This window comes from Neopelma chrysocephalum, unplaced genomic scaffold, assembly GCF_003984885.1.
Source record: "Neopelma chrysocephalum unplaced genomic scaffold, ASM398488v2 Primary Assembly neopelma1_24, whole genome shotgun sequence".
NCBI classification, from domain to species: domain Eukaryota; kingdom Metazoa; phylum Chordata; class Aves; order Passeriformes; family Pipridae; genus Neopelma; species Neopelma chrysocephalum.
The window spans coordinates 6,454,434-6,516,163 of NW_020897693.1; the positions used below are offsets into that span (position 1 = coordinate 6,454,434).

Sequence of the window (61,730 nt, forward strand, 5' to 3'; positions counted from 1 at the left end):
ATGTACTTTTACAATCTCTGCATGATCTCACTGATCACATCATACCTTAGTTTATTTTCCAGTATCTAAATGCTTAGTGTTTTGAGTACTCCCTGTGTAGTACTTGTAGTACAACTGTTGTGTTCTCCTTAGGAGAATGAGTTGAGCTCTGTGAACTAACTCATGTCCATAAACAACTCCTGGCTGGCTCCAGCGTGGTATTCTTAAGCAAATGTTATTTTCGTTACTGATTCAGTTAAGCGCTGATATGATGCTTGCCTTGTTACATGGGCTCTTGTATATAAAAGATTATTTTGCCTGTTTATACTAAATATACACACACATTAACAAATAACCATAACAAATAACATAACTAGCATTAATTTCCAAAAGATTACAGAGCTAAAAGTCACTGGCCTTTCTAGGAACCCTTCCAAAAACCAGAAATTATCTGAAAACTAAGATTTGAATTGTCTGTTGAAGGTTATTAGAAACAAAACAAAGATTCTTTCTTTTTCAGAATAGAAAACAGTTTTCTGTTCAGGCACACAGAGAGTTTTAGTTAGTTGATTTGTTTATTGACCACCTGGGAACAGTTTCAGGCTATCTTCAATTTATCCAGTGGGTAAAATTAACACAACAATTAGAGAGAACAAACAAAGCTATCAATTCAAACTTGGATTTGGAATGTATTTATCTTGTGCTGCTATTTGACAAAATGATACCGAAAATTAACAAAAAGAGTGTCACAGTTTAACAACGTTTTGCACTATGTTTTTTCTTCTATTTTTTTTTAAATAGGATGGAATGTGGCATTTATTCTAGCTCTTAAAACAATGACCAAAAATCATATTGTGGATTAAAAAAAAAATCATGAGTACGCACAAAGAGTTTGTTCCTGCATAGCCAGTAATATTTATTCCACAATATTTATTATTGTGATTTATCATATAACTAGTTAATTGTCAAAAGTCTATTTCAGGAGGCTTTCCTCTTGAGCTCAGCCCACATGCAGACTACCTTTGGGATTTTCAGATGCTCAAGGGAGCTAAAACAATCAATATCCATACCAAATATACAGAAAATTAATTTAATAGCTTAGTAATTGAACTTGTAGCCAGTAATATTTTTTTCCTATTTTTTTCCTACTTTCCACAATGATTTTAACCTGAAGCTTATTTTCTCTTGGAGTAGTACAGAGTTGTTTTTTGTACAGCAAAGTGCTGTACCCGGCTTTTAGGTGTGGAAGCTTAACATGAAATTAAGTTGTCTATGACACTGTCACCTAGAAGCAGTAATTCCTGAGTGTCCTCAGTTGTGGCAGATGTTCATAGCCTCAGCCTTCAAACCAGCCAAAGATCCTCTGCTCTGGCTAAGTATTCTTTATACTGTCAGTATTCAGAAGGAATCAAGTAGCTTTTGTAAAAGGGCAAAAATAGAAGAGATAGCTGTACAACTCCCTCCAGTACTGAAACTTGGCAGTTTTCTTTGCTCTCTACAGCAAAAGAAAAATATATTTTGAATGTTAACTGTCTATAGATTTGTATAGAAAAGTTACAAATTTGTAACAAGAATAAATAAGATAAACTGAGTACCAAACCTTCAAATCAGTGTGCAGTATAAAACCCCCTTAACCTGGGCAAAATAATGCAGCATCAAGAGGGCTAAAACTATTTGCAAGTTTGGGTCACATTTAATTGGTGTTTTTAGCCAAAGAAAGGAGAGAAAATACAGGAGCAACTGCCCAGCACATAACACCGTGTCAGTTGTGTTATTACACAGAAAACAGGCTTTGCTGAGACTGGCCAGGCCACCAGGCTCTGAACAACAAGTAGTTTGTCCTTAAGATTCAGGGTCATAGAGTCTCTCAGGTGTTCAAACTAATGCCACAGGTCCTTCACACTGTGAATAACACAGAGGAATCACCTCCTGGACTGATCGTGCCCTAGTGTTTGTACTAGTATCTACTCTTACAACTATTAATTCCTTAAGGGGCTGAAATAATGGGTGAGTGCGAGCAGTGAATATTCAGGTTAGTTTTAATGTGTTACACAGTGCATTTACAAGGTGCCCTTTTTAAGAGTGAATGATAGAAACAAGGGCTTTGTACAGCTAAGCATCCCTCTAAACTTAGTGTGGTGGAAAATGGGTTGAAAATAACTGAGAGATTAATCTCCAGCAGCATTTAAAATAAAATACTACAGCTATCAGAAGTTCTGGCTCACCAGGGGTGTCCCAGTTGACTGGAAGTTAGCAAATGTGACACCCATCTACAAGAAGGTCAGGAAGGAAGATCCAGGGAACTACAGGCTTGTCAGCCTGATGTCAGTACCCAAGAAGGCCGTGGAGCAGATCATCCCTGAGTGCCATCATGTGGCACGTACAGGACCACCAGGGGATCACGCCCAGCCATCGTGGGTTTAGGAAAGGCAGATCCTGCTTGACCAACATCATCTCCTCTATGACAAGGTGACCCGCTTAGTGGACAAGGGAAAGGCTGTGTGTGGATGTTTTCTACCTGGACTTCAGTAAAGCCTTTGACACTATTTCCTATAGCATTCTCCTGGAGAAACTGGCTTCCCATTGAATGGACAGCAGAACTCTTCATCGTGTAAAAAAACCGCTGGATGGCTGAGCCCAAAGAGTGGTGGTGGATGAGTTATATCCAGGTGGCAGCTGGCCACTAGCGGTGTCCCCCAGGGCTGTTTTCCAGTCATGTTTAATTTCTTTATCAATGATCTGGATGAGGGGATCAAAGGCACTCTCACTAAGTTTGCAGACCCCACCAAGCTGAGGGGGGAGTGTTGATCAGTTGGAGGGCAGGAAGGCTCTGGAGAGGGATCTGCACAGACTGGGTTGATGGGCTGAGGCCAATTGGATGAGGTTCAACAAGGCCAAGTGTTGGGTCCTGCCCTTGGGTCTCAATAACCCTGTGCAATGCTACAGGCTGGGGGCAGAACGGCTGGAAAGCTGCTCAGCGGAAAAGGACCTGGGGCTGCTGGTTGACAGCAGCTGAACATGAACCGGCAGTGTGCCCAGGTGGCCAAGAATGCCAATGGTAACTTGTTCTGTATCAGGAATAGTGTGGCCAGCAGGACCAGGGCAGTGATTGTCCCCCTGTACTCAGCACTGGGGAGGCCACACCTCAAGTGCTGTGTCCAGTTCTGAGCCCCTCACGACAGGAAAGACATTGAGGTGCTGGGGTGAGTCCAGAGAAGGGCAACAGAGCTGGTGAAGGGTCTGGAGCATAAATCTGATGAGGAGCAGCTGAGGGAGCTGGGGGTGTTTAGCCTGGAAAAAAGCAGGATCAGGGGAAACCTCATTGCTTTCTACAAATGCCTAAAAGGAGATTGTAGCAAGGTAGGGGTCAGTCTCTTCTGCCAAGTAACAAGTTATAGGATGAGAGAAAACAGCTGCAAGTCATTCCAGGGGAGGTTCAGAATGGATATTAGGAAACATTTCTTCACTGAAAGGGTTGTCAGGCACTGGAACAGGCTGCCCAGGGAAGTGGTTGAGTATCCATCCCTAGGGTTTTTTAAAATCCATGTAGATGTGGCACACAGGGACATGATTCCGTGGTGGATTTAGCAGTGTTGGATTAATGGTTGGACTAGATGATGTGAGAAGTCTTTTCCAACAATTTTATGATTCCAATTTTATTCCTATGTAGGATTATTCTCTCTGTGAAAACAAGAATATTTAGAGGTGGACCCATGTTTAAGACATATCAGGAGTCTGATGCTGAGTGGCACTTATGTGCACTAGTATAAGTGGCAGCAAACAATCTAGGTACCCACCTCACTGCAGGATGTAGTATCTCTATAACTGCTTTCAGAAAAGTATGAGATATTGATTGGAACATTATGTGCCTAATATGAAAACTCATACTATAATTAAAAGTCTACACTGTTCTGGTAAAAAGCAGCAAACAACAACAAGTTGGAAAAGCTCCATTTCTTCCTGACAACGGTTACAAAGAGAACAATCCCTTTCTCCTTCAGAAGTAATTCTCCCCTTCAGCATATATTAAATTGTTCCTGCCTGGTGCTACCGCAAGGCTGAAGATAATGTTTTGTATTGTACATCTCTTCTTAAAAGAGAAACTATATTCTTTTGTTGTAGAAAATTTTTTGAAAGAAAAAAATCTATTTTCTCAAAGTTGAATGTTTTCTTTTCACAACAGCATATGTTCCAATGTTTCACTGTGTAGCAACAGATACAAAAACAATGCTGACTCGTGAGCACAGCAGCCAATTTGCAGTGTGCTAAATCTGTAAACACAACTGTGATTGATAGAGCTGATATCCCGCTGAAGATATAATGAGAATTGACAAGTAACATGAATGAACATTATGTTGGGTTTTATAGTTTTTAGAATAAATAGAGAGCCATATGAGACCAGCTTGTAAAACACAGTAGAGAGAAATGTCTTACTTTACAGAAACTAGTTTGTAGGGAGTTTTCAGAGTCCCCTTGGTTGGAGACTGATGTCTTAAAAAGGTCCCAGTACTTCTCAGCCCAAGTCCAAGGCTCCTCAGTAGGTACCTGGGCAGCCATGTGCAGACACAAACACTCCTGTCTGCCCACCTGATACTACAAGTGGATGTGTCAGAACCACCTGTGCAGGGTACAGTTCCCAGACTCTGATCTTCCCTCCTATGTGGAATTATTCCCAATTTTCTCTTTTTCCCATGGGTGTAGGTAGCTTGTCCCAGTGCGCTTTCCCCAGGCTATATTTGTCTCCTGTGATAAGGAGGCAATACGAGTGTGCGGAAACTTTCCGCACGTCTACATTTTGGCAGTCCCACGTGAGGCGGGATGTCAAGCGCTGAGGCTCAGCCATGGAAGTTTTTCACGTACAATCCTCTGCTGTCTGTTTTTCATCTGCAGTGTAACAGCAATGCAGTAGAGACAACAATAACGACCATATCCAGCTGGAGAGCACTGACAAGTGATGATTTTCTCATGTGTGCCAGGGATACATCCTCAACACGTGCTCAAAGTAACGAGGCAGAAAAAGTAAGATTGTTTTCCACAAATTCCCAATCCTGAAACTGTCCAGGGCTTCTTGAAGAAGCTGAACTTAAATGCCGAACAGACTGTTCTTTTCACCACATCATAAATGAGCACTGGCCATTCATTCCCCTATTTGCTCATAGTTTGGGCCATGAAGGCTCAAGATACTCTAAGATAAGGAATTGGTCATGCTAGACCTAGATAAAAAGTCTTCTCTCTTCCACTATTGGGAACAGTGACTACAGTGATCATTGCTCTGTGACTAACAGACCACATGAATATTAAAAAAAGAATAGTTGAATACTCAGGTGTTTTCTGCTTTCTAGGAAAATGGTGACATGCTTCATGTAAAAGTCACTTGGCACTGTCCTACAGTAAAAAAGAGTAAGCATTTTGTCCCTTTGTGTAATTTGTAAATCTAGCCACTTTTCTGCATCTATTTACTAAGTTATTTTAAACATCTGTTCATGTACACATGGGTTTAAATATACCATTAGAAAGGCAATACCAGGTGATTTTATCATTGAGAAGGTACTTAATTCACAATGTAATCCAACAGCACAACAGAAAAAAAGTTTCTGCATCTGTTTGTCTGGCTAGAGGTAGAGAAATGTGAATATTGTCACAGTTAAAAGCAAATAAACAAACACACACAGCTTTCCTGCAGCAGTACAATCTAGGGCAAATCATTACAACTTAATACAACTCAAATAACTTTTCCCTGTGAACAATCCAACCTCAAAATACGCCCATCCACTCTGTTTAATCCATTCTATGACGGTTAACAGAAATTCATTTCAATCACATTCTCTACTCTAAGAAGAGCAACATTATAAGTTATGTTGTACCCACCTGTAAACTCTTAAATCACAGATGAGAAATCTGTATGTTATTTGGAGACTAGACTTGTCTGTGCGTCCTTCTTTCAGTTTGGACTTTTTGTCTTGACCATTTGCACTATCTGTAGATCACAGTCTGCTTTGTGGACTGACTTCTTTATAACAGTGCTGATTTATTTAAAAATAGGCAATTTGCCCATACCCAAATGAACGAGATACATGATGAGGAAGCTGCCTTCCCCTATATGAAGAAAGCAACCTGGAGTTCGGAGCACAATGGACACACCTTAATCATCTCAGTTCCTTCTATTCTCTAAACAGCTACAATCTCTGTATGTATGGCTTTATGTCTGTGTTGTTCTGAACTGGAATTCTCTCACCCAGCTTGAAGAACTCTTCAGGTTTTGATTCCTGCTATGCACGTCTCTCCTTTGCACTAAGATGGAGCTGCCTGATTTTCACTAACGAAGTATGCACTTTCTTCTATCCTACTAGGTTGATACCTCAAATTCACAGATCTGCTTCACCACATTTTTTTATGAATAATCAAAATAGAAAAATGCATTTCTCCGCTTTCTTCCCCTCTGTCCTGTTTTGCCATTGGAATTGCTGCTAATCAAAATCTGTTCCTGGGTTTCTCTCCTCTGAAAATTCCACATTTTTATTCTGGGAGGGGGAGGAATGATAACAAAAAATAATATTCAAAAAATTATAATCTACTTAGTTTCAAAGGATAACCCCAAAAAGCTATTTCACCTTGTCAGGGAAACACTTATCATAAGACTTTAGTCAAAGCTCAATTTTGTGCCCAGTATTTCTAATTAAAAGTTTTGTATCTAGTGTTCTTTGCACTCTGTTAAGTGGCTCAAGCTGTTGCCAGCATGAGCATGGGGGTCTCAGTCCCCTGCTGGCTAAAGCAACCAGAATGCTTAGGGGAAAGGGAGAGAGAAGAAAACAAAACCTCAGAGAAAGTAATTTGAAACTCTCTTGGTTTTGAAGGAGTGTGTAGCTTTGCATAAAGAATAACCATTAGCAAGTTTGCCTCTCACTTCCTTATTGTTTAGAAAAGTCCTTGTCCTCAAAATGCTGCCTGATTTCTATCTTACTCAGTTTATGTTGGGAGGATCTCAGCCTCTTTCTCCCAAACTGTCCTCTAAGCACCATATAAACAAACTCTGTTATAGCTATTGAAGACTAATGAGTTTTACTCATGTTTGGAAGAGAAATGGTGAGAAAAGATAAGATGAGGACAAGCCAAGAAAATGGGCAGTGGGAGCTGGTGGGAGGAATAACCTTTAAAAATTATTTGATAAAATGAGGAGGAACTGAAATTCAGTATGAGTACTAGAACTTCAGCATTAACAACTTTCCATACTAAGCATCTCCAGGGCTAAGGCATCCTTTGCCTTCAGATTTTGACTTCAGGCCCCAATCCAGCAAAGTACTTAAGCCTGAGGAGTATTATTAAACTCAACCTATGTCAATGAGATTGGCTCATATGCTTAAATTTAAGCACATACTTAAGTGCTTTGCTGGACCAGAGCCTTGCTTGTTCTAGTCTATGGTTACCTCCTAAGTGGGAAATATCTATCAAGCACAATTCAGATGTGCAAGGGATACCCATTGCTTATCATGCAGGAGGTTTTGGGATACTGGATGAAGCAGCTATCTGCAAGACATCAGACTCCACGTTTTTCATGTAGACAAACAGTCTGAGTTCAACAACAGCTATTCAGATTTAAGTATCTAAGAGGTGCCAGTCTGCAACATATTTATTCGAAACTAATTCCTTAAAACTTCCTTCCAGTGGCTTTTACAGTGATAGTTTAGCACCTTCATTGACATTATGGTACACAACCAGTATCACAGTTCAGAGAACACTTCGTAATTGTAATCCATGACTCTCTGAAAGTTTCACATTTCAAAAACCTCCTTTCTAGAGAACAGAAATGTTATTGATTGCTTTTCCTATGTCTGTCTCCAGTTTCTCTTTCATCCTAGATACTTTCAATAAATACCAAAAATAGCCCAAGTTACCTTGTTGTAAATATAAATAGACCCTGAGCCTTACTGAAGTGTTGTACTATTATCTGTGTCCTTCAATCACACAGCAAATGCACATCTAGTAAAGGAGGGAGAAGTATTCCAGCATAGGCCCCTCGTATTCCAGCAGATGCAAACATTTTGCTGCCTTCCTTAAGAAGAAGGAAAGAAAACATCCTAGTCAGTCTCCATGAGAATAGTTTGCATGACTTGTGAGCAGCCCACCTGGAGCATCCTCAGATTTCTAGTCTGCAAGAAGGCAATTTTGAAATCTGTTCCAGAAATTTTGGACAGTCAGAAAAAAAAGACACCTCCTGAGAACAAGAACAATGCCAAAAAATAAAACTGGTAGATGGGAAGAAAAACACTGAAGGTCAAACTCAGTATAAGGATCAAACACTTATTAGCTTACCATAAATTGATTACAAGTAATTTTAGACTCATCTGATTTATAATCTTAAGGGTCAGCTCCTTACAGGTAAGACACTGGCTTTTCTACACTAGAGCTGGTTTGGATTGTGTAAAGGTGACTACTCACATCAACACAGATCCCAGGAGAACACGTTTGTGGTAAAAGATGGCTAAGAATTCCACAGCAGCTACCCCAATTCTGACCACACTTCATCAACGTCAACATACAGCTAAAGCATACAGAAAACATCTATCAGTCATTGCATATCAAGCTCCTTACAACCGGATACAAACCCATAATTTTCATCCTTTGACACAAGCCCATAATTTTCAATCTCGTTTTTAAGGTAAGGGGATTTCTAACAACTTATTTATATTCAGAGTTTATAACTCGTATTTGTGGAGTGCTGTGATTATTTGTACGTGTGTGCCCTTCAAAATAAATTTTGGAGCTTTGGATTTTAAAAAAACCTTACTGTTGTCTGTACATATATACACCCCTCTTTATGTATGTACACTTGTTTATGAATAGAGAATTTTTTGAAAACCGAGACCTCCCTGAAATATACACACAAGTTCTAAAAGATGCCATAATCATATGATAAATAATAAGCCCTCAAAATAGCAGAATGGCAGTAATAATTAGATCAAAGACTTCCCTATGCTAATATCCCTACGAGTAATAAACCACGTTATTTCCTATCCTGTAATGAGTGTCATGGTTCTGATCCATAGGGTCTCACATCTTTTGCCTGCATACAGGCACGCACAGGCTCACAGAGCAGATGTGAAAGTCACAAGTCTCTAATGCAATTCATGCTCCAGTTCAGCAACTATGAGGGTATGCTAAAGACAATGCTGTGACTAACATGGCCAAGAAATTCCTGAGAGAATAAGAATGACTGTTAACAGTTCTGAGAAACTCTTCCTCTGGGTTACTATCCCTTAGAGAGATATAATGGGGTTTAGTGGTCTTAACCAAACAAACAGCTCTGAGAAACAAGACATATTCCCTCTGAGATTATAGCGAATGAAAAACAAAAAACCATCTTATGTTAAAAGTAATTTGAAACATTTGTGATATTGTCAGTGAAGGACTTGGACTTCTTCCTGCTTTGTGCATCAGGTCAGAGTTTCCATACTCCCAAAGGGAACTAAGCATTGGTTGAAAAAGAGAAAGTCCCATTTACTGTTATCTTTTCACAGCTGGGTTCATTGAACAGGGGTGAGGCATGGGCACACACAGTGATTATTACAGCCACCAGAAGACAGTGCACTAGCAACTCAAATGGGCACTCCTGTTTAAATTATTTACATCTGAGACACTCTGCTCACCAAAGTAACTGAAAGGGAAGTTGCTTCAAGAATGTATTTTCTTGTAGCATTTTCCAACTCCTTGAGCTATCCGGCAAATGAAAGATACAATCCAGTCTCGGGGCACTGAAAGTCAGAAATAAAGTAAAAAACTACCTGACTAATGGCTTAGGATCATTTTAACATTTCAGAGGTGTCAGGTTCCTTTTTTTCTAATACCACCTCCTTACACTGCCTAACTAAACTTTGCAGTTCTTACACAGGCTAAACTCACTAAGTAACACTTTCTTGTTATACCTGAAGTAACGAGCAGTACCTATTTCCTCAACTGCCTCTCATGCATTTTAAGCTGTATCCAAGCAAATCATGTGAACAGGGTAGATGGGGAGAAGAAAGATAGTTCTGTGACTAAGAATCAATGCTAGAACTCAACTCCCGGTACTCCCACAGATTTCCCAGCTCAGTCTTCTGTGCTCCTTTTGTCTCTGAAAAAATAACAACAGTAGAAACATTTCTAATATCTAACCTGTAAGTTTTTTGTGTTATGTTTCTAGCAAAATCAAGCACTGGTTGCAGGCTGAAGTTCTTTAACATCAGAGCAGCCTTCAAGAGAACATTTGATAGCATCACTCATCTATCTGCATTGTCATACAGTCCAGATGGTTGCAGTATGTAGGCAACTGGGAACCAAAGCAGCAGTAGTAGTACATCCTGCTGCAATTTCCTTCTGGTGCTAATCTTGATGCATTTAGCATTTAAATTAGTTTGTTGGTTAGGAAGTCTACAGCTCTGGATAGATGAACCCAAAGAGACCTAGCAAACAAAATATACCATAGCAACTGTGTTCAGTAGCTTGCCAACTAGCAAATGACCAGATTTGCCCACAAAAATTCTATAAAAGATTACTGCAGCTCAGCCAAGCGAGAATTCCCTACTGTGCAGAGTGAATTTCGAGTTCCACAAGGGTGGCATTCTGTTGCAAAGGGATCTGTTACTAAAGAAAAACTCAGAAATCTGTGTACTTTCACAGATTAACTATTACTATGATGTACTAACCCAGAGACAAAGAGGAAACTAGACTTCTTCCATTTGGCAAATGCACTTTTATTTCTGAATTAGCTGTAAGAGTTAAAATATTACACATTCTAACATATGTACCCTGCCACACACATTAATTGGCATACTGGAACCATACTGCAAATAAAGAAAGTCAACATAAGTCATCATCTGCGTATGAGTATAGAGTTCTCAGGAACAAAGTTGTTATTTTTCTGTGTTACAGAAAGGAGGGTTTCCAAATCTTGAAAAGGCGAGACTTGAGGGGGAATTTGATATGCCCAAAGAACTATAAACTGTCTCTCTTTAGTACAGGTAAGAAAAATCTAAACACAATATGAAAAACAGAATACAAACCGGCAGATACAAGAAAGGAAGAAGACAATGACATTTTTAAGGAGATAGTTTGTTCATACAAATAAATTACTAAATCTACAACTGTAATCATACTTATTTAAAGCCAAGTTAGTAGAGTTATATGGTCTTGAGAAATTTACTCAAACCTAAGACACATAATTACCAAAAGCAGAATATTACACTTGGTGGCTTCCTGCATAGTTTAGTCACACATATAGCCTCACTGAGAACAAAGTACACAACTGCAGACTGTGAATCACACCCAAATTTTCCACCCATGACTATGTGAGGGAGGAATTTTTGACACCAATACAAATACTCAGTAGTATAAATGTGACTACACATAATTATTTTATCTGGACTACTTGCTAGCTATCTACTTTGCTGGTAGAGAAGATTCTTTATGCTGCATAAATATCACCAAAATTATTCCTCATAATGCTAGCACTCCTGGGTTTTTACATTCAAAAAAACTCACAACTGAGCAACAGAAATGGACATTAGGAGAGCTACAAGAATATGAGCGAGAACATAAGTTAACTGTATACATTCCCACTTTCCCAGGGAAAATCACTATGCAGGGAGTAAAAATATAATCCTTTTCGCACCCAAACTGGCCTGTGAAGGTGTATTCGAAAGTGTTGCATGTGGGAACAGACATCTGTGTTCTATCTTCATTTGTCATTTTGGTGTCTATTTCCAGGAAAACTGAAAGATAATTTTCAAAATTTGTCCCCCCAAAATAGCAAAAATAGATTGAATGCTCACAGACTGAACTATGCTCACCAGCAGTTATGTGGCAAAAAAAATTTTGCTGTATGTCTATATTTGAGTAATTTAAAATCTTTCTAATCTGAAGAATCTGAAGTCTCTAGTTCAATTTACAGGTCTGATTGCTCACATATCAGTCAATAAAGATGCATTTCATGTGGCTATTGATTTCCTATTAATATACAGAGCAGCAGGTATATCTTTCTGCAGAGGAAAGATTCCATTTTTCCAGTTGTAGTCTTCTTTAAAAAAATGTTCTGCAGAAAAAAAGAAAAAGATAGTGAAAAACATGCTGTTAGCTGTCACGCAACTTTCAGTCTTTCTGATAAGCACAATTTTGCAACTCGATCTCGAGTAACTTTGATTTGTATTGTAAGTAATAATTGAGAAGACCCACATGCAACAAGAAATCTTACCTTGGTGTTTCTGGAGATCTATGACTGTACTTAGAGTGATTATAGCACAGAGAAGCCATACACAGTAATATGAGTTTCTGACACAAGGATCATTTCAGAACAAACCCATTGTATAGTGACAAATTAAGAGATGCAAACTTCAGTGAAAACCAAACACTCATGAATACCTGTTTACAGGCACACTGTTGTAAAACACAAGTGGAAACTTGTTCTTTGGACAAGCCTTCACAAGGAAGTAATTTGTAGTTGTTTATATACTTATGAGCTCACAAAGCCACAGCAGTGGTCCACAGATAAGGAAAAAAATTAGGTTAATCCTACTTGTTTAGGCGGGGCCTATTTATTTAATAGTCTAGCAGATGATAAACCAATTCTGCAGAGGATCTCTAAGGGACTTTATGCAGTAGAAACTAAATATTTATATTTTAATAGCACAGGCATGGCAAAAGCCCAAAGAACACTCCAGCATGCCAGGAACAAAAGCAAGCATGGCAAGCAATGCACAGGCAGGCACATGCTCAAAAAAATAACGCAGCCTCACGATGGCCAGTCATGTTAACCCAGGTGTGGCTATTCACCATGAGGGACACTGCAGTGGCTACAGCTGCAGGAGATACCCTTGTCTGTACACGGGTGCACTGCCTTCAAAAACCTTTCTGTGTGTGTTGGGACTGACTGTTGATGAGGGAACAGTAGGGCTAAATATACAGGATATGAAAACAAAAATAACAGTGATGGTTATTTCCTTGCTTGTTATTTTATGTGCAGGTATTAAACACAATTATATGTCAATCTACAGCTGGTGTTAGCCAGTAAGAGTATATGGATTTACAGCAACTAATACTCCAATACTCTACACAGAAAAAGAGTCCAGATTAACAGTGACTACAAATCCTTACTCTGCCATTTTACTTGGTAGTGAGGATATCTTCAAATCTTTTCCCTCAGTCAAGCTAGAAAACACGGGTCTTCCTTTTCAAGCTGTGTGTCCAAAGTAAAGCAAGTTGTATTGACTTAAAATGTCTATCACACTAGAAGCTATGGATTCTTCTGTTTCACATCTATGCTGGCTATCTTTAAAAAAAGGCTTCTGTGAATGTCACAAATTGCCAAGACACCCAAATCATTTAGCTCTTTTAAAATTTTACACATAAGTTTTCTTAGACAAGGAGTAAATGCAATCTAATTAAAAAAAAACAAAACCAAACAACAGAATTAAACGTCTGGTTGTGATGAAGAATCCTTGTGGGCATTCGTTTCCCTACATTATGATTTATGGGAACACAGTGAATGATTTAGACTGAAGCTAAGTATAATTTCTAAAAAAAACCAAACCCCAAATTCTCAAACTTTAAACTGAAAGTATGAGTGCGTAGTCACGTACAACCAGTTCTGAGAATCACCATTTTGCAAAGTCTGGGAACCACTGCTGTAATGCATGACAGCTACTTATAACTATCAAATTAGCAACCATGTAAAGCAATAAGTTATGCAGTCCACAAGAAATAAATATTTGAAAAATGTCTGATAAAAAAGCAAACTGTATGGGCTACTGTTACTAGCCTTTTAATCCCCAGAGAAAAAAAGCTTATGCACTTACATTTCATCATCATATTCCTTTGGAGGTGATGCTGCAATGACTAAGTCAATCCAATCCTGAAAAAGAAACGCACAGGGAAACACATGCTGCTGAATATTGCTTTTAGAGATGGCTAGTGGACCACCACGGAATATCAGATAGAGAGTCAGCAATCTATCCCTGAAAAACCACAGGGAGAAGCAGAAGAGAAGACCATTTAAGATTGAGTAGTTTCATTTCTATCTTGAAATTAAAGGAAAATCTATTGTTCTTGCAACAAGATTAAAAAACAATATTCTAAGAATTATCTCGTATTTGGTCATCTGAGCAATTAATACAGTTCTTGCTGAGAAAACGCTCGCTAGCCGAAGCACAGTGTTACTTGTACATCGAGAAATCAAAGATAAGCTATTATTAGAAAATTTGAATCAGCTTGCAAGTAATTTTCAATATCAAAGAATGATTCTACAGATAAATGTAATATAACCACTCAGAATGTAATGTGTTTAAATACCAACCTTAATATGTGGCTAAATGCCATGGAATTTCACAGTAAATTACATGCCTGGTTTTCAGAGATGCTACACACCAGAGTATCTTCTGGAGATTTCATCTCACTTTGGTAGTACACGACACACCTGCTAGTTTTGATGCTTGCAACCTTATTTGTGTTGATGTGACAATGTCATAATAGAAGGGTATCTTTCATGAGCATTAGAGGTAAAACGAGGTAGTACTCCACGTTACTTACCCCACCCATGTTCCAAGCTTTTGCTAGAGTTGCCTGTGCTTCTGCCAGCTTGCTGTCAATTAATATCTTGCCATTTACAGCCAGTATTTCATCCCCTTTCACTATGCCTCCTGGTGAAAAGACCAATATGAAAAACATACACATAATACTGCCATATCTGTGCAGTAATGAGTATAACAAAAAGTGTTTTCACTAGATGTGAAGGTCTACAACAAAAATTAAAGAAAGTTTGCTACAGGTAAAAGCAAACGGAATTTTTAAGTGTGGCAAAGCCAAACTAATCTCTTATTGATAATAACCAGTAAAACTAGTTCAATAAGATTTTTCCCCAGTGGCAGTTTGCCTGTTTGGGTAATCCAGCTATACAATTTACAAACTATGACAGACTGTAGGCTGTTACTACTGTGCCCCATCCCTGGAAGTGTTCAAGGCCAGGCTGAATGGGGTTTTTGAGCAACCTGGTCTAGCGAAAGGTGTCCCTCTCCCTGGCAGAGGGCTTGGAACTAGATGGTATTTAAGATCCCTTCCAACACAGGCCATTCTATGATTCTATAAAAACAGCTCAATTAATTAAATTACTGAAGGAATGAAGTGGTATTTGTCAAGTGTCTGCAAGTTTGTCATTCCTTTCCAAGTGTATGTGTAATGTTTAGTCCTTTGAACTGGTTTTGATTTGCTAAGCTGGAATGAAGGACAATCAGCTAACTGGGACTGGATTTGAAGCAGAAAAACCACGGATGACCAGGGAACAGCCTTATATGAGTGATCCTAGAAAGGGATACGAAGGGACAAAGCCAAACAAAGCCAAACAGAGTACTTAGGAGATCAAGTGGCCAAGAAGTTTTCACAAATAAGTGACTCGAACTTAGGTTCAGTCTGGGACAAGGTCAGCAATGCAAGGGGATATTGTCCTGTCTGTCCACCTGATCATCACAAGAGTTCTCAGGGAAAGGATGAGAGACACTGCCCACCAGGAGCAAAGCCTAGATGCATTGGTGCACATGTTCTTGAGCCTTCCAGAAAGCTAAGCTGTTAGCCAGAAGACTCTGGCCTTTAGTGAGGTTTTGGGATTAAAGCCAGCTGTTTTACAAGACAAATTACTAAGGAAAGTGGCATTAAGAACAAAACTAAACAGTATAGAGTAGCCATGGTCAGGTAATTACTTTGCACGTGGAAGTACTGCATATGTCATTGCTTGGAAATGGTGAAATAATGGAGGCCATATTCCTTGCTTAACAGAATACACTAGAGAATCAGGTGTTGGTTTTTATAAATTTTACATAATTATTAATTTGAGTAGCACTCCTGAAACCATGAACTTGTCTCTGGGGTGCCCTTTAGGCTGACGCAGAACTTGGCTCCTTGGACAATCTCAGTGTGCCTTTCAATACTAGGTATAGCTATGAAATCAGCCATCAACTCTCAGACAATGTAAGGAGCCACTTTGCTGCAGCATTCAAATTCCCCATTGTTGCTCACCGTGTTTGTCTGCAGCACCATCTTCATATATGGCAGACACAACTATCTTTCCAATTGGAGAATCAATTCCTCCCTCGACTGCAAGGTCCAACGATCCTTCCTATGAAAAAACAGTTTTAGTTCAGGTTGTCAACTTTTGCCATTAACAGGAGCTTAATCTTTCCTTCTTCCCAATAAATGATACTATATATCAAACACTTACATGAACCCTTTAAATATCAATCAAGCAATACAGTATTTACCTTTTTAATTCGTAATAGCCGTACATCTTTTCCCATAATCTGTTCTGGGGTGAACTATGAAAAGATATAATCATCAGTCATTTCCACTTTGGAAACACCAAGCAATTATGCTGATCTATGTAGTTTCTGACAGAAAAGTGACCTTTCCCTCCTCTAAAATAGTGTTAGAGGCAGATCAGAACACTAGATCATCTTTTCATATGTTGAACACTCCTTTTCAACATGACTAGAAAAGACAAATACACAAGGCCCAGTAAACCAACAAGCAAGAATCTTATCCCCTCTCAGCTCTCAAAATCAAGGATTTGGTTTTTTCCAGCGTATTTCATATTAAACAGTGAAGCATATTTAAATTCTCTCCTTACCATTGAATATGGATCAAAATCTTCCACGTACTTCTGGAAGCCCTGAGAATAAAACAATATTTAATTGTAAATACATCTGACTCATGCACACACTTAACACACAAACTCCATTTATTTATTAGTGAGAGAACATATAATTCTGTAAGCTATGAAAGAAGACAGTAAATGGAGAAAAGCACAGAAAGACAGCAAAGAGTCCATCCTGACAGTCAGAAGACATTTCAAAACCTTATGACAGATTAACAGTTTGAGCTGGTCACACTATGGAGCAGTTCTGAGGAAGAGTTTACCACTCTGTCAGCTCCACAGTTCCTCTCTACACCTAACAAACAGAAACAAATCTTGAAAGCATCATGGGCAGGTATGTTCTGTCACAGTCTTTTGAGCAACATTTCTTAGGATTATCACCATGTTGGATGCTAACAGGTAGAAATTACAGGCTCCAATTTTGCTGTCAGCCACACTACTCCATGCTATCTGGGTTTTAGGACTCTTTTTCTGACCCTTTCTCTCCTCCTTGCCATGGAGTTTCAGGGATTTGGCTCCATACCACAAGCAAATGCAGGACAACCACCATTTTTTGTTTTCATATGGTTCTATGGATGATTTAAGTTTTGTCAGGGAGTGTCTGAAATGCAGAAGATAATATTGCAGTTAGGTAGAGAAAGATTTAAGCTTTGAGAAGACCCACAAAACCTAGTGCTTAACCCTTGTCAGACCAAGACTGCAGCGAAAAGCAGGAGTTCTCTCTTCTGCAAGGATGGGAATACCTGCATCAGCAATCAGGAATCAATGGTATTCGAGTGGTGTTTTTTTGAGGAGGTCTAGTAGCTACTGGGTGAGACTGTATGGACAGGGCTGGACATTTATAAAAGCTCTGCACCTATTCTGTATGTTCACGTAAGCACTTCAGATTTTAACAGAAATCTTTACTGAGGCACCCAGATGCTGTATCACTCTTGTGGCCTCAAGTTGCAATAACCTGGGGGCAGGGCAACAACACAGAACCCCACAACCCTTTGTTGACATAGCAGGCAAGTCAATATCTGACACAGATGAGCGGTTCAGTGTGTGATCAAGCTTCATATTTTCATTATTGTCCTCTTTTCTACCGGATCCATTTGATGACACAGTCTATTCCACTTTCAGACTCAGCTAAGCCTTTTTCAACTTGTAAATGAAATGCACAGCTTAAGGTTCCTCTGGTATGTTTAAGTGCTGGCTGTTAAATGGCAAAGCTGCAGCAGAAAACACTAATGCCTCATGTGCTATACTCTATCAGCTCTCTCAGTTGCCTCATTTTGATGTGACTGACAATGACCCTCTGGGATCTGATCTCATCCTTACCAGCACTGCCTCTCACAAAGTCAAAGAGCACTTCTACACAGGTCTGCATCACAGAACTTCAAATGTACAAAAGTGCTGCCACTTTGTCTCACCACACTTAAACAGACAACACAACAGAGGTGGTGATGAGTGTTGTGTGGCCTGGCAGCCATTCCACACAGGCACACCGAATCATACAGCGTGGACCCTGGCTTTCCTCAGGCTGCCTCTCTAACTCTGCACAACTGCAGAACTTTTGCTTACTGCCACAAGTATTTTTTTTTTCCATAGGGAAATATGTATTAAAATAATCTTTTGGGAATAGGAACATGAAATATGTTATTTAGCATTTAAATCATGGATTGCATTACATTTGTTAACTGCTAACTTTGAGGAAATAAAAACAAATGGGAATTTCATCACAGACATCAGCAAGGGTAGAATTTCATCCCGGGGGGAAAACCCCAACCATTCATTCATTTACCAAGTGTATTAATATTATGAACAGTTAAACTAAAATTGTAAGAGAAACATTTTACAATGATAGCTACCTAAAAAAACTAATCCTTTGAATAACTAAATTTGTATTGCCCTTTGGAATCACGTCTGAAGTAGACATCTACAGTCTTGTAGTAAGCAACTTAGAGAAAAGAACTCCAGTCACTAAGTCATTATGTAATCTAAAGGAAGTCAGTGAACTCTTTGTCCCAGGTCGGCCTCATGAAAAGCAGATGTTGCCCTTGAAAAAAGTTTTCCTGGGAAAACAATTTTTAACAAGGGAAAATAACCCCAAAGCCAACCAAATGCACAAAAACCCACAACAAAATAACCTGCAAGCAAAGTCACAGAAACATAGAATATCCTGAGTTGGAAGGGACTCACAAGGGTTATCAAGTCCGACTCCTGGTCCTGCACAGCACAACCCCAAAAGTCACACCATGTGCCTGAGAGCATTGTCCAAACACTTCTTGAACTCAAGAGTCTTGGTGCCATGATCACTTCCCTGGGGAACATGTTCCAGTGCTCAGCCACCTTCTGGGTGAAGAGCCTTTTCCTAATATGCAATCTAAACCACCCTGACACAGCTTCATGCTGTCCCTTTGTGTTCATATCACTGTGTATCAGAGATATGGTCTGGATCCAATAATATACAAATATAGGTAAGATAGAATGAAGACATCCACTGAACTGTAATAAACCTTCCCTGAAATGTGCATCACAAATTCAGGGAGCAGAGAGTGGACTCAATATCCAAGCATTGACTAATGAACTAAGCAACATCAGATGAAGTTGGAGTCCTAAGCCTACCCTCCCACTCCAGGACATTTCAGGTAAAAGAGTTAAGATCATTCTAATTCCTTCCTGACTTATGATAAAATTCACAGGACTGAACATAAGTTGAATCCAGAACACTAAAATGTTTAATTGCACTGAAACAGCTCTCTGTCTGGACTTGCAGATGAAAGGTAAAGTTATTATTTAAAAGAAAAATCAACCCCGAAAACTCAAAACACAAGGACCTAAAACCAATGGTACTGCTCACTGGTTTCCAGCATCAGTAGTCAAGAGCAATTGAGACCTGACTGAAATAAATAAAAAAATTGAAACTCATAATCAGTTATAATAAAATTTTACAAAAAACACATTTGTTGAAAACACAACTGTTATATATTCAGAACATACTGACATTCAATGGAAACTGAATAATCTCAAAGTTGGATTTTTCTCAGTCAAATCCAGTTCTCCCTTCTTGATCTAGATTGAAACTGATCAAAAGAAGACAAAAGTCATTATTAATCTTGATTGTTTACCACTCAAAAGCTCATGCTGTGAGCTCGCTACTGTGTACCAACTTTTTTCATATAACACTGCAATGCATCTAACTTAGCTTGCACTTACGAAGGTGGTCTGCACAGAAACTGGCACACTTTACAGCAGCAGAGAAGTTAAGCATGAAGTTCACTTCTTCAAGCAACCATCTATTGCACCACCAGTCAAACAATGAGGAAGAAATGAAAACTTCATCACTACGACAGAGGAAAGCAACAAAAGTAATAATACAGTGAGAAGATCCTACACAATACAGGAAGGGTGAATGAATAAGTGCTTTCCACCAGCAGTTCTTCTGATTTTCTACCAATAACTATGTTATGATAATAGCTCTGTTTGTTAAACTAATAAAATATTTTGTTACTGAAAGCATTGCAACTGGACACTAAGAGAAACAAGGAAACCTTAGGAATATTAAAAAAAAAGCCAGTATAACATCAGTTATGAGTGTTCAACTATCTCACAGGTTGCATTTAACCATATAAGTAGTCACAGATGGTTCAACCAAAAGGAATTACTATCCTCTCATTCTTCATCTGCCTAGACTAGAAGGAGCCACAGGCACACACAAAGCTTACAAAGATTAACAGTTCTCATGCACTAGGGTTGTCTTGCATCTTCTGTTTTAGAAACTGAGCAACAGGATTAGAAAAGAAAGTTTCAAATCTATGATCAGTCAAAACAAGAAGTACCACACAAAACATGGAAAATGTTATTTTACTTGTTTTTTGTTAGATCTAAATGATGAATTGTAAACCACCATCCTTTTAAACATCTCTTGTGGCTGCAAAAGAAAGAAAATCGCCAAACCAGGTATTAACTTCTTGCTGTAAATAAGTATCACCTACTCATAAATTATCTCACTACTTATTTTGCTCTTCTAGGGACTGAACCACACTTGCATTTGTTAGTGATTGTTCCCTGTATAATTTCAAAATGAGAGAACACACACAGTGAAACAGTACTGCATACAAAGTGGAAAGAACTCTAGAGAAATTACATAAATAATGCACATTTCCATACCACAAGATTTCTTAAAAATATTTTCCATGACTCCTTTTACACCTCATTTCTATAAAACAGCGCTTGGATCCCTTATCCATGACTTGTGAAAAAATAATTGAAAAAAACCCCAACCCAAAATACAGACAAAATGCTAGACAAGTAATTTCCAAAATATTGAAAAGCCATGATAAATACATGTTTATGCATTTAAGATCTGCTCTGCTACCAGGGATTTCCTATACTGAAAAAGTGAATTCCATTATTAAATTCCTTATGAATCTGACAAGCTGAAAGAAGAGATGTGTATTTGGGCTCATCCTGAAAGAGAGAATTACCTAAATACCAATCGCTAGTACAGGTTTATTCTACTTAAAGAAAAACTCCTCCAGAATTTAATGGACTTATTTCTATTTTCTTTCTTCAATTAGGGTATCTGTGAGTAGTTTCACTATATCAATTAATAACTGATGGATTTTATTTTATTGTGTTTGGCTTGAAGGATTTTAATCCCATATTCATTCTGTTTTTCTTTCAATTCCACTACTCTAACAAAATGGTACACTGTAGTTTGGAGTCACTTAAAATAAAGAATTTCTTATTAGGTTCTAAATATTTTCAAAAAGGAAGTGGGCTAAAACACTAAATAATTATACAAAACACTCCTCACACCTCTCCAGCCTCCACTCAAACTCCTGCAGCAAATTAGGTAACGCATTTAAGTGTTCTGAACACAAGAATAGCTTTCTACAGACTAAACTATGGCATTTATACTTCCAAACTCAATTTGCTTTTAAAAAAATTACTATATATCAGTTTCACTACTGATTCTATCAGTGTCCTGTAGTCATATCATTACTTGGAAAAATGTATTGCAGAGTTAATGAAAATTCTGTGATTTGCATTTGATCAATACAAAGACTGAGTTTTTGTCTTGAAGGATTTGTAGGCAAGTTTGGAAAGATTTTCTCTTTAGACCCCCTCTAAAAAAATAATTCATTTTTAACACAGATTGGTTTGGTATAGCTATAGCAAATAATAACTGGAATTTCCAATCCTCACACATCTTGCCACACAGTATCTAAGCACCTGTGTTGACTGCAGTCCTGCAAAATCAGGCTTCAAATCTTGCAAATTAGAGGAAAGCTTAAATATTATTTTTTTTCCTTTCAAAAATGCTGCATCCAACCCCAAAGGGGCAAGGGAAGAAAAATCTTTAGTAGCAGCAGGTGCATCAAAGCCTTCTAACTCACACAGGATGTGAGTGATAGATGGGAGAGCAGAGACTAATGTTCATGTTGGCTTTGCTTCTCTGAAAATCCCACCACTAAATCATAACAATTCTCTCCTATTCTCTGAGCCAAAATTTAATTAGCTCTGCCATGAATGTATTCCAATTCACTTTAGTACAACAGAGACAAACAGCTCACACTGACTTTGACCCAGAGCAGCCCTCAGCATTGAAGGGCACACACAAGGTTTAATCACCTATTTTTGAGAACAATTTCATTTTCAAAAACTGTTAAAAGATCTGGGGATTCTGACCTAAATTTAGTTCATAAGATGACTTAAGTCACAACAGACTATCTGGCCCCCCTACCTTCCAGATAACAGGAATATTTTACCCATTCTTGCATGCCTATTATATTCTAACGTGAATGCTTTTTCATCCTCTTTACTAGTAATTTTCTTGAGTGCAGGCCAACTTGATTAGCTGCTCGAATCAGGATGAGTTTCTAGAGTTTGGTACTCAGGACAGTTAAATTCAGGTAAAAACAAGGCAGAAGAAATTATATGCATTACATCTTAATATGACATAACAGCTGTAGTTCCATAAGGTGTGTGAAGTCTAGCAAGACAAGAAACAGAGTAGTAATTGATATTTTGTCTTTGGTGATACTTTCCTTTGCTAACAGAAGCTGAACTGGTCCTGTATCTGCACCATGAAACTAAATAAGGACACCACCTCACACTCCCAACCAACCAAAATCCACTCCTTCTGCATGAAATCTAATTATAATTCTCACACATTTCTGGAGGCAGGCAGGTACTGTCTTATTTGTTTTGTCATACACTAGAGGTTTTTTTTTAAACTAATAGAAGTAGCTTCCCTCTTTGGTATTTGTGCAAATTTTACTTCACAGACAACCATGACTTCACTGCAGTGAGATACTCTTCACTGCAGTAAGTCACAAATGGAAATAAGAGGTATCAAATCTACAAAACCAATTTATAGGCTGCTCTTTCTCTCAAAGTCCTATTAGAATATTACTCCCACTGAAATTTGGATCTTCCAACTGATATAAGGCAGTTTGGGAATGAAGATGATTGGCATCTGAAAGATTCTAGCAGACTTGTGATTTGGAAAATGTGCACGCATGCATAACAAATCATAAGGCATTTCCCTGTAGAAGAGGATCTTATTGCCAGTTTCTTAAACTAATTGTAAGCAGTCATTAACAAAAGAATAATTTTTAAAAGTGCCCTTTAGAATTGGTGCCACGACTGCTTGGTCACATATAAGGGTATTATCAATTCTGCAAACTAGTTCACATATGCACACTTTTTCAAGAGCTAGATTATATTAACTGCAGATTATGACTTTACTCTGTTCATTCCTCCCCTGAGGAATTTCATATTGCTTAGAAATGCTGAATTACTGAACACAAACAAAATGAGAGCTTCAACTGAAGGAAACATTACACTGGAGGGATCTGAATTTATTTTTAGCTCATATACCTGCCTTCTCTTAAGCAACTTATAAAAACTGCTTTCATTTATCATTCAATCCATCTATAATACAGAAGTTTCAAGATGCCTATGGCAGTGGGAAAACAAGTTCCTATATATCACTTAAATTTGTTCAAAGTGTAACTGGGAAAATAAAGGAACAAGAGTATCTAAATTATTAAAGCAATAAATGACAAAAAAAATCCATTGTGCTTTAATGAAACACATCTAGGAATATTGTGCACATTATTTATTGTCAGAAATAGTAGAAGCTTCTAATTAAATAAATGAAATGCCATTGTGATGTTTTTCCACCACTTACTGTTTTGCTCATATAAATGTATATATATAGGCATGTCCACACACATGCATGTAACAAACACACAATTCCTTATGCAAACACCACAAGTCATGATGAATATCAAGAATAAATACTACTAATTGGTCCACCAGGTATTTTAGGTAAATTTTAAGGGCTGTCAGTTGGGAGTTATCACCTGTCAGAGCAGTATTTATCTTTTTTTTTTGTTCAGTAAGCCTTGGCTCACCCTCCCTCATATAGCACAATTCCCAGAAAATGAAACATGGTTGGTTCTAAAATGTTTAGCCTCTGAATTTTTTCTTCATTTACATTTGAAACAGAAGAGGAAATGAAAGAAGAAAAAGAATCTGATTGTGAGTCAACTTTGCAGTAACACTGCATGACCAGTATATTGGAGTCTGATATAACAACACACTTTTTTAGCTGGAAATGAAAAGATATATATGGATTTTATATATATATATATATGTGTGTGTGTATATTATGATAAATGATATAATGAGGTATATACCTACATTTCAAATGTGTTCATGACTATTTACGAAGGAAGAATACAGTTTAATTAAGTTTTATTATTTCATTTCTGACAAATGGATTCAGAACTTATAAAAAAATAAAAACAAGCATGTGAATAAATGAAAAATAAGATATAAAAATTCCAAGGCTATACACTGCTCTGGAATTATGCACCCTTGTACAAAACTGTCACTAAAAGTGGCTTTTAGATAATGGGAAAAATACAGAAAAAAACTCTCTTGTACTTACCATTACTGATCACTTGAAAACACGTGAATTTTAGTTAGCAAGAAATGAGACAAACATTGACTCTTTGAGGACATGTCAAAAACAACCCCCCAAAGTACTGGAGCACTCAGAAAAAGAATATCAAAGGGCTTACCAGGGCCTCTGATTTGATTGTTGGCCTGACCATAAAGTTTGGGTCAGGATGCAGCATAACTGGTTTAGAGACTATTGGTACCCCTGGGTGACGTTGGGTAGGTGGACTTGGAGCAAGTTGCTATGGAGTTAATTTAAGAAAATTACAATTCACAACATAATTTGTGCAAATCCATCACTTTATCAAGACACCTCAATTCAAACAGTTCATCATAATGAATTTAGCAACACGAATACAAGAAAAAGATTACAGAATTATTTTAACTAAGGCTTACAAAGTCAACAAACCAAAATATAATTTCTCTTGCATCCAAACAGTAACTTTGCCCCTAAATTCTGGCGTCACCAGCAAGATTATGGAAAAATCTCAGCCCTGCTTTTGGTATTTTTCCCATAAAGACAATGAACTGAGTGAGAAGCTACAGGAAAAAAAACCTGCTAAAGTTCAGTGCAAGAACACAGTGAACCCAAAATAAGATTTTAACTAATCCATGGCTAAATAGATTTTTTAAGATAAAAATCTCCAGGGTTGCAGCAAACAGCTTTCCATAAAGAATTTTAAGTTAACTTATCTTGACTTAATGGCAAGGGTTAGTTACACTAATTACCTGCCCCTGACTCCAGGAAGTACAGATACCAGAGGCATCTGAGACTCAATCATTCTGCACGTACTACCCGATCCTACACTTCTCACTCAGCCAAGACTCCCACTGACGTCAAGCAGAGCTTGATTCAAGAAAAGAGTTCAAAACTGAGCCCTGTGGGTTCAGTTTCTGACTTAACCCCAGCAACTCTTAACACACTTTTCTCAATGTTTCTCATAGGAAATGTGATGTATTCCAGATATCACTCATAGTACAAGCTGTATCCTCTGAAATTATTTACTTGCTTCCAGCAAATTGGTTAACCACTTTCATTTTTTTAATGGAGGAATTATTTTTTGGTGGTGGTTTTATTCCCCTGTATCCTTTTTAAAATAATTTTAAAAAAAGTTTGGAACCAGATATTTGAAAGTCCCTGTGGATATCCCTTAACTAATGTTGTTAAACACTGCAAAATATATTGTGTTGTTAAGCTTTCTGATCTTAGAAGAATCAAAATTGACAGGTTCACAGATACCAACTTGTTAAAGCCGCACTGGAACTGGATGATTTCTCCCCGAGTCACATAATTTAGCAACGGATTTTTCTACAATGCAGAATGGGGAAACCTGACATCTGGCCATCCTGACTTAAAATCAGTCCAAAGAGCTATCAAACAAATGTTGCTCCCTCTGAGATGAAACTTGCTTCTTAGGACACATAATATTTAAAATATAGATTTGTCCTAGATCCTTTTGCCTTGACAGAGGAACAAAGTACATGCTCCATGACATACAGACATTTAGAACATGCAAACATGGGCTGTATGTTGCTCAGCTGTTGAAACATGAAATCCTTGGACCGTTAGGAGTCACTTCCACTACTTGGTATTGGAAAGCTTCCAACACAGCAATGGAACCACAAACATAATTCCATGTGCTGAATTTCAAATAAATTAGCCATGCAGAGAGAAACCCTTGACACTTCCTTGACATTAGCATTACATGGGAAGTTCATAAAACCACAGTCATTATTAACAGTACGTGACATACCAGCGGATTGCTTGACACAGAAGATACTTTGCCGACGTGGGACGTGTTTCTTACAACCTAAATAGTAACAGACTTAATACTGGGTTCATATAAAGTGTAAAGCTTATAATAATTTTGAGAAACAGACCATTTATACCCGATATGTTAATAGTCAGTTGTCAAGAATGTATTTGACAGAATTTTATTCCTTTTCTCACGTATTTGTTTGAGCTGAATTGGAAATTAAATGATTTGGGGAAAAAACAAAAATGTAGCAACACAGAGATTTATCAGTTTGTATAATATTAGAAAAGTGAACTTATGAGACAACTACAGCTGTCTTATTTTTTGGCTTTAGCAGGCACAAACAGAAGATCTTTAATCCATGAAGTCACACAAATGCACTGCTTCTGCTTATCTGTGATGTTAAAAAGTGGCTTTGTAAAAAGTATCAAGGATAAATTGTCAGGCTTCTAATTTTTCTTCCATTTCTGAAGCCAGATTGGGAATACTGAGTTATCTACTTAAAAATAAAGCAGCTTTGCCTCAGTATTAATATTTCACTAAGAGCCTAGATATTTGCTCATATACAGTAATTATATTCAGGGAAAACTGACATTAATTTTGAAGGTAGGTTATTTGTTGTTACCTAATCTATTTTTCTTAACTATTAATTTCTTTTCTGTAACATATCTCACAGGGAAAAACTGCCAGAAGCACATATTGGAATATACTGGTGTGGGGTCAGATCCAGTATGGCAGTTCTTATGTTGCTTCTTCTATCCGAATATTTTCTATTAGCTTTAGAAGAGTGTATTTCTCCTCTCAATGTATTATTTTGTACATCTGTTTCCTTTCACATAATTTTTATTTTGCAAATAACTTGGGAAACCTGTTATCCATAAGAACATTTGATATTTCTGTTTCAGTGGATCTAGCATCTTGGCACTTCAAACATATAAAACCAGATTAAGCACTATCAGAGGTCCACTTAAGCTTACAAGAGATTCATGGTTTACATAAAAAATAATCTACTGGTTTCCTCCAAATAGTGATTAACTTGCATATCCTTCCCCACCCCAACCAGAACCATGCAAATATTATTTAGTAAACATGCAAAAAACCCAAAACCAGTCAGTCAATCCATGCAAAAACTGTGTAGCAAAGAAGTGACTGTATGGGATCCTCTTCTGCTCTTTGAAATAAATAAGAATCTTTTGCCACAAAAACAGGTATATGAATCTCACTACAGAGCTTAGCAAAGGGAATCATGATGAGATCTGGCACAAGATTTCATATATTTGATCCTTTTTTGAACTCAGATTGTAATAAAGAGAAAGTAACAGGATTTCTCAAAGAAATCCCCAACTCCTGTGTGTTCAACAAGTCAAACCAGATTACCAACTCTTGCTTCTTTATTTATTGGTAATTGATACTGTTTTGACCTTTTAGAAGTTTGACTTTCTGATTTTAAGTCAATTTTCCTTGTCCACTCTTCTCACCTAACAAAGCAATTTGATGACATATTTAAAACATTTTCATAAGTAATTTTCACTGCATGGATATTTTTCTCAAATTTAACAATGAATTAAATCCACTGCCTGCCACAGGTTTTTATTTTTTAAAATCCTTAAACATTCGAGGCCAAATTGTCTTTTTTTTAACCTACATATTCTGCCTAAGACATCTGCACGTGATAGGGTTACAGTGTATGGAGGCAGGAGAGCAAAGTCCTCTTGACTTAAATTTAAAAAATGTTAAAATAAAGCTACCTCTGGACTGCATTCACTACTAAAAAACTATGAAACCACCTCATTCTCTCTTGCAGCATTGCATATAGCAGATGGGTAGATCTAGTGGACAAGGTGGGTGATGGATCAGGGGCGGGAGGCACGCAGGGGAATGGTAAGGGCGCATGCATCCAAACAGATCATGAGGTCACCTGGGAAGCTGGTGTTACTGAGAGGGCTGGGCCTCTGGGAAGTGGAACATTTGAGGGAGGAAGTGGATGAGGTGGTGGTGCTGGAGTAACTGTGGGTGGCGGTGGCGGAGGTGGTGGCGCACGTTGTTTAGGCTTGTCAACTTCATCTAAGTTTATATCATCAAGATCTGTGGTGTGAAGCTGCAGGCCACCGGCAAAACGCCGCATTGACGTGGCAGAAGGTGAAGCAGAAGGACGTCCACTTGCCAACTATGTGCAACAGAAGAGAAATCTGCCTTAGCAGTTCTGCCTGCAACAGCTCTGAAGAAATTAGTGACCAATCCTAGAACACCATTCAGTCTAACTGCTCCTGCACAGGAAGATCTTGGCTTCTCCCACACAGAATATACACAAACGTTTTCTCTGAAAGGTTTTTTAAAAGCACTCCTTGGGATTCTAGTTTGAACAGAAGAAAATGACAGTAGCCTTGGCTGCTGGGGTAGGGGAGACAACAAAAGAACCCCCACAAAACCCCAATAATATGAAGTCTTCAGAAGGTAAAATCACAGGACAAATCACAGATAACACAACTCTTCTCTCTCTAGCTCTTACGAAGAGAAAGCAAGAATTACTGCTTGCAATGGTTATTATCTGAAAAGAAAGTAATCAAACACAGGCCCTGAAATTCTATGTCATTAAAAAAGGGAAAGGGGTTAATGTCATGTAAACATAACCACACATTAATACAAGAAAGGAAACTACGCTTAAGCAGCTATCAAAACAAAATTTTAGTGTGCTACGAAATTCAGATCCTCAAGGGGGTTGAGATCTTATAATTTATAATATCTCATAAATATTTTATCTCTTATAATATATGGATAATTAATCCATACCAGATCTATTGTGGGACTAACAAACTCCAGAGTTTGAACATGATGAGCAGCTCACCCCAAAAAATGAGGTTGTGTGTGTGTGGAGGAGGATTCTACGTGTGTTGTTAGAGTTGCTAAGATTTCTTTTAGCAGTTATCAAACTGAAATATTTAAGAAAATTCAGTCAATACTCCTTCATTTTGCTACTGTGTAGTCTCAACTGAGAAAATATTACATAGATGAACTGTCTGACAGACACGTTCTTCTTAGTCTAATACAACAACACTTCTCTCAAGTGGGTAATGCTGTTTACATTTTTTGGATCTCCTTATCTAACATAACACCTAGTACTGAAAAATAGGTATTCCTTTGGCAGAGGTCAAGAGATCTGGACTGCTCTTGCACCAAAGAAGCAGTTCATGTCTGTACTACCTAAATACTGTTCAGATGCATTTAACCCTTGGAAGCTCTCAGGTTTTGTATTTTATGTGAGTTTAACTGCTTGGGTAGTTTTGAAGAAAAATTGTAATAGAGCATTTATATATAATGTAATAGAAGAATAGATGGAGCAAATACAACACAGAATGCTTTTCTTAAATCTGGGTAGAGCTCTGAAAATACAAGTGTTTGTAATCTGTAATGTTCCTTCTTACTTTACAAGGTAAGGGGGACAAAGTTCTAGCAGAACATATGCAGCCAAGTTTAGGTATTAAGAGAACAGTCAGTATAATCATTCCAGTGTCCTAAAGGCCTGCACTGAAAAGCCACATGGATCTGAGCCTAAGGCTTTTTTCAGAGTTGCTCCACATTGACCTGAAGGAAATTCATGTGAGAGTGTTCCCCAAGGGTCCCTTTTGTGGTTACGATTTCTTGGGGATCCCACAGGAGTTCAGCAGATTGCAGTGTTCCTGTTGAAAGCAGATGTACTTGGAAAACAGCCAGAGCAGCAGGATGGTGGGAAAGCCTCTCTCCACATATAGAACTATCAGGCTCTAAGGCACAATCACTATCTGCAACTCCTCTAATTTAAGAGGACTATTTAAAGCACAAACCCAAACCCTAGTCTTTGGGAGTTTTTCATCTTTTTGTCATTTTCTTAACCTGTACCTTTATGTCAAGTAATACAAGGAAGCATCCAAGAGCTTGTCATCAATGATGATCTTATTTTCATAAGATACTAATACATATAGCTGGGTATTCTAGTCTCAGTTTTGTTATTGGTACCATGTCCCACCTAGCCCAAACAGCTCATGAGTCAATAAACTTAATTTTGTGGTGATATTATACTTAAAAACAAAATAAACCCAGTTCATTAAAATAATGTTTGAATCTTCATAAAATATAGAAACAGAAAGTGGTATAGATGGTAGTTCATCAATTACTGACTTTTTCCCCCCCTCTTAGAATGAAGGCTGAGGGGGAAAGATCAAGACAGATTTTTTTGCTGGTAAAAACCTGTTGCTTTTAGGATACAACTAGTGAATTATTTCGAGATCATGTAACATATGGAAAGGCCAGAATTTTACCTCAGGAGACTCATTCTCCACAGAGGAAATCTGCTCTAACCGTGTTTGACAAAGTCTTTCCACCCAGTGCTGCACCTTTTCCGATTCTTCCAGGTCCTCTCTTTCTGTCTCAGATACCTTAACCATAACAGCAGCGTGTAAGAAAAGGTTATAGGTATGGTCACAACACAAATATGTTTCACAAGCATGAAATGCCATTTAAGCTAGTTTTAAAAACAATAATGCTTTTGAGAATGATTCCCTATTTTGCCGTGTTTCATTACATTCATCACTACACGTGGACACTCACTAAGTGCAGAGTTATTTTGCCCTTGTTTGGGCAAAACCTGACTAGAAACAAGCAAACGTGGGAATAGAGTTTTGCAGTGAAACAACTTTTTAAACTTCATTGCCTTTTACATAATTAAACAAGTGTCCTGCTAAGATAATTCCACTAAAGATCCAGCTCATTTTTTTTCAATATAGTTTTGCACTTGATAGATCACAACATACCTCTTGCACAAGACGATTTATTTTCAGTTGTTTTTCTTTCTCCAACATTCCTTCTTTCTCTTTGGCAAGTTTTTGCTCAAACTCCATTTCCTTTTTATTCTTCTTCTGTTCACAAAAGCTATCACTTTTTGACTTCTTTTGTTCTTTCCCTTTCTGGGAAGTTTTTTTACAAAAATCGTTTACTAAAAACACCACAAACTTCACGCTTGGTACATGAGTGCCTGCCTTGAAAATTTAATTACAGTCAATGCAAGTATGGGGATGGTCTTTTAAAAGAAAATCTACAGTCCATTTACCTAGCAACTTGCAGGAAATGAAACTTTTTTGGAGGGCCTCTGCCCATTAACACAAGTTGGATGAGATCAGACAATTCAACTTTTTTTCTCCTCTGCAAGTTACAACTTTAGGGCACACAGGCCAACCACAAAACTTTGAATAAATCAAACAATTTTGGTTGGGTCTTGATTTGCAATCTCTGTTTTGGCATTTATATATATATATATATGTAAATGACCAATTGTTTTCAGGTGACAGACGCTCATGTATAGGTAGATAGTCTATGCAAAAACAGGTTCATGCATAAGTCCTCAAACCAGCACTGCATCCCTTAATAAAACTGAAACAAAGAATTATAAAGGAACGGCTTAGATCAGTTCAGAAACTGAATTGTTTCCAAGGAAGAATACTGCATCACAAAGACCATGTAGCTCCTACAAGTACTGGATAAAATCTACCCAGATGAGTTAGCTAATATAACACAAAGCAACTCCAAAATTCTAGATGTAGGGTGCAACCAAAGGGAAAAGGTGCATAGTCTTTTGAAGCCTCTGTTCCTGTTGATATTATTCACTAAAAAATTAGAAAATACATTTAGTACCATCTACTAAATGTAACATAAGGCAGATCAACCTGCTAGGTACCAATGTTTGAAAAATTACTGAACTCAAAGGCACACTAAGCAGTACACATGTCAAAGTCTTCCAGAAGATGAACATATATCAGACAATCTTAGCTGCCTTCACTGCATTCAGATACAACAGGATGATTCATCCTTTCCACCAATTTTCCCCATGGATTCAGTTTACTTCCTATTATAGATATTTTTAGTACAGAGTGAAATTTTGGTTTTAAAACAAAACAAAAAAAAATCATTAGCAATTTGGAGTAGGATGAAAATTCATCACTGCCAGATTTAAAAATATTTCTAAAAGCAAAAGACTAAAAATACATCTTCGGAAGTTTCTAGTGCACACTGTGTGTCAGAGTTCAACAGTAATTGTGTAAGGTCTTCATTACTATATGGAAAGGAATTTGTACATTCTGTAACCTATATTTGCAGCAACAATACAAAAGACCGCCTGTTTGTGCTAAGAGACTGAGTTTTCATAACATGCATCTAGAATTTTCAGATAGAAATCCTGACTGCACTGGTTTTTACACAGGTTACAGATCTATGGTGATTTACAGTCGCTAGCAATACAAAATGGCATTGGAGTGTACCATCTTTTCCTATTCTTTATTAAGAAGAAAGGCATATCCTGGCAACACAGAAGCTGAAAGTAATAGTCCTGAATGGTCAGGACTGACATCTGTCAGAAACAATCCTGACCTCCTCAGAAACCTTGAGTTCTCAGAAGATAAGCACAAGAAATCTTCATTTCAATTCTAGCACAGTTAATTACCAAAAAAACCAGACCAAAGCACACAGCACCATAGCAAACCCCCATAATATGGCTAACACACATTGAAAGAAATAAAGAGAATAAAGCAACAGCAAGAACAAATTATTATTTGAAACTCTCATAAAGTGAAATTGCAATACTTCAGCAGCATCTCTAGAGACAGAAAAATATTCTATCGCCTTAAAGATTGCTGAAGTTTTTTTGCTCACTCTATGAGATGCCCATGCCTAAGAGCCTTTTGCCTTCAGCACTTCTCCTACAGGGAAATTTGCAAAGGTGTAACTGGGAACTGAGTATTTGATTCCCACTTAATTTTTTTCTCTGTACTGTTTGGGGTTTTTATATACATGATTTCGAGGACTTTTGGAGAACACGAAGACATGCACTGCCTACCTGTAGTGAACACCTTCTGCAAAGTATTGACATAGAATTCCCTCTGCAGCTGGTAGAACTCAAAAGTCCAAAGCACTCAAAAGGACAAACTCCTAGACACGTGCAATCCAAATGCATCTTAATTTGTGCACATGTTAAAAGAAGAAGCATTTGACTATAAAGAATGCTTAGTAATAACAGAGAAGAAGAAAAATGGGGAATTCAAATTCAAACACACAGCAAGCACATTTACATATCACACTTTGTACCTTACGGATGGTGGGAAATTTTCCTTCATACCGATAAAACCATCCAAAAGCTAAAAAAGGTAAAGGAGAAGTCGTTTTTTGAAGAAAAGCCAAGGACTGGTTCATATGCAGATCAATCCGTGCTGACACATGTAACATTAAAATTTATTTGAAGGCGAAACACCAAAGGATTGCTATTACATGACAAGTTCTTAGTCAATTTGTTGTTAAATTGTGCCAGTACATTTAGTTATGTTTCCCTTATTTTAATGATACACATTTTATGTTAAACAAAGCAAATGCAACAAGTAAACTTCATACAGAACCACGCAGGCAATGCACTGCTAAGATTTCTATGGTCACAGTCCTACTTTACAGTAGTTTTAATAAACCCTCTTAAAATGAAACAGGTATTCAAACTCCTTCAAGCCTGTGGCAGGACACTGGCGTTTGAGGAGACAAGAAACACTCCATTTCCTAGGACAAAATATTTCAAGCCAAGTGCATAAATAATACAAAACATATTGCTAATTAAAAACATACAAAATAATCTTTTACCATACTTCTATATATATGAAACACTGATGACACACAGAGCTCACAATATAATCCACATTTCTGCAGGACTATTAGATTTAATACCAAGGTATGTTTAGAAAGCAATGACAGCAGCAGTGTCAAAACCTTTAATCATGTACCAAAGGAATTTTAGCCTAGGAAAACCAAATGCTTAGTTCAGTGTCAAGACTGACTGTCAGGAGGAAGTGAGACACAGGAAGAATCTGAATCAGGATAAGACGTTAAGGCTGAGTGGCAAACCTGTTTGTCCTGCTTCATGATCACTTCATCCATGTCATCTGTTTCAAGTTGGTCATGTGCAATTCCCTTTAAATCTACTAGAGAAACAAAGGAGGAAAAGAGTGAGGAGACAGAAGCGACAGTCTAACTGGAAGTTCCCATGAAATGAAAAAGAGATCAGCAACGTGTGATTAGAAGTTTCCATGAAATAAAAAAAATAGTAGCTAGTAACAAGATATTTTTCTACATAATTGAGGAGAGGAAAAAAAAGTAAGGTCCTGCTTGAATCAAATCAATTTCCCTCCTCCAACTCTGAAGAGCAGTGAGAATCTGCATGTGGATCATTACTCTGCTCTGTGATGAAGGTGGGTGCAGAGGCAGGCGGCTTTTCCTGTAACCAAACCATCAGCAGTTCTGGGATATGTGCCTTCAAAAAGAAGTATCAGCCTTCTACTGCACTGTCACTGGGGTGAATGCTACACAGAGAAAATGCTGTACTGAAGAGTCAGAAAACTAAATGGGTAGGAGATGGTTCCAGAAGAAACAATTCCCTATCTCAGTTTCTCTTCCATGAAAAGTTAAGTGACTTCAGTGAAGTCATACACAAAATAATATAATCACGTTAGGAATAGGCCCAGGTCTCCTGTAAACTACGCAACAAGCACTTTGCAGTTGGTGTTTTTTTGCAGTATTTTGCAGTATTTTTGCAGTATTTGCAGTTGTTTTTGCAGTACAATTTTAGCACGCTCTTCACATACTCTTTGTACATTCCCATGTAGCTTCTTAACTGCCAACTATGCTCTGCCTTAAATTCCTTCAGACAAGTAAGTCAGACTTACACTTCAGGGCAATTCTTCATGGGAAACTGCAGTGTACAAACAGAACCTCCTCAGTCTCTCAACTAATTCTGAAGCAAACTGCCCAGTGATATCAAATCCATTTTCAGGTTCACACGCTGGAGGAAATGGATGCCATCCAGAGGGACTTTGACAGGCTTGAGAAGTGGGCCTGTGTGAACCTCATGAAGTTCAGTAAGGCCAAGTGCAAGGTCCTGCATGTGGGTTGAGGCAACGCAAGCACAAATACAGACTGGGAGGAGAAAGGAAGGAGAGCACCCCTGAGAACTCCTCGGGGGTGCTGGTGGATGAGAAGCTCAATATGACCTGGCCAAGTGAGCTCACAACCCAGGAAACCAATCCTATCCTGGGCTGCATCCAAAGCAGCGTGGCCAGCAGGTTGAGGGAAGTGATTCTCCCCCTCTACTCCACTCTTGTGAGACCCCACCCAGAGTGCTGCATCCAACTTTGGGGTCCCCAACATAAGAAGGATGTGAACCTGCTGGAGCAGGTCCAGGGGAGGGGCCACAAAGATGATCAGAGGGCTGAAGCACATCTCCTATAAGGAAAGGCCGAGAGAGTTGGGCTTGTTCAGCCTGGAGAAGGGAAGGTTCTGGGTAGACCATAGAGCAGCCTTCTAGTACCTAAAAGGGGCTACCAGAAAGCTGAAAAGGGACTTTTTTTAAAGGGCATGTCGTGACAGGACAAGGGGGAATGGTTTTAAACTAGAAGAGGATAGATTTAGATTAGATATTAAGAAGAAATTTTTTTACTGTGAGAGTGGTAAGAGACTGGAACAGGTTGCCCAGAGAAGTTGTGGATGCCCATCCCTGGAATGAATGTTCAAGGTCAGGTTGGACTGGTCTCTGAGTAACCTGGTGTAGTGGAAGGTGCCCCCATCCATGGCAGGGGGGTTGGAACTGGATGACCTTTAAGATCCCTTCTGACCTGAAGTGTGAAAAGGCAAAACACCGAACAGAAAAAATATGGAAAACAATGCACCAAAACCCCAAACTAAAGAGGTTTATACTTCAAGACAACTTCTTTGTAAGCTTTGTTTTTTTAATTTTGCCTTATGCTGCTGATGGTTAACAACTGTGACTATTAGAGTGGATGTACATTTTGCAAGATAGGTACCTGTTAAATAAGAGTTGTTAAATTAATTTACTGTGTGTTTCCAGCCTTCTGAAAATAACCAAGCCATAGAATCCCAGAATATTCTGAGTTGGAAGGAACCCATGAGGATCACCAAGTCCAGCTCTTAAGTGAATGGCCTGTACAGAGATTGAATTGAACCCACAACCTTGGTGTTATTAGCATCATACTCTAACCAACCTGGCTTGGACACAAACTGGTGATATCTTCCATACAGCTCAGTGATGTGTCTGAAACAAATACAAGGAGGTAGGTTGAAATCAATTACTTACTTTTGTGTTTGGAACGAGGGACAGAATGCACTTCTGCAGTTACAGTTTTTAAAGACTTGGGTGGTTCTTTAGGACCCCAGTCTTCTTCCCACTCCTTTTTAAATTTCTCCTCCTCTGCTGTTATCCTAGAGGAAAAAAATGCAGCTAGGAATTCCAAGTATCAAAACAACAGCATCAATATATATTCAGTACAGTTATTTGTGTTTAGTATGTTTAGTTTTTCTTTTAATATAAAGCATAATAAACTCTTCCTTCTTCCAAAGTAAATTCCTTTCATCATTCTTTTTCATTTATTAAGCTACTAAGATAATTTGCAAAATACAGTGTAACTGAGTAAAATATTCTTATTTTATATTGAGGCTTTTAAGGCCAATTATATAAACACCTGCACAGATACTAAGCCCAGAGTGATACACTACAGTACTGACTGTCCCCTTGACTGAAGTAAAAAACATCTCTCAGCTAGTAATTTTTCATTTTTAGAACTGGAAGTACCTATTAGAAAAACAGTCAGTTTTAGCTATAACACTGGATGACAGAACATCTACCACATGCCTAAATCAGACATTACAATGGAGAATTATACCTAAAAAGTACGTATCTTCCTTCTATATCTTAGATCCATTTTGATGATTGCTTCCTAAACACAGAGTTCTATGTTGCACTAAAAAGTGACTCTTCCCAAAAAGAACTAAATACTGTTGAAACACAAACCACGTTAAGTTCAGGATTCTAGAAAAAAAATGAAAAAAAAAGAAATAAGAGAAGAGAGGGGAATGGAGGGGTAGAGAGAGAGTGTCACACTTCAGGACAAAGGAGCTTGCAGAACAAGTAAATTACCTAGAAGGCACCTAGAATGGCACTGTGATCTGAAAAAAAGGACATTTCAAAGGAAAATTCAGCAAATACCAAGTAGGTCACAACAGAAGTGTCGTATAACCTAACAGCTTGTAGCTTCATATATGGGGCCTTAAGTGATCCAAGATCTATTTTTGACTATAGCTGGTCTTGAACTGGTAAGCTGATATATGGTGCCAAAATTTACCGGTCTTAGATATATATGATGCTATTTATACTTGGATTATCTTTCATATTTCCAAATTAGCTAAATAAATCGAAAAAATATTCACATGGGGTCAAAGAACTGTTAAATTTGTAGCTGATCTCAGTATTTAAATTCAGAGGGATAGTCAATAGCAGGGAACAATGGACAGAATGTTTTCCATTTCATTTAAATTTTAAAAAATGGGGTTACACTGAAGTACACAAGGGTTAGGGACGTCTGCCATTGAAGCACATTTGAAAATTTTTCCAAAAATGCTTGCAAGATATCAAAAAACAGCACAGTAGTGACTTTATACAAGGAATACTGCAGAAAGGATTTCTGAAAGATACCAAGTGGTGATCCTCACAAACCATAAACACAGGAAAGCATTGTGTTCTAGTGTAAATGCCTGCCACAACTGCTTATTAAATCTAAGCTTTAGATTTCATCTAAGTTCCTCTACTACCATTCTGCCTCCTCCTCACCAAGGAGATTGACGCTGACTTAACATTTTGGTTTGTAACATGGAAAAGCTTTACAGTGCCTGAGCAGCACTTGAAAATTATACAAGGAAGTATAAAGCCATGCTAGACCTTACAGTGAGAAGGCCTCAAGGCATGAAAGCCCCCCCATAGCAAGTAAAGATGCACTGAGTTCAGAAGATCACTGCAGATATGCAACATTCATTATAACAGACAGGCAATCCGGATTTGGAGAACAGAGTCATTCGTCATCTGTGATGGTCTGCTTTTATAGCAGCTTTTGGCTATTGCAGGGATTTCTATTATAGACCACAATAAAGAACAGGATTATCAGTTCCCCAGGAATTAGAAAAGGGAAAGGCGTAAGAACTCATCCATGTGCTGCAGCAGAGCCCAAGGCCAGAGTGTCAGAAAATTTTTCTCTTGTGACAGCTGGGAAATATATTTCTTTTTGCACCTTATAGATTCAGATCAAAAGAGATACTGTGTAACTTACTCTTCTTTAGTGCAATTTCCCAACATTTAGAAGGGAAATTAAGTGCTGTGAAAACAGCAATATTTAATACTGGTTAATTTCAAACTTCCAAATGTAAAACAATGCTTAAGTTACAAATACAGTACTGACTATATTATGATACAATCTTTGAATGTGTCTTGTTCTAGAATCATATCTTTTTAAAACCAGAATAGACTGTGATAATAAGAATCAGATTTCCTGAATACTGCCTGCTTTTGGTGCCACTGTTTTAATTAATTCTCACCTTAGAAAAGCAAAAGCCTAGTTAAAATTTATGATGACTGAAATTTCTACTCAAGTCAATTAGCAGCACACAGTCCTTATTTTACAGCATCACAGAATACGACGAGTTGGAAGGGACACACAGGGATCATTGGCCCTCACAGGACCATCCCCAAGAGTCACACCATGTGCCCGAGAGTATTGTCCAAACACTTCTTGAACTCTGTCAGGCTTGGTGCTGTGATCACTTCCCTGGGGAGCCTGTTCCAGTACCCAACCAAACTCTGGGTGAAGAACCTTTTTCTAATATCTAACATAAACCTCCCCTGTCTAACTCTACATAGCTTTTTTTGTCAGAACTGACTGACAGCCTGAAAAGACTATTAAATTCTGTCTTACAAATCATGAACAAACTACCTGTGTTTTGTTTTTTTAAAATATAAGGTAAGTGGATATGTCATCAACCCCCCGAGTACACACATGTTTCCCAACTCTTTAGTGATTCTCTGTTTTTTCCCTGATCTGCTTCATAGCAGTACTAATTTTTTTCTGTTAGAATTAAATGCAGACAACAGAGTAAACAAGTTTAGAGACACAAAACTTCCTTAAGCTTAAGTTTCTCTATAAATTAATAACATATTTTTAAAAAAAGTGCTTAACTTCAATTTCACATTGAATTTATTATTGTCATAAGCCTCATGTTTTCCAGGTGCTGATTTTCAGATGAGTTTCCTATTCCGTAACTGTGGTGTACTTACTGATATGTACTGGACCCTACATTTAGCTAAATGGAAATATTGCACAATTTTATTAGAAAGGAACATACAGAATGTTTTCACCCAGATCTCATATAAAAGAACTCTTTTTCAGGTGGCATACTGCCTATGTCAGGTTTTTACTTACTGCTCTATTTCTCTGCGATATCTCTCTTCTTCCTCTGCAGCCTTCTGGGAAATCTCCAGTTTTCTTCTGTAATAAGAAGAATTAGGACACCATGATAAAAATAGCATTTTCTGAGTAAGAACTTGGACAAAGTGTGTCAGCATATAGTTAGTAAAAAATATAGATAGTAAATACAAACATACTGGGGAAAATTTTTAAAAGTTGTCCTAAAGCTACCAAGGGTTCAGTATGCTTTCATAGGAACCCTGAGGTGATTCCTGACCATTTGGATAATAAGGACACTGAATCATAGAGGTATGACAGTTGGGGAGCAAGATGGTTTGAACGATATCAGCTTTGAAAACCCAGAATGTCAAGAGCACCACAGGATAAGCATTTTATGAACAGAGATTCTGCAACAGCAAACCCAAGTTAATCTAAGTTGGGAATCTTCTCACTTCTGCGAGAATTGTCACAGAAATCACAGTGTGCTCCTGTCTCCCATGCCCTCTCCAAAGCCAAGCTAAGTTTTTCAGACTGTCCTATACACAATCCTTACAATCTCTCTTTCTCTTGCTGCTCTTTGATGATTTTGTTAGTCTCCAGCGCAAGTCGCTTCTGATGCATTAACTCCTGGCGTTCTTGCTCACGGAGACGTGCTTCTCTTTGTCTTTCTTCTTCAGTCATGAACAGCTCCTTTCCCTGCAATCACAACCACCACCCAAATCAGTTGTGAGAAAAACTCATGAATGTAGTTCTTTTAGGCAGCAATTCAAAAACCAATTACATACTAGCACATCTGCCACTTCCTCACATCGCTTTTTCTGAAGAATGCATTCTGAAAGACCCTGAAAGATCTGACCACTTCACTCCAAAGAGCTATTCCAGTTTCATCCTCCAAGTTAAGATGTGCTTAACACCTCACAGGAGTCATGCAACAACAGTGTAGGGGTCATGCCAAATACATGCTCAGTGTGTCACCCAGAAAAAACTTGACATTATACCTTCTTGAAATCTAACTGAGCAATGAAATGCCAGAGAACAGCACACTGAATGATTCCCAGTGTGAAGACAACTGTATAGTTACTCTGTTTTAATATTCTTATGCCTGGCTGCTGCGGAAAGGTACCATCATTCAGGGAGCCCAAACACAGGGAATGCACATTCCCAAAACATTATATAGGTGATATGTTTCAGTTGGTTTTGTTCCTGCTTCATTTGCTTTACAGTTAAGACAACATCACTACTTCCTATTCAAGAAAGATATTTCCATAGTGGAACGTTGATAACATTTATCTAATTTTCATTTCTGAAATTAAAATCCCATGTTAACTAGGAAGGCAGGATTTTTCATGTCTCTAAGGCTCAAAGTAGCATCATGGCTAGGCTTTGCGAACGAAGATTTGGGAAGGGCTCTACCCTCGTTTGTTGCAAGCGCGTTGATGGCTAAAAAGGCCAACACGAGAGAGGCCTGTCCAGTTGCAAAAGGCACAGCAGAAAGACTCCTTAGGTGGTATATTCTGCAAGGCTCGAAGTAGACAGCTTAAACAAAAGCAGCCATTGAAGAATGCCTCTGCACCCTGGTCTTTGCTAATGAAAACCAGGAGTAGGGAAATTATTTCCTTTTGCTATCTCTTCTTCAGTACAAAGATGTGTATTGAGGAAAGGAGAGACATGCAAGGTGAAGCAGTGTGGAACAGAAGAGTTCCACAGCAACAGTTTGCTGTTCTAAGGACAGAACCCCAGCGATGCACGCTGGAGTAGATCTGATCTTTTCTAACAGTTGGTAACATATCTGGAAGTTGAAACTAAGTCCTTCGGATGTTGAGTTCCTGGAGCTTAATCATTGGTTCTGGAGTATTTTTTAAACAATGTCTACAACGTCTTTGGACAACCGCATCTTTTGTTACCATAGGAGCAGTTTAAACAAACCATTCATTCCTTAATGTAGCAACACTCAACCCTTAGGAAGTAGCTGAAGTGATTTATTACATCTTTTTTTCCCCTATTTAATTCAGTTGCAAGACAATTAGAAAACACCATCTTTGATTAGTCTATGGAACTTGATTATCCTCTTGTACATAACTACACACTTTGCAATAAGAAGGATTAAGGCAGTTAAAACATTCAAACATTTATTAAAAGTCACACTGAAGTCAGAGAGAAGATTTAATTAATTTCAACTGGCTTTAGATTAAGCCCCAAAGGCTTAAAGTTGTGTTGTAAAAAACAGTGGAAATGGAAAACTGATCAATTTTCAATGTGTTGATACACTAAATAGATCAGATAAACAGTTACACAATGAATTAATTTGGAATAAGACTAAGACATCATCTATTCAGGATTTGACTCAATCCAATTTACCTTTTATGCTTCAGCAGAAGTAGATATCTACTCGAACAGAAGCTCTCAAACATGAGAAGCCAGTACGATAAATTTAATTTCCACTGTAAAGGGAACTGTTTTGCATTGGCCCACAATCATGAAACAGTTTTATTTGAGAACACTTCGGATGGTATGAAATAATCAAAAGCCATTCAACACTGCTCTGGTTTGACAGAATTTAGTGGTACAGACCTTATAAAGAAACAGAGGTTTAGTTTTTATAATTTTTTTTCACCATTTATTTGCTGACATAGGAATTTTCACAAATGTTCTGGTTTAACAAATATACTACTTACAGCGCCTGCTACCACAGAGATAGTCAAAGTACGACTACTTTTGAGCACTCTGACAGCCTGCAAATCAAAACAAAACAAAAATCAGCCTGAAACAAGTGGTAAAAAAGGCCAGCATATATTCAATGGAAGATGCTCGTTGTCAAGGTTGGAATTTCCAGAAGCCCCACCTGAACTAAACAAGGTGGTAGGTATGCAAATCTCCACATTCCCATGCTCAATTCAACCCCTTGAGTTAGAAGCCTAGTATCAAAATCAATTTTTTGTGGCCAGGAAAATCAGATAGATGTTTAATAAGCTGACAACTACAAATTCAGGAAACTAGAAAGACTTGATCTTACCTCTTTATGATCCACGTTAGAAAAGTCCACTCCATTTACCTCAACAATCTGATCACCAACCTAAAGAAATTAATACAAATTTTAGTACAGATGCTAAGTTACTAAATATATTAAATGAAAACAGAAAGAGATATGCTCTCTAACATCCTTAATACAATAATCATGAGTACTAGCAGAGCACAAGCAGCCGAAACTGGTCAGGCTTGCACATCATCCTATACTAGCATTTCCTATTGCCACCGTTTGAGATTGAATCCTTGGCTTGAGCTTGGCAGAATACTGGTCTGACTCAGGTCATTCATGTTCTTAAAATTTTAGGAAACTAGCTTCATTTGAAATATAGCCAAAAGGTATTCCTTTTCCGTGGGAAAAAAACCCATAACGAACAAAAAAAACAACGCAGTTAGTCACTTTACAGTGATCCAGAATCCTTGAAGTCAAAAATACCAAACAAGAGGTCCTTGTGGTACCTACCTTGGAAGGTGACATACTCACCTCTAAGCCCACCTCTGCAGAAAGAGAACCCGGCTTAACATTGCTGATAAAAATGCCTGGTTTTTGTGTCGGACCACTGGAAATACTGGTAATATAAAAACCCCAAAACATTTATAGGATGATACTTATAGACTAATACAGTGTAATACAGTGAACAGTTTTAGTTGTTTAATTAAAAATAACTTACGAGAAAAGAATATTTATGGCACGAGCCTGCTCTGAAACAAACACCATAAAGGTTTATCATCCTGCTTTTTTATTTTTTACACCACAAAACTCTTATTTAAGAAAAAGTTAGAAGAAAAATATTCAAGCTTTTAGATTTTGCCTTAAGTGTTGCAACTAACATAGTATACTGACCTACACCTTCTAAGGGACACCAACAGTATTTGAAAGCAAGCAACGCAATGAAGGATTACTAATTCCTTGCATGTTTACTCACTGAACTGCAGTATACTCCGTGTATAAAACTGTGTTATTTTTTTAGAATTTTGTATTAGAAGCAAGAAGGATGTTTCAACCAGAGGAACATCTAGCTCGGAAACTTTAAGCTGCCATCTAAGCTGGGCCCAAATACAGAAACTACTTTTGTAGATTATATATCCAACAAGTGATGTTGAACCACCCCTCCAGGTCTGTAAATAATTTTTAGAAGTCTTTATATCCTCCAGATAACATGAAAGAAAACTCCTGGCAATTTCAACTACATATTCCTAAACACATAAAAAATTCTACAATATCCCTTCTACCCCAAAACCTCCATAACTAGTGTGAAGACAGGAGTCTGAAAATCAGAGAATCATATTTCTAAAAAAACCCTGCAGATTCAACATTAATTTTAGGAACTGGATATAGCTTTATGATGGTGTCTTAGTTCTGAACAGGGTCACAGGAAGCAGTCTAGTTCAGGGAGTGAACCTGACAGTGGACAGTCCTGGAGCTTGCTATGTCACCAAGAAGCATTTAAAGTATTTAAAAATGTAAAAGCATTTAAAAGATCCAATTCCGTGACAACTTGTATTAGGTCACTTTCAGCCTGCTTGTATTTTTAAATTTGTTTTGTTTTGTTTTGTTTATATCAGAAATTTTAACACAGGTATTTATGCTTTGTCTAAAAATAAGTAATATGTGCTACAGATATCCTGCTGTTGCAGTTTGCCCTTCTGATCCAACATAGATCTTTATTTTCATGATATCATAGCAACAAAGGATGGAAGTAACTGCAGTGACATTAAATAACAAATGTCTACGCACCTGCATCCCATGCCTTTTGTACCTATCAAGCTAATGAAGACTTTCTTCTCCTTACTGTCTCTCCCTCCAGAAGAAGCAAGTCCAGCAACACTGCCCTTTGCTTCCTATAGAGGGATTAAAAAAATGTTGCAGATGTTACTCTGTCTTGAATTCATATCAAGACTACTATAAAATTTCCTATAGCCAAAATGAAACCCTGCCAACATCAAGATAAGATTCCTCCAAGGTCCTATCCTATTGGAAATGAATGTGAATTAGAGTCATTTCAGTGGTTCTGCATGTCTTTCACCTTTGAAAGACTGAACTTATCTATCTGGAGAAGACTACTCAAATAGTCAAACTTGGCCTTCAGAAAAGGTTGAAGAAAAATTAGAGGAAAGTGATATGGCAAAATAATCATTTAGCTGTTCCCTGACAATAGGGCTGCAGAAATACACGATAGTGCTCACTATTGAACTAAGTCTTTCTTCCCGAAAGTGAAAGAACAGTAATTGTGGTATTTCTTTTCACTGCTGCAACCCTTTGCAATCAAAGTTGTCATTTCTCCACTAATACACCTAATATAGGTAAAATAATCTGATAAAGATTTATACAGCAGAACTACAGGCTGGGAAGTTAATAAGCTCAAGCAAAATAAAGTACCAATTAACAAGTAAAAGCTATTTCATTTGTATCCTGCCCTTTTCTTACCTAATGGTTCTAGAATAATTTCATATCACAAAAAATGTTTCTAACAGAACACTTGTAACAAGATATTGCATCATAGAAATACAAACAATAGTTTCTATGATGAGGTCAGAGGTGAAACTGTTTCAGAATCATTACAGATTTCCCAGAAGATATGTTAATAAAATATTGATCTCTTACCCCAGTTTCTGACACAAACTGATCCACATATTGCCATTTAAGGGGTTCATCTGCTGAACTGGAAGAAGAAAACAATTTAAAATAATGGCACAAATAAAAATGTACTCAAGAAGCTACTTTTGAATGTGGTCTTCTGTTTTGCATCCACAACTTTCTTTGGATACCATTCACAACAACTGGTTTATTTGCCAGCACTTTAAATAAAACATCAAGCAACAATACAATTATTTAAGCTAGTAAAGCTGGTCAAATATAAAATTGATCAAACCTCCTCAAGTGAAACAATTTTAGGAAACTCTAAGAAAGACTGTAAAAACAACCATAACAACTCGAACAGCTTATATAAATGTCTACGCAGACAGACATCTCCCATCACTAAAATTTCTGAAACATTCCACTTAAAGATTCACCTTTTCAACAAAAAATGAAAGTGGACAATAATTCTAAATTTTTCTAAGCTCCGAAGCAATTCTCAGATGCTACATACATAAAGAAGCAATGGAGCTGTTTGTTAAGGCAGGTACATTAATAATTAAATTTCCAGGAAATATCCATGAAAAACGAGGAAATAGAAAAGGATTAAAGAGGCAACTGGCATAAAAAGTCAGATTCATCAAAAAAGACATCTTCCCATTTATTACAAAGAAAGTGCCATTTTAATCAGCATTCAAAACATTTTCATAATAAACACAGGTTCTTTGGATACAAGAGGCTAAGTGAAAATAAGTGAGCTAATTTGTTTTCAAATGAAATACCCTTACCTTTTGACAGGTATCATGCCAACATCTGAAAAAGAAAAATTCTCTGTTAAGTTTCTACAGATCATCAGCAATCTATTAATAAGAGTCAGTAATCTATTAATAATCTTTGGTGATAGAGGTGATTTTTCATGTTACTTACGTCTTACTTTTATGGACACTATTTTCTTTGTACGAATGAGGTTTATGACTTCTTCATGTGTGCACGATGAAATAGAATATCCATTTATACGAACTATCTCATCTCCAACCTCAAAAATGAAAGGGAGAAGAAAAAATAATTTTGAATTAATATTTTAAAAGGTTTTCAAGCAATGATACAATCTGGTAATAATTTTGATGTAAAGGTTTGATACTGTCGAGTCCTGAATACTTTCTGAATTCCAGGTAATGTTCAGATCAGATTTACCTGTATTTGTTTAGACTTGATATTGAACACCAAAAGGCAGATTAGTGGCTAAATAACAATTTTATAAATACTATCTAGTCTCTACACATCAGATTTGTACTCCACAGATTATCTTAAATACAAGGTCCATGTGTTAATTCAAATAATTTTGGAGTGATTTTCTTCCTTTACACTTCAGCAGTTTAACTTTGCTTTTACTATCTGCTTTCTGAGAGACCTTCTTAACTATTTTTGATCATTAGGAAACTTTCACTTGGTCTTATTACGTTGCCTGATTCTGGATTTAGAAAATGCATTATTTTAATGGTATTTATCTCTTTGTCTTTTTTGGGGGACCACGCTAACCTTTATTGGCAATCAAATGGCAGCACCCCAAGAACATTCCCTGGCAGTGTTCAATTTACTAGTGTAGAATAGACAGGGTGGCAACTTCTATAAAAGTTGAAATCTTATTTATCAGAATACAATCAAAAGGCTTCCCTTCCTCTAGTATAAATCCAAATTTGATATGCTATGATGACTGGACTAGAAATTTTCAAGTCTCTATAAATTCTGCCTAATGATCCCCTCAGCTAGGGAGGCTGAGAAGAAATCAGTGATGGATACATTGTCCACTCCATTTAAGGTTGAACCTTATGAGCTGCTCAAGATAAGACCAAAAAATGCAGGTCCTGGCTAGACTTTTACTAACAAAGACTTTTACTTAACATGAACCATGTGACATGGCACTATGAAAACTCATGCACGACTTCTTCCACTAGGCACCACAAATCAATCCACTGCACAATAAGATATACAAATGATTACCAGGAAACGACTTTAACAAACCACCACCAGTATCTTCTTATACCTCTGTACTTTGATCTCTACAAGGACAAAGTCAAATACTTTGGCTTCACAGCTCTCTGGAAGCGTTTCCTCTAAAGTACTATGAATATTTATTATGTGAAATGTATCAAAATGCCACGCTGATAGTTGATGGGACTTTTCTCATTAACATCAACAGCACAGGATTTTGTTCTTAACCAATGAAACTTTGTGTGCCTTTGTGTGCATCTGCTTTCATGGCAGCATTACTGCTGGTTAATGATTGCCTAAAACGTTCCATTTGAAGACTCAAGTTTCAAGCTCCCAAATTTCTTTTTAGGCTTAAGTCTTCCATGCTGGTATCTGCATCAGGCTGATTTCAAGTTTCAGCAAAGCTAAAGCAACTCGTTTTAATCAAGAAATCTGGAATGCATTAATGCATTGTCATGCTCGTTAAAAAGAAATATCTACAATTGTTTTGTTTCAAGGCTCTGTGCTTTCACTTTAGGTCTGGAAAAGGTCCTTATGTTACACATTAAGACCACTATTTTTACAGTCTTAGTGAAGACCTTTATTGACTAAAAAGTTTAGGGGAAGAGGCAGGTTCATCATAACACACTTCGTGAAAGTGAATAAAGACTGAATACTAGTTCTGATCTGGGGGGAACTTCCCCTTCATCCGCTTGCTTTGGGACTGCCAGTGCACCAGTCCCTGGTATCAAGATCAGTTGTGAACACACTTTCAACTGCTGCTGCAGAAGATCAAAAAAGCTGGCTCTTCCAGAATGCCAGAGGCACAGGAGACTCATCAGGAGAAATGAGAAGCTTCATTGAGCCCTAGCCACTCAAAAAAAAATTGCCATTGTGCAAAATCCAAACCCCGCTATCTGCTTACAGAATGGACTTCATAAAGAATTCACGAGAGTATTACAATAAATATTGTAATAATGCATTTGTCAAGACTGCGCCACCTTAGATAACCCTGGGACCTATTTTTTTAACATAACAGTTTTGGTTTTTTCTTTTGAGCCAGATACTTCTAGTCCAACTTTACTGTCACTGAAATGACAGAGGTAAAGGCATCAGTCTTAGTGGTCTACTGTGGCTGTACAGACTAAATCACGCAGTGTATCCACTGTTTTCTCCATCACACAAGGCTAATGGGAGTATCTGTGACTGAAAAAACTGAAGTCACAGTTTAGGTCACTGAGGAGTAGCTTCCTTGTACTCTGGTAACAGTTTTAAGAAAAAGGCCATAGCTGGAGATTCCTCCTTTGGCACTGCACAGCTCAGTGCCAAAGGCCTAAATTTGCATCACCAGATTTATGTGAGAGGAATGAGTGGAACTGGGAGTAGAAATTCTTCAATATAGCCTGTGTCTTAGAGACTGTCACATTAACACACACTGTGACAGGTCTACCCTTGCGTGACAGGACATTGGGCCGTCACCTTCTGCCTTTTTTCATATGTAATAAGTACTACCCAATCTTCCTACTGTGATCTGTTCGATTGAAAAAAATCCCCACAAACAATAAAACAAGAAACTACCCACTTATCTTCTTTACTTGTTTCACAAGCTTTTCTAATTCTTCTGAGAAGTGCCACATGCTCTGCAATATTACACAAAACATTAACAACACATCCAATCTACCATCATAGCTCATGTAGCACATTTTCCACTGAAGAGGAAGATTTTTATCTGACACAAAACAGCATCAGAAGGCTACAAAAGCACAGAAAACACAGTATGTGACTGTGCTGCAGGAGAGAACTCGCGCAGGGGCAAAACAGGAGGACTGCTGTCTCCAGCCCCTGACGGTGGGACATCCGCTCCCTCTGCTGGGCATCCAAAAAATCTCATCCAGGGCAATGGCCTGCATTCTGAAGAGTTTGAATGTTTTTAAGCCAGCCAGACTTTTAAAATTATCTTTAATAAGAGCAGGAAGTGGTCAGTAATGAAGGGTTCTGAACGTTCAAATTGTGGTGGAAATGCAGAATCTGACAAGGAAAAGCACATGGGATCTGCAGTCTAGAGTTGCACAGCTGATAGCTCTCACTATGAAAGAACACTCAACCAGTTTGTTCCAAACATTCAAAACCACATCCATTCATCCCACAAGCCTGGTAGCCATGCAATTGCAGTCCTCTTTTTCCTGAAAATACACCACTAAATTCTAAGCTAGTTTCCCACCCCAAAACCAAGAAGGTTTATCTGGAACAGGCTCTCTAGGGACATGGTCAGGGCCCCAAGTCTGCCAGAGCTAAAGAAGTGTTTGGACAACACTCTCAGGTACATGGTGTGATTCTTGGGGCTGTCCTGTGCAGGGCCAGGAATTGGACTTGGATGATCCATGTGGGTCTCTTCCAAATTAGGATGTTCTACAATTCTAAAAATTTACTCTAGAGCTGTTTCACCGCCCTTGACACATAGGAAACTCATTGTGAATAACATGTTTTTAGGACTGGGATTAGAACTGGAAGCAAAATCGCCCAGAGACAAGTCAGACTTGTGGTACTGTGTATAAAGACTCATAAGCTCTACAAACCATAAAGACTCTCAGCCTATTTAGGATCCTGCTGCTTATAGTAGTAGGAAAGCAAGTGACCTCTGCTTTTCAAAGGAAGGTAGAGTTCCTTAATGACAAAATGCTCAAAATGCTTTCCCCATTCCCATCTCTGGCCTCTCTCTGGATTACTCACTTGGAAAAGTACTGGAATTTTGTGTATAACTTTTCTCTTGATCTTATGTATTGGGGAGAGGGGTGCTTTTTTTTGGTTTTTGTTTAGTTCAAGATCCCTCATTTACTCACATCTCCCACATCATGCAGGCTATAACAGACCATGGAGTCTGGCTTTGCACAAACCCAACTCTTTAAAAGGATAACCTAACTTAATGTTTTTGACTGCAATGCCTTAACACACAGAAGCACCCCAGTTTCAGGACTGCAAATGTCAGTGCCATCATAGGGCTTCTGGATCAGCAGAACTTGTGCTGCTCTGAGGATGTCATCATTCACTAACCAATCAAATCTGTTAGTATTATATCATCTCCCTAAGAGGCACACACTTACAAAATTATAAATGTACACAAGAGCATATTTTATTTTCCCCCCAGTATGGGAACAAGCTTTCCCCATACATATATTTTTAATACTCCTCTTTACTAGACTGTCATTTAATTTCTGAAACTCAGCACTCTTCATTCAACCTAATGACATTTGTATTATTGACTGACTGATGGTGCTTTAGAAATAACCCAACCTAGGTTGAACTACAGGAGATGTATAGGCACATAACAAACTGCTTCTCTTTAGGACACTTGAACAGCTTCTCCTAAACAAAGTTGTCCATTACTGGGGTAATTAATAGCTGTTTTCATATATTTTGTTACTTTTGAACTGGTATACCAACCTAATGAATCTGAAACAGTAGAGACAAAAGTCTGCAGGATTCAGTAGAATAGAACACTAACAATTACTTTGGTATTATATATCACAGTTTCTCTTTTCCCTATTAAACAGGGAGATGACAGAATTTTTAGATAAAAAGATGCAAACCTAACTTTTCCCAAGAGAAATGCCTATTATTTGCAACTTTTAACATAAGAAATATAATATATAGTGCTTCTAGGAAATTGAAGGTTTTATATAATAATATCACCTGTTTCAAATTTCACATTTTGTATACTTCGACGACTTTCATCATTCATACCAATCTCCATCTCTTTGTATTCAGCAGAATCCCCACACACATAAGTATCAGAAAGCAGTGGGGGGGGCAGATGAAGTACATTTCTCCATGAAAGAACAAAAACCTTGCAATCTTTTAGAGAAACTGTAGTCAAAAAAGGGTCAAAACTACAAGTGCCACAGTGAGCCTCCATGATTATTCAGTCATTTCAATGTAACTTGGAAAGCACTTCAAGGAGAAATCGTGCAAAATTAACTGGAATTTTTTTAAAGCAGCAAGATGTAAAACTGACGGTATAATAGAAGATCATTATACCTTTCTCAGACAGCATTTTTAGGATAGAAAATGCGTAGAGATTTAGTTAAATAAAGCAGGTAGGTGAAATTTCAGAAGCAGTTGGCTTTACTGTGAGACAGCAATCTAGAACAATGGGCTGCCTGTCAGGTCTTGTTATTCAGTGAGGTTCAGAAAGTGCCTAGTGCCACCTATTATTCAGGCATTTTAGGCTGAGCTTTACCAGCACATATCAAAAAACAGAAGTTAGGCTGCAAAGCAGGAGCTGCAAAGCATTGTCTGCTCATATTAATTCATATAATCTAAGCCTAACAAATTCGCAGTCAGTCACAAGTATACTTCCCCCTTATTGTCCCTACTATGTGTAAACTCTAACCATGTCCTGAGTTGCAATATAGTCTGTACAGCCCAGCCCTGAGATCCTTTACAATCCCATTCATTGACACTAACATGTAGTGCAATGACCTCAGTCACAGCCTTTTTGTGTACTGAGAAATCAGGAAAACTGACATCCTTACAGTAACACAACTGAGCTTAACTCTTTATCTAGTGATCGTGTCAAAACATTAGTCTGAAACAAGCTGAGAAGCAGAGCTGCAAAACAGCATTAAGATGTACATATTAGCATGACAATTTAAGACAGTGGCTATTAAGTCCTTTATTGCTCAGCATCATTAATGCCTTCCAGTATTTTCCAGGAGATGTTTTCAAAAGCCATACAAGCAACTGGTCTTTGTCTTTTTCTCAGTTTTCTAGCATGGAAGAAGGATGCAGCTGGAATATTTCTGATGAGCTAACCACAACCTAGGAACAACTCTTGTCTACACTTCCTGTTCTCACTGTCTAACATAGCAGATGAGGTACATGAATTTGTGCAGTGCAAACTCTGAGATGGTGCATTAATGCCCTTTTCTGGAGTTACCGACTGGTAAATCCCAGGCTTAAAAGTAGGCTGACAACACATACAGCAAAGTGTTTTGGTGTCCTAAACACCCCCTCAGTTCTAACTACATACAGAACTTATGGTTTTGTTCTACAAAGGAGTTTCTAAAGCACTCAGGGAGCCAGTCATGCATCAGTCCAGAGCAGACTGACAGAAGATGGAACTAATTCAGTGGTGATCCTAAATCAGATATACAGCTATGAATGCACAAAGAAAAGGGCATACGCATGCATGCAAACAGAGAGAGGAACAGTTATTTAAATTTCAGAAAGCTCTCAGCATGAGTTACACAAACATGGAAACCTAACTTAACTGCCTTGTTGACAGAGATTTATTTTTACTTTTTAATGTAGGAGAGTCGTGGCATAATGCTGAAGCACATCTACAAAAAATGTAAGTTCAATCAAAAACTGCAATGAGTCATGCCAGCCTAATATATTTTGTGCTAATATTAAACATAATCCTTAACCATCAATACTTTCAGCAAATATTCAGACTCGACAAATTAAAATTAGTCCTTCCACTCAAACTCAGACCTTTAATGCATCTTATCAGATTCAAAGCCATAGAAAGATGCAGACATCTGCCATAGCAATTGCTCGCTTCTCTCTTCACTAAGCAATGCCACATTCAAAAAGAAGCCAAACACTCAAAACTTCATGAATGCAAATTGCATAAGTACTGATTTAGGAAAAAAGCGTTCCTATACATAATTATTTTTGCCAACCTTCTTGGCAGGTTCATGTATCTAAAATGTAATCACAGAAAGTGCAATTCTATGCAGTACAGAGGACACTGGAAATAGTTAAAAACAGCATCTTTCTTTTATTGCATAAACCAAAACCTCCACAATTTATACATGAATTTCAAATAAACATTCCATTACAGAAATTATATCTGTGCAAAGTTGAATTAACACTTTTAGTATTTACAAGATCTATTTTACATTTAATCAGAATTTGGCAATGTAAACCACTCTTACACAGCCTAGAGATCTTTCTTTCCGTCTGCTTACATTTAGCTGTTGCTACTGATGAAGTATAAACATTCCAGAAAAATCTTTACTCTCCAAAAACTATCATATCTCAAATAAGGAAAAAAAAACGGTTTACATATCATTAAAAATGGTGACATGAACAGTTTTACCACTTTTATAATGGTATTGGCTATGGCATTGACTTACATGTCTTATGGATTTTATTAGAAGAGACAAAGAGCACCTCAGAAATAGGAACTTCTAAATGTTAAAGAACAATCCTTAGCGCCTAACACTACATGAATATAATTCTCTTACCTGAAGTCCAGCATTGTCTGCCTGTCCTCCTTTAACTAACTGGGAAATGAAGAGGCCACAGCCGAATTCCAGTCCACCTCTCACACTTATTCCAAGCCCTTCAGGATTCAAACGATCCAGTCTCACCTCTTTCAGCTTTCTGCAAAAATAGAAGATACTTGACTGTTCAACTGAATAACACCTTGTGGCAAATATGTTTCATATGGAAGTTAGACATTATTTTTCCTGCTATATGATTTAGGCATTTAAAAAAGCAAGTTGATTGAAGTTTGGATGGATGTGCATTAGCTAAATACATCAAGTATTATTCATACAAAAAGACATCTGCAACCACTGAACATATCTGCTTCCAGAGGACTAGAGCTATGAGAATTTTTTTATTACTAAATGCAGGAAAAATGAGAAAATATTTTTTTTACTCCTTTATCCTGCTTTTACTAGATTAAAGCAGGTGGCAAACAATTTCCCTGTAGCTGTATTTCTAGCAAATAAATCAACAGTAAAATAACTATGCCCAGCTCTACACTAAACCAATATTTTACTCTGAACTCACCTGGAAACCCAGTATTTCCTGCTTGATTTAAGTCAGCTGCATTATTCTGCATTTTCTTACCGTGATCGTTTGGGTGTCAGCTGATCATATTCCACCTGGTGTTTTAAGGGGATAAGTGGGCGGATAGCATCAAATAGAGGCAATCTGCTTGGCTCATTAATCACGAGTTTTAGGTCCCCCACAAGCACTGGAAGATTCATAGATCTGAAAAAACACAGTGAGAAAACAAGCACAGGTAAACAACACAAAGCATTGTTTTAAAAGTTACTGTACATGTGGCTTCAGTATTTGCATGTCCTTTCAAGCTACTCAAAAAGTTATTTATGCAGGTATTGGTTTAGCCAAAGCAAAATAGTCTCTCAGAAAGTAAGCCTTCTCTAAGTAGAGAAGAATAACAACTACTTGCTCCAAAATAACTGAAGTCTCCTATACATTGACTTTATCTTTTAAGATCATGCACATCACATTTATAGGTGACATCCTTAATTTCATTTTCAGAGTCCCCACAAGATTTAAGGAACTGTTCAGAAATAACTTTCCAGATTAGACATATCCGCCTACTAGATTTTTGTTTCCTTACCAGTTAGGAATCCTTTTAGGTAAATCTAGCCTACAAGCTCCTGTCTTTCCTGAACTTAGGGGACTGAAAAATTGTTTCAATCCAGGAAAAAAAAAATCACAATACTCAATTGCTAGAGCAAAGACTTGGCTTAAATTTTAATTTTTTTTTTTCCAAATCAAATTTGAAGGACAACCAACCAAAAAACAAAATCTATTGATAACTATCAACACTGTGATAGTTATACGTCTACAAAATATACTTTGTTGAACAGCTGCAAGAGCTGGAGTAACAGCTCCCTAAAGTTCAGTGGAGTTATTCCTACACAATACCCAATTAAATTTACTCTGTATTATCTGCTGTTCCCTTTCTTATAATTTATATTTCCTGGCATACAATATTACAGATTAGAGGTCAAATACTTCTGGAAACGGTATTCATAGTGAAGAAGACATTAAGTCTTCAACAGCAACTGTACGTATTTTTGCCCTGGAATATTTCACCATGTATTCCCAAAAAGTGATACATCATAAACATACATTCACAGACATATTGAAAATTTTGCCCAAGTCATTGCAATTTTGGAAATTAAAGAAAAGTTGCTATATGCATTGTTAATTTTCTAACTGCAAGAAGATTTTAAATAATTCAGAGCTACTGAATCAATCAGCTTTCCAAACAACGGCCTTTATGAATGGAAAAGCAATTAGACAGACCTGAGTGAAACTGAATCAGATATGCAGTTGAATACCCCCATAACTATAGCTCAGGGCAAACATCAGATGGAAACGGCTACATTTCAGTCAGCTGAGATGCTATTAATTACGATATGAATGGAAACAGTGTCTATCAGAGCCACTTCTCTATGATGAGCGGAAAATACATTCTCATCTTCTTTGAAAAACAATGGATCAGAGACTGATGTCATTTGCAATGATACAAGTCCGAAGCAACTGTGGTTTAAATCAGTTCAGTAAAAGGATTGATAATAGGCCTATCACCTTACCAGTTTTTTACCACTGTGTTGTAATAAGCCAGAGTCATTAAACATGATAAACAGAGTCAAGACTAAATTTTTTCAGCTTTCTGAAAAAACAGTTGCAAATTTTTTATCTGAATATTTTGCAAAAATTTCTGCAAAGCAATCTCAACGGATACCTCTGTAGCAAATAGGTAACCATTATTTGTTTCCTAAGAACAGTTTTATCATCCAGGTGCTTCCCCTCCCACACCCCCCAAATATGAATCCATCAAATTCTTTTAGAAAACTACCAAGTCAAAAAACCAAAGTAACTTTATAGGTGATTACAGACATCCTTCCTTGCCTACAGGTTATACTGTGAAACGCTAAGATGTCATTAGACAGGATAAAAACTATTACTTTAACTAATTTTTAGTAGCATATAGAAAGACAACTTAAAATCTTGAATATTCACTCTTTAAATTTAAAAATATCAGTAAAATTCTACACAAACACATATAAAGCTAGATCTTACTGGTGGTACATCCGCAGCACATCATAAAGATAATCCTTCTCCGCTTCATTGTCAATTAATAGATTAACCTGAAAACCCAAAGACATTATCATAAATCTCTGACTAAATAGCCACAAATGTTAAACATAAGAGATTTTCACAGATTCTTAAACTATAGAGCAAGGACTTCATCAAGGAAAGACTTTAAGACTTATTTTTAAGATAAACATCTTTTTGCAACAGAGCATTACCTCACAAAGTCACACTTATAACAAGACTTTCTAAAATTAGTATTACAACAATTGGACAAGGTGGCAAATGCTGATATATATCTATGCAGCGGTAATATTATTACAATAATATCATATTTGTCTTACCTGAAAATTACTGTACTGTTGAATAAATGTCTTCAGAAACCTTTTTGGCCATTCATTAATGTAGCACATGCTGTCACAGATAAAACCACTATACTGATATAATCTGTGTTCTGTTGTCCAAAGCACCAGTTTCAGGATCTCATTTATAACATTATGCCAACTGCTGCATCTCTGTTCCTCTCTGCTCCAGCTCTTAACTGATAGAACTTGCTAGTTATTCTTTCCTCCCCCACCAATAGTACATTTACTTGAACCAGTGTCATGTTACTATGCCTGCTCTTGGATAATTACAGTAAATTAAAGCAAAAAAACCCCTAAAATTCTTGTACGAGTAGTTCAATTTATATTCAGTGATAGTGAGACCCCCACTAATCTTACTTGCAGTGAGAGGTCACATCACAGTAGTTTTACATCTGAAGAAGCTTGATGTTTAGGAAAACAATTTACATCTGACCTAAAGGCTAATATTACTGTGACGTGAAGGCTGAGGAGCAATTTGCATACTTAAAGAAAGGCACTTTCTTTCTAGGTTTGCAATGGTTTGCATTATGTTCTAAACTCAATACATGCTTCACATTCCTTTTGTCCCACTTGGCTCTCTAAAGCCAGCAAGACTTCACATACAGGTGGTTTTCTGTTACTTGTCTCTTCTGGAAAAAAAACCACTTTCAAAACACCAAAAGGCCAAAAATCTACATGCAGGTCAAGACTGCTTGACAGTAATACTAGTGAGCAAACCAATTTATTCACAGTGAATTTCAAAGCACAAAGGATAAAATCTGCCTTAAAAGGAAATAAAACAGTTGTAATCAAAACTGACTGGGCCACGATACTGTACACAGACTCAAGTCAAGGTGATACATGTAAAACTGAGTCCAGCATCCATTTTTCACTTCCCCAACAGGAAAAATATAACATATAAGTCAGTTTTGGCTCTGGTATACAGAACTCAATTTCCAGTGCTAGCTAAGGTACTTTATGAGCAGTGTCTCATGAAGAACATTAAATGTTTAAGCACATCAAACCTACACAGCTAAGGGCAAAACCATCACCATCTCTTCTCCTGATGGGGAAAGCAAGGAGTAACAACATTCCATTTTTCTCCCGATATGCTAAGTGATGGACACGTCCCCACTCCCTCTCTGGAAATGGAGATTCATATCTAAATTCTGCTATTTCTTCTCACAAAATGGTCAGTCTTGCTGTTTGATTCTTGTACTTCTCACCCTGCACCAGCAAATTCCTCATCCTCTGGACAAAAACAAACCCACAAATGACTTCTTATATATTCAGAATGCTACAGCTGGGTTAACCCTCCTGGGCCATCTCTCCAAATGGGTCATTCTTCTCCTGCTGCCCTCTATTCCACCATCACTGCATCGTAGCCACCTGCATCTCTTATCATTTTACTAATTCTTAAATTCTTTGGGATAGAAACTTACTGTAGACATATGCTTTACCTAGGTTTATCATCAGCTTCTAAAACCTGACTCAAATTTCATAAATCCTAAAAAATCATGGGCCCCATCTTCAAAAAAAAAAAAAAATACAGTGGTGATATGGTATAACTTGGATCACAGAAATATTTCAGTATATCTCTATTTCAGAAGAAAATAAGTGTGGGAGCATGGGATAGATATTTTCACACCTTTTAAACCAAGCATATTAAAAAAACCCCATCTGGACACAGCCCTGGGCAATCTGCTCCTGGTGGCTGTGTTTGAGCATGGGGTTGGAGCACATGGCCTCCAGAGGTTCCTTCCAAACTCAGCCTTTCTGTGATTATTTAAATAGTCCTCACTGTAGTAGAATTACTTAAAATCCTAGAACATAAATAGTTGTTGACACATTACAGCAGAATGTGCACTGTTTTTCATAAAAATTAATAAGAAGTGTTCACAAAACCTGCACTTACATAAAAAAGAAAAATTGAATCCGTCAACAAGTCTACATAAGTTTATTCAGTAAAACAGAAGTTGTGGGGAGGAAAAAGCACTTTTTGGTGTGGAAAAAGTTCAGATTACAATGCACTACTGTAGAACAAGCCCAACCTGTCAGCTTTCAAAGAATAATACACATTTCTATTTAAGCTACACAGACACTGAAAAACTATTGAAAGAAAGGGAAGAGTTGGTCAATATATTTGGATATATTACATACTTTACACTGGTACTTTGTTGATAGGGAAAGCTGACTAAAATTGCTAAGAAAAAATAAAAAGGAAGTGACAAAGAAAACTCAGATCCTATGGCAGAACATTTTTACTGGTTTGTCACAGAAAAAGCAGGCATTCAAGCCTTTGGATGCCACAGAGGCCACTAGAAGTAGGATGATACAAAATAATTTAAAGAGAAGACCTGTTACAGTATCCTCTAAGTAAGGTAAAGTTTTCACTTATATCTGTATCCTGCCTATTTGCAGTAACACTGAAAATACATCTTACGTTATCGGGGTGGGACTTGAATGATGTATGAATTATAGTAGCAATGAAAGGGAAAAGGTTTAAAGTTCAAGCTGGTAACCATCTGCCTAGAAACCAGAGTCTTTATAGACACATTGCACAACCCACTGCTGAGTTATACAGTAATAGGTAGCAAGGCAGAAATAATGTGCTAGATGGCTACAGTCCTTAATGTTTTTGAACTTCAGCTTGACATAAAGTGTTTTTTGCATTCCCTCTACTTCAACCTAACAATCCCTTAGTTAATGGGTTTATTACCAGGTGACAGATACTTCTATATAACATTACATTACTTTGAAGAAATTGTGTTTTCTAGCTGACTAAAAGAAAACTGAAACAAAAAACCAAACCAGACCAACTATAATCTCTTTCATAAAACCAAGCAAACAAACAAAAAACCCCAAACAAACAAACAAAACCCCAAACCCCCAAAGCAGTACTGAAAATTTTAATCTGAGAGAGTCCTAAATGGCTTCGCAAAAAACATCTCTTAAACACGTAAACTATTTTCCTCCTCCTTTCCTTAATTAGAGCTTTTTGAGCTTCCTTTGCCCATACAATTTTGCGGTCTGCTGAGCACTTATTTAACGGGGTAAATGACAAAATGACGTGCCAGGCAGACCGAGTAGCTCCATGTATCAAGTGCATTTGCACATGACTGCACATGCACAATTGCACTGGGGAATGTTAAGGTGGAACTGGGTGCTCGCAGGGCTGGGATGGGCACTGCCAGCGCCTGGACTTCAGCACCTGCGCTGCTGTCTTGCCCTGAGCTGGACCGGGCGCGACGTGGTATTAAAATAACACGTTCAGTCAAGCCCTGGAAGAACTCCTGCACTGGGAAAGGCTCTTCCTTTCTCTCCCTCTCTTTTTAGGGGTTTTAACCACCCTCTCACAGGCGGCTGCCGCCCGCTTTTCCGCGCGAAGTCCCCCGAACTTCTCCCTTCCCCGCCGCTCCCTCCGGCAGCGCCGCCAGCCCGCCCCGGTGCCGGGAGCCGCTCCCGGGCCAGGGGGGGCTGCTCTGTACGCAGCTTCTGCTGGCCTCGGGGGGGCGACCCCGGCCGTCCCCGCTGCCTTACCTTGTGGCGGAACTCTCGGGCGACCCTGCGCTCCATCGTGCGCGGGTGCGGGCGGGGCGGCTGCGCCGGCGAGGCCGCGCCCCGGGGTGGTGGGAGGGACGCGCTCCCGCCGCCGCCTCCCGCATCCCCGGCCTCGCTGCTCCGGGGGTACCACAACCTGCCTGCCGCCCCCGGCTGGGGCCGTTTGCAGCCAAAAGGATGGAGAAAGTAAAATTTAAAAAAAAAAAAAAGCACACGTACACGCACCCCCCTGCGGAGCGCTACCTGCTCTTTTCCCTGGGGCGGATTCTACAACCGGTGCTTCTCGTACGGCACTGAGCTCCCAATCCAGACTTGTCTCTTGTATTTGTAGGTATGTATGTATTTCACTAACCCTAGTAGTTACGAAAAGCACGAAGATGTGAAATTTAAAGCATACTAACACCTGGATTAAAAAAACAAAACCCAAACCAAACCAACCAACCAAAAAAACCCAACCAACCAACCAAAAAACCACAAAACCCCCACAAAACCCAAACAAAACCCAGGCCCAAACAAACAGAAAAATCTGCTTCAATAAATGACCATACTGTAAATAACCTAATTTTTTTTTATTTCTTTTTTTAAACGTAAGCAGGGTGAATCTGATGTACCACTATTTGATTTCCACGAGCCTTTCCCACTGATAGAATATTGTTGCTTACAAATAGAGCCTCTGACATGGCCACTGTGAGTAACTGCAGAAGAATCAAGCTCGGAGCACCTGTAAAGGTGCCTATTTCAGACTAATCTCTTTTATGTTATTTTGCCCTGGGCTTATTCTACTGTTGTACAAAATTATAGACTTCTGCAATCAGGACTGGAAGCAAGATGAGGATACCTGCTAACTTAAGTCTCTTTGTCTCCCTGCAGAATCACCTTTACCCATATAACTTCAGAGAGAACAGGGTTTGTTTAAGCACAGGTGGTTTACCTGCTCCTCCTTCCAACAGAGTGGAAACTTGTATGAATACATATAAAGGCATGATAAAACAAACCTCATACACTGCCAAATACAAACTGGATTCTGTTTTATTATTTCTGTGTGATAATTTTTGTGAGCTATACCAGCTTCTTTAGAAATTGCTCTTACCCCTTTCAGAAGATGGCTTTGCTGTATTGGAACATTTCAAACTTGATGGACACTGCTTCTTTCTCATATCAGGTGTCAGGAATAAGAGAGGAATGCATTTTAAGCCTGCATACAAACAAATGCAATTGTTTTCAGAAAACAATTTTCTCTCAAAATTTCAATTACTAGTACATGAATCACGTCTCCTACCTGAGTTCCAGTACCATATCATATCAAAAAGCTATTCTATCCAAGCATTAAACACACTGCTATAGGACTTCTTCCCTGCATATGCAAAGCAAAATTGTCTTATACTTGAAAAGAGAAAGAAGGAGACACAAGAAATTTAAAAGATACATTAAAACCTGTGTACATGTCCTTTAAATTTACATATAGACTATAACAGTAGTGATATCTACCAATTGTTTCTAGAAGGCTTTACAGGAATAGCTCTTTCATAAGCTTGAAGTTATGTACATTTGAAAGAAAGCAACTGGATTTTACAATGCAGATGAACTTTCCAGGAGTCAGAAACTCCTCCATGTAGTAAATAATTGTGGAATAATCTTCACTTGGTGATGTGAAAGCTGCTCTGAATCCTCATGCAGAGGACACACCATAGAAAGGATGACAAACATGATTGGCTG

The 61,730-nt window shown here is 37.9% G+C and overlaps 2 protein-coding genes across 5 annotated transcripts; both read right to left on the minus strand.

Annotated features, from left to right (window-relative positions):
- Window positions 1-10,690: 10,690 nt before the first annotated feature.
- USH1C (USH1 protein network component harmonin) lies at window positions 10,691-60,064 on the minus strand. Of its 4 annotated transcripts, none has more exons than XM_027701290.1 (21): window positions 59,994-60,064; window positions 56,098-56,165; window positions 54,103-54,246; window positions 53,490-53,628; window positions 46,195-46,303; window positions 46,056-46,080; window positions 45,295-45,352; window positions 44,428-44,531; window positions 43,174-43,258; window positions 42,679-42,738; window positions 42,341-42,397; window positions 40,219-40,361; window positions 39,681-39,746; window positions 36,512-36,636; window positions 34,270-34,346; window positions 16,619-16,660; window positions 16,254-16,307; window positions 16,012-16,111; window positions 14,533-14,642; window positions 13,803-13,858; window positions 10,691-12,043 (listed from the first exon to the last, which is right to left on the minus strand). In XM_027701290.1, exons 1-21 carry the CDS (start codon window positions 60,027-60,029, stop codon window positions 12,031-12,033), a joined length of 1,671 nt encoding a protein of 556 aa, XP_027557091.1. In that variant the 5' UTR covers window positions 60,030-60,064; the 3' UTR covers window positions 10,691-12,030. The 4 variants fall into 4 exon arrangements, with proteins under 4 accessions (XP_027557091.1, XP_027557085.1, XP_027557077.1 ...); XM_027701284.1 differs by lacking the exon at window positions 59,994-60,064 and adding an exon at window positions 56,454-56,717 and having other exon boundaries at window positions 34,270-34,343; XM_027701276.1 differs by lacking the exon at window positions 59,994-60,064 and adding an exon at window positions 56,454-56,714.
- Window positions 24,511-34,256, minus strand: LOC113976270 (harmonin-like). The gene is made up of 6 exons (XM_027701312.1): window positions 33,472-34,256; window positions 31,149-31,301; window positions 30,657-30,773; window positions 28,280-28,528; window positions 26,359-26,415; window positions 24,511-24,846 (listed from the first exon to the last, which is right to left on the minus strand). The coding sequence occupies exons 1-6, from the start codon at window positions 33,607-33,609 to the stop codon at window positions 24,700-24,702; spliced, it is 861 nt and encodes a 286-aa protein (XP_027557113.1). The 5' UTR covers window positions 33,610-34,256; the 3' UTR covers window positions 24,511-24,699.
- Window positions 60,065-61,730: the final 1,666 nt, after the last annotated feature.

Excerpts from the sequence above, each read along its gene's own strand:
- LOC113976270 (XM_027701312.1), bottom strand. The coding sequence starts at position 33,609 with ATGTTACATGTGTCAGCACGGATTGATCTGCATATGAACCAGTCCTTG. Across the intron at positions 28,529-30,656 it reads TGGAGAATGAGTCTCCTGAG|TTGGCAAGTGGACGTCCTTC; the intron begins GTAAAATTCTGG and ends TGTTGCACATAG. Across the intron at positions 26,416-28,279 it reads CAGTAACACCAGCTTCCCAG|GTTGTAAGAAACACGTCCCA; the intron begins GTGACCTCATGA and ends GTTACTATTTAG.
- USH1C (XM_027701300.1), bottom strand. The coding sequence starts at position 60,029 with ATGGAGCGCAGGGTCGCCCGAGAGTTCCGCCACAAG. Across the intron at positions 43,259-44,427 it reads ACAAAAGGCATGGGATGCAG|TATTTCCAGTGGTCCGACAC; the intron begins GTGCGTAGACAT and ends TTATATTACCAG. Across the intron at positions 36,637-39,680 it reads TATCGCAGAGAAATAGAGCA|GATAACAGCAGAGGAGGAGA; the intron begins GTAAGTAAAAAC and ends TTTTTCCTCTAG.